Here is a 60,948-nt window from a genome sequence, read left to right on the forward strand (position 1 = left end):
GCAGCAGTTAACATACGGCGGCATTGCCATATATGCAAAAATAGTGCAATTACAAAAAATAGTTGGATTTTAGCATTTAAGTGTGGTAAGGAAAATGCCCAGTGAAATCCATCCCAAAACAAATTTCATCTTCGAGTGACTGAGCATGTCTAAAAAGCCTCTTGAGTAGTAACATCAGTGACTTGACACTGTAGGAGGTACGTAATCTCACTAAACAGTCATGTGTTTAATAAGGAAATGGCAATAATCATCTCTAGGGTAGGATAAGCAGCAGCTAGTGTTTTTACGATTATTTAAAATGTCCACTTTAAAATAAAAATTTTGAGACATAAAATAAAAATCATGACTTGTACACAGAAAAAAGCCAGGCAATTAAAACTACCTGTGAGAATAACCAGACGTCATGTTTAACAAAGATGTCAAAGTAGGTAAGTATGTAGGAAGAGACGCGGGAAATCACAATCTAAGAAGTAAAAGAATCTATGGATACAGTGTTGCCTCAAATAGAAAGCAACAATACGGAGGTCAAAATGCTTAAGAAGAATGAAATGGAAATTCCCAGGTTGAAAATGACAATAAATGAAATTTAAAAATTGCTAGAGAAGTTTTACAGATAATTAGAATGGCAGAAGTGTTACTGAACTTGGAGACAGATAGATATGATACAAATTCAAAACATAGGTTAAAATTAAATAATGAGAAAAGGACCAGTGTATGTATTTTTGGCTGTTAAGGATTCCAACGTTTATGTTATGTGAGTATGCAATAGAGAGGAGAGAGATAAAGAAGAAGAAATAAATTCATAGACAACGACTTAAAACTTTGTAAATCTACTGAAAAACATTAATCTGCATATCATACTTTAACTCCAAGTAGGATAAACACAAAGAGAATCCACGTGGAGAAACATCATAGTAAAAATGATCAAAGGCGTAGGCAAAGAGAAGATCCTGAAAGAAGCAAAGCGAAAACATCTTGCCACCTACAAAAGTTGCCTATTAGGACTAACAGCTGCCTTCTGATCACAAACAATGGATAGCAGCAGAAGTAGGATAACAGAGTTAAAATCCTTGAAAGAAAACAAACTCAACTATGGATTCTGTATTCAGCTAAGATATGTTTATAAATGAGGACAAAATAAAGACATTTGGAGATAAAGAAAACCTAAAAGAATTTTTTGTTAGCAGACTTGCCTTACAAAAAGTAATGAAGTTAGGCTGAAAACAAATGGAATCAGGTTGTTATTGGACGCAAACATAGAACACTTAATAAAGGTAATTGTTTAATTATAAAAGGTAGTAAAAGGGACTGGCATTGTGGTATCACTGGTAAAACCACTGCCTGTGATGCTGGCATGCCATATGGACACTGGTTTGTGTCCCAGCTGCTCCACTTTTCTGATCCAGCTCTCTGAGTGGAAGATGGCTCAAGTGCTTGGAACCCTGCCACCTATACAGGGACCCAGATGAAGCTCCTGGCTCCTAACTTTGATGTGCCCAGCCCTGGCTGTTGAGGCCATCTGGGGAATGAACCAGCACTTGGAAGATCTCTCTCTGTCTTGCTGTCCCTCACTCTCTCTCTCTGTAACTCTTTCAAATAAATAAATAATTTTTTAAAGTATCAATATCTTCTCATTTCTTCTCTGTTAATTGATTTTAAAAATCAGTTGTACAAAAGTGCATGTAATATAGAGGTTATAACATACAGAAAGGTAATATATTTGACAATAACAGCACAGAGGAAGTAAGGAGTACAAAGCTTTATTTGAGTAAGGAAATGATAATAGATCATAACATAAATCTGCAAGAACAAATTGAATAATGGTAAATAAGAAGATTAATTTAACAAAACATGATAACACATACCTGCTTTCTTTTTGACTCTTAGATTCTTCAAAAGACAGTTATAAAAATTAAGAATTGTTACATTGTTTAATCATATTTGTGACAATTGTAGATGTATAATGTATGATAATATCACAAAAAGGTGTAAAATGGAATATAGCTCTGCAGATGTGTCATTTCTAATTAAGTCAGTAGACATCTGAAACTGAATTTCATAAGTTGTTAGGTACAAGAAAAGCTGTAGGACAAACAGTATGGAACAGCTTAAAAAGGCAATGAAAATTTCATTAAAGAAATTTAAATGCTAAATCATAAAATAATTAATAGAAAATAAAGTAGTAAAGAAGAATAGAGAAATATATGCATGGGATACATAAAATAAGAAGTGAAATACCACATATTATCCAACCATCAAAAGGAATGTAATAGAAATAGGTGCTGTATCAACTGTAGGTCAATTTATCCCAAAAAACTCAAAAAATGGATCACTGGCAGTAGCCTATTTGAGATCAGAATAAATCTCAAACATTGACTTTTAGAAACTACTCTTTCAAAGAAGGCCAAATTTGTATATTTAACATTTTTAAGCAGATTGTGTCTGGTGGTGCTGTTGAAAAAATAGGGAGCAACCAACCATCACTTAGTGGACTTGAGCAATTTAGCAAGGAAAGGGCACAGTTAGAGAGCTCGATGAACCATGGAATAGTCTAAGTGAAAAGTCAATTACAAATACCACATATTATGTGGATTCCATTTATATGAAATGTACAGAGTGGGTAGCTCTATAGGACAGAAGGTATATCAGTGATTTCTTAAAGCTGGGATAGATCTAGGAACATTTGGAGGTGACATCTCATTTTGAAGTTATGAAAATGTTCTAAGATTGACTGTGGCAAGAGTTTCACACATCTTTGATTATTGGTAACTAACAGAGTACCTAACATGTAATGTATAGGAGTGAAATTGACATTTTGAGATTCAACAATGATTTATAGCCCTTGTCTCTACTGTTGAGATTTTTTTTTCCTTCATACTAATTGTTAAACTCTTCACTTAGTATAGAGTTTATCTTATGAGTAAAGTTAAAATAGAACTTTGTAAAAATTAAGAGTGGGGATAGAAGAGAGGAATGTGGGCAGGAGAGACAGTAGGGTGGGAGGTATCACTATGTTCCTAAATCTATATATATGAAATACATGAAATTTGTGTACCTTAAATAAAATCTAAAAAATGCAATCACTGGATTGTATAATATTTTGAAAGATTTATTTATTTGAAAGGCAGAATTAGAGAGGCAGCCGAATGGGATGAGAGAGAGCAAGCTTGTATCTGCTGGTTCACTCCCCAAATGGCTGTAATGGCAGGAGTTGGGCCAGTCCAAAGCCAGGACAGTGGGTGCAGAGGCTCAAGTACTTGGGCCATCTTCCATTGCTTTCCCAGGCACATCATCAGGGAGCTGGATCAGAAGTGGAGCAGTCGAGTCCCGAACTGTGCCCATATGGGGTGCCGACAGTGCAGGTGATGGCTTTACCTAACATGCCACAGCATTGGCCCCCTGGATTGTATAATTTCAATTGTATACTTCAAACAGGTGATACAGGTTATTCATATCTTTCTATTTTAAATAAATAAATTACATCTACATTAGGATGATTTGTTTTATACATATATATGTATATGTACATGTATATATATAATTTCCCTGGCACACGCAGCCTTTACTTATGGGCAAGGTGGTCTTTCATGATTTCAGAGACAGATTTCAATTTCAATCAGAGCTGCAGAAACTTTAAACTGGAACTTTTCCAGAGCACATCGATTTTAGCAGAGTTTGAGGTAAATGGATTCTTGAGAGTCAATCTCTTGTGCCACTCAGATCTTCTCACATTTTATATTAAGTTCACAATATCTTATATTTCTTCAGAATTTTTCCTCATTACATTTTATGGTAACAAAAAGAAAATACCTTAAAACAAGAATTAGTAGGGGGAAAAGAGCTAGTCAGTCTGGAACTGAGATAGCAATGGGTCATCAGCTGATCTTAAACGACTTTCACTCTTGAGTGATCACCTGACCTAAACGACTTTCACTCTTGAGTGATCACCTGACCTAAACTACTTTCACTCTTGGGTGGCATGTCGGCTGCTCTACGTTTGCTTCTTTGGCCAACCACAACCCTTATCAGTGAAAGTCCAAGTTTCTAGTTACCATTATTCTCAGGTTGTGGTGTATTATTCTGCTAGTTATGGTGTTTAAGACTGGATGAAGAAGCAACCAAAAACAGTCCAATAAACGTTATCAGATCCAGACATTCTCATTTATTTCTTTTATCTTATAATAGTAAGCCCAACTATTACAGACTCATAGATCCCCTAGAACATCATTGTCTAGTAGTGATGGCAAATGATTCACGATACTGTAGGTGTCTTATTGTCAGTGTGGATTTGCTTGCCGTTTTGATAATTATATCTATCTTGCTTCTGATGATTACCTGTCTATGAAACACCCCTGGCTATTCCAGAATCTTCCCATTTTCAGTCACATTAAATAATTCAGTTCCATCATAGTCTCTCACTGTCTGTTTCCGCTGCTATGACAAAAAACTACAAACTGGGTAATTTACAACAGAAATTTATTTCTCACAAATTTGGAATCTTTAAAGTCTAAAATCAAGGAATAAGCAGACTTTGATGTTTGATGAGGCCATGCTTTGTGCTTCTAATATAGAGCCTTCTTTTTGCATTCCCACAGGTAGAAATGTGCGTTGTGTTCCTCACATGGCAGAGGGAAAAAGAAAAAGTGCATAAGCTGACTCCAAATTCCTTTTACAAGGGTACTAATCACATTGAAAAGATTGGATCCCTGGTGGCCTAACCTCCTCTGAGGGCTTCCTCTTTCAATATCATCTTGAAGTGTAGTTCCAATGCATATATAATGGACGAACACATCCACTCAAATCCCAACATTGTCCCATGCTATTAACTGCAAATGGCAAAGAATAGCCTCAGTGAGTTTCTTATCCACGCAAGTGCCACTCCACACAATCATTCCTGATTGTTTCCTTGAGGGCAGCATCTTCTGGTGCCTTCATAGGGAAGTAGTAAACTTGTGGGTTCTCTGGTCAGAGGTAATGACTTTATTCTAGCACGTCCACCTTTCTGCCCATTTCACCAATGCCTCACGGGGAATTTATATTATTTCTATATCATTCACTATGGGCTCTCATTATTTTCTTCAGCTTTTTGTCATATAATTTAAAAGTATTACAGAAAGTCCCCATCCCATCTACACTTCACCTAGCTTTTCCCAAAGATGATGTAACCATCGCATATTATCAAAGTGAAACTTTGACATTGGTGTAGTACATCAATTGTAGTATGTTAATTAAACTGTAAAACTAATTCACATTTGCCAGTTTTCATGTGACTCATTTAATTTGTTTTTCATGTTTTGAGGAGCTGTTCTAGAGGTATGTTAAGACTGACTGTAGGTGTATTTGCTTGGACCTTTAATTCCAAGTCATAATAAATTATTTCTTGCCCGTAGAATGTTAACTCAGCTTTTTTTCCTGTAATTTTTGGGAAAATAATTACTTTCCTCCCGAGGTTGGAGCAACTTGGTGCTAGCCTGGGAGTTACTGCACTAGCAATGGTGAGGAGCATTTCTTGAGCAGGGCAAGCATATTCTTCTTATTCATCTGTCTAGATAAGTCCTTGGCATTATCTCCAGACAAGGGAGGCTGCTATCATCAAGCAAAGTGGATTTTGCTTACTCATGCTGCATTTATTTGCAGTATGCCAGCTTCCATAATCATGTGAAATAATTCCTTGTAATAAATATCTTTAAATGTCCCCCCCCCCATTATTTATGTTTTGGCTTTTTTTTTTTTTGAGAATCCTGAATAATATGATGTTTGAGTAATACTGTCCCAGAATTTTACCCAGATGATCTTTCTTTAATCATTTCTAATTTGATACATGTATAGGATAAAGAATTAGTTTCAGACAAAACTCATCTACTTTCATTTTATTCTCATTTTGCTATTTATGACTTTGCAGGAAATTTAGAACACACTATTCCATCTGGAACATTTCTGATTTGGTATATTTAATAAGGGATGCTATATTGGTATAAGAGGAAGTTTTTAATAACAAGTTTTTAATTCATAATCCAAGAAACAGAATCTGAAATTTAGCAGTGACAACTTGAAGCAGGCATGCTTAAGGCCCAGGACTAAACAAAGTAGAATTTTACCATGCATTAGGGGTGTAGCAATATAAGAGGTAGTTTCTGTTAATGTATTTATTTGTGTTCCCTGGAGACATTTCTCAGCTATGTACATGTATTTTATGCATTATGATTTAAAGCTGATTACCTCTTTTCCTATGAATTTAATTAGTAACATTCCATGTGGATTTACATCTAGATAATATTCTTAGAATTCAGAAAACATGAGAAAAATAACTCTACTTTTGAAGAAGATGGGCAGTATTATCTATAGCCTAATGTGTTCAGTGATGTAATCTTGTCTACAAACAATTCAACCTTTTTTTAACACCCAGAAGGAAAAGATTGATTCCAAACAAATTTGCTTTATCATTGATTTACTCTCTTGACTTGAAATTTATTTTTTATGTTTCCTCAAAATCTTCTTTCAAACTTGTCCTGGTGCTTAGTTTTGTCCTCTGGAGACACTTCTCCTAGTGTGTCTAGTTGCCAATTAAAATATTTCCACTTCATTTTTTTTTAAATATTTCCACTTCATAATATAAATGGCTTGCTGGATTCTCCCCTGTTATCAAGAGCATCCTTCTTCGTTGGCACCTTGTTTTTATCTTCAGTGATTTAAAATTTAGCACTCTTCCCTATGTGGTTTGATAAGAAAACACAATAGTCATGATATTTTTATTTCTCTAGAAATATGTTTACATTATTATAGTTAAATTACCATTTAGAATAGGTTACATTCTTATTAACACATATCTAAGTTTGCAGTAGTAAATTCAATACGTAAGGTAGTTTTCTATGTTCTCTGTAGCAAATTTTAGATGCAAATTGGCAGCCTCCTGTCAAGGAAGAGGTTATGTCTGTACCACCTTCCCCTCTGCCAGTTCATATGTTTTGAAATATAAAACCATGGTTATATCAGCCTCACAATGGATATGAATGTCCATCTAATGCACATAGAAATCTTATACAAAGACAGTAATTAATAAATTCAAAGTTACATATGATTGGTATTTAAATAATCTGCTAATATAAACCATCTGTGAATGCTATCCTTAGTTACTCTATTGGATCAGGTAAATGAGAGGCACTATTATATTTATAATGCAAACATCATATGGGAACTCTTTGTATAACTACCTCACAATTTTTTGTTTTTTAATTAAAAATTATATAAGGTGAACAAATTTAATGTATTTCATATATACAGATTTAGAAGCATATTAGTACTTCCCACCTTACCCTTCCTCCCACCCATGTTCCCACGCTTCCTCCTCCTTCCTTTCTTATTCTTTCTTTTGGTTTTCACAATGACATACTTTCAGTTTATTTTATAATCATAAACTTAACCTTCCACTAAGTAAAGAATTCAACAAATATTCAACAAATAGTAAGAAGAAAACAGCACTGTTCCTTAATAATAGAGACAAGGGCTCTAAACAATAAATCTCAATATGCCTATTTTGCTCATATACAGTACATGTTTTGGTAATCTATAGGCTACCACAGATCAGGGAGAACATATGGTATTTGTCTTTTGGGGACTGGCTTATTTCACTAAGTATAATGGTTTCTGGTTGCAGCCACTAGAAAAATTTTGTTGCAAAAGAGAGGATTTCATTCTTTTTGTTTGTTTGTTTTTGAGTAGTATTTCATACTATAGATATACTACAGTTTCTTTATCCAGTCATCAGTTGATGGACATCTGGGTTGATTCCATTTATTATGTATTGTGAATTGATTTACAGTCACCATGGGGGTATATATCACTCTTTCATATGCTGCTTTCATTGGGTAATCCCAGGAGTTTGATGGCTGGATCATATGGTAGACCTGTTTTCAGATTTTTGAGGAATCACCATACTGTCTTCCACAATGGCTTTACTAGTTTGCATTTCCACCCACCAACACTCAATTAGGGTATTTATCTTTTGCTCGCATGCTCACTAGAATTGATTGTTTATTCATTTCTGTATTAGAGCCATTCTAACTGAGGTGAGGTAAAGCCTCATTGTGGTATTTAATTTCCCATCTAACTAGGGATCCTGAGCATTTTTTTCATGTGTCTGTTGGCCATTTGTACTTCCTGTTTTAAAAAATGCCTTTTCCAGTCCTTTGCCCACTTCTTAACTAGATTGTGTGATTTTTGCTGTTGAGTTTCTTGAGCTCCTTAAAGATTATGGATATTAATTCCTTATCAGTAGCATAGTTTGCAAATGTTTTCTCCCATTTTTTCGGTTGCCTCTTCATTTTGTTGAGTGTTTCCTTTGCAGTGGAGAAGCTTCTAAGCTTGATGTAACCCCATTTGATTATTTATGGTTTTATTGCTTATGCTTTTGGGGTCTTTTCCAAGAACTCTTTGCCTATGCCAGTATTGGCAGAATTTCCTTCAATGTTCTTTTAGTAATTTGATGGTGTCAGGTCATGATTTAGAATCTTGATCCATTTTGAGTTGATTTTTGTATAAGGTGTAAGGTCTTCACAGGGAGATACAATTTTCCCAGCACCAATAGTTGAAGATACTGTTTTTACTAAAGGGATTGATTTCAGCTCCTATGTCAAGGATTAGTTTTTTTAAAAATCTTTTATTTAATAAGTATAAATTTACAAAGTACAGGTTATGGATTACAATGGCTTTTTCCCCCAAAAAACTTCCCTCCTACATGCAACCTTCTTATCTCCTGCTACCTCTCCCATTCCATTCGCATCAAGATTCATTTTCAATTCTCTTTATATATAGAAGATCAACTTAGTATATATTAAGTAATGATTTCAACAGTTTGCACCCACACAGAAACACAAAGTGTAAAATACATTGGACAACACATTAAGGACAGAGATTGCACATGAGGAGTAATTGCACAGTGAATCCTGTTGTTGACTTAACAAATTAACACTCTTGTTTATGGCGTCAGTAATCACCCTAGTCTCATGTGATGAGTTGCCAAGGCTATGGAAGCTTTCTGAGTTCACCCACTCTGATATTTTTTAGACAAGGTCATAGTCAAAGTGGAAGTTCTCTCCTCCCTTCAGAGAAAGGTACTTCTTTCTTTGATGGCCCGTTCTTTCCACTGGGATCTCACAGAGATCTTTCATTTACGTCTTTTTTTGCCAGAGTGTCTTGGCTTTCCATGCCTAAGACACTCTCATGGGCACTTCAGCCAGATCTGAATGCCATATGGGCTGATTCTGAGGCCAGAGTGCTGTTTAGAACATCCGACATTCAATGAGTCTGCTTCCCATGTTGGATAATTCTCTCCCTTTTTAATTCTATCAGTTAGTATTAGCAGACACTAGTCTTGTTTATGTGAGCCCTTTGACTCTTAGACCTATCAGCGTGATCAATTGTGAACTGAAATTTATCACTTGGACTAGTGAGATGCCACTGGTACATGCCACCTCAATGGGATTGAATTCGAATCCCCTGGCACGTCACTAACTCTACCCTAGGGGCACATCAGATTGACCATGTCCCAAATTGTACATCTTCTCCCTCTCTTATTTCTACTCTTATATTTAACAGGGATCACTTTTCAGTTAAGTTTCAGCACTTAAGAAGAATTGTGTATTGATTACAGTATTCAACCAAAAGTATTAAGTAGAACAAACAAAAAAAATACTAAGAGGGATAACATATTAAGTTGCTCATCAACAGTCAGGGTGAGGGCTGATCAAGTCACCGTTTCTCATAGTGTTCATTTCACTTTAACAGGTTTCCTTTTTGGTGCTCAGTTAGTTGTCACCTATCAAGGAGAACAAGTGGTATTTGTCCCTTTGGGATTGGCTTATTTCACTCAGCATAATGTTTTCCAAATTCCTAACAGGGATCACTTTTCAGTTAAAATTTAAACACCTACGAATAATTGTGTGTTAATTACAGAGTTCAACCAATGGTACTAGAACAAAAAAAATACTAAAATGGATAAAGTATTACATTGTACATCAACCGTCAGGACAAGAGCTGATCAAGTCACTGTTTCTAATGGTGTCCATTTCACTTCAACAAGTTTCCCCTTTGGTGCTCAGTTAGTTGTCGCCGATCAGGGAGAACATATGATATTTGTCCCTTTGGGACTGGCTTAATTCACTCAGCATGATATTTTCCAAATTCCTCCATCTTGTTGCAAATGACTGGGTTTCATTGTTTTTGACTGCTGTATAGTATTCTATAGAGTACATGTCCCATAATTTCTTTATCCAGTCTACTGTTGATGGGCATTTGGGTTGTGTGGGGAGCAACTGGGAGCAACTCGGACTAGACTAAGTTACTGGAATTAAGACTTATTCTATGCATCTGCTCTCCCACAATATGGCACTGGGAGAGGAGGAAACAGCTTCTACACAGCTGCCTCCAGTTCAACCAATAAACAGCAGGACCTGCTCCTGATTGGAGGAGAGCAGCGTACTCGGCGTGTGGGTAGCAGAGTTGGGATTGGTGGAAGAGGACTATAAAGGAGGAGAGAGACAACATGCACCAGGAACATCTATCTGAAGGAACACCTGTGCAGCCCCCGAGAGAGCCGGCCGGTGGTGTGCCGCTCCCCCACGGAAGTGGGGAATGTGGCGGGGGAACCGCCCTTCCACGGAGGTGGAAGGATCGGTAGCCAACCCGGGAAGAACCAGCAGCAAACCCGGGGAGGGCCGAGCAGACAGAAGAACAGCACAGGGTTTAGTGTCATTCCTCCACGAAGGCGGGGAGCGACAGGGTTGGTCCCAGGTCTTAGCTATTGTGAATTGAGCTGCAATAAACATCAATGTGCAGACTTCTTTTTTGTTTGCCAATTTGATTTCCTTTGGGCAAATTCCAAGGAGTGGGATGGCTGGGTTGAATGGTAGGGATATCTTCAGGTTTCTGAGGAATCTCCAGACTGACTTCCACAGTGGCTTTACCAGTTTGCATTCCCACCAACAGTGGGTTAATGTCCCTTTTTCCCCACATCCTCTCCAGCCTCTATTGTTGGTAAATTTCTGAATGTGAGCCATTCTAACTGGGGTGAGGTGGAACCTCATTGTGGTTTTGATTTGCATTTCCCTGATTGCTAGTGATCTTGAAAATTTTTTCATGTGTTTGATGGCCATTTGGTTTTCCTCTTTTGAAAAATGTCTATTGAGGTCCTTGGCCCATCTCTTAAGTGGGTTGTTGGTTTTGATCTTGTGGAGTTTCTTGATTTCTTTGTAGATTCTGGTTATCAACCCTTTATCAGTTGCATAGTTTGCAAATATATTTTCCCATTCTGTCGGTTGCCTCTTCAGTTTCCTGACTGTTTCTATTGCAGTACAGAAACTTCTCAATTTGATGCAATCCCAAATGTTAATTTTGGCTTTGACTGCCTGTGCTTCTGGGGTGTTTTCCAAGAAGTCATTGCCGGTACCTATATCTTGCAGGGTTTTTCCAATGCTCTCTAATAATTTGATGGTGTCAGGTCGTAGATTTAAGTCTTTAATCCATTTTGAGTGGATTTTTGTGTAAGGTGAAAGGTAGGGGTCTTGCTTCATGATTCTGCATGTGGAAATCCAATTTTCCCAGCACCATTTATTGAATAGACTGTCCTTACTCCAGGGATTGGTTTTAGATCCTTGATCAAATATAAGTTGGCTGTAGATGTTTGGATTGATTTCTGGTGTTTCAATTCTGTTCCATTGGTCTATCTATCTGTTTCTGTACCAGTACCATGCTGTTTTGATTACAACTGCCCTTTAGTATGTCCTGAAATCTGGTATTGTGATGCCTCCAGCTTTGTTTTTGTTGTACAAGCTTGCTTTAGCTATTCGAGGTCTCCTGTGTCTCCATATGAATTTCAGCATCATTTTTTCCAGATCTGAGAAGAAGGTCTTCGGTATCTTGATTGGTATTGCATTGAATCTATAAATTGCTATTGGGAGAATGGACATTTTGATGATATTGATTCTTCAAATCCATGAGCATGGCAGATTTTTCCACTTCTTCATATCCTCTTCTATTTCTTTCTTTAAGGTTTTGTAATTTTCATCATAGAGATCTTTAACATCCTTGGTTAAGTTTATTCCAAGGAATTTGATCGTTTTTGTAGCTATTGTGAATGGGATTGATCTTAGAAGTACTTCCTCAGCCATGACATTGTCTGTGTATACAAAGGCTGTTGATTTTTGTGCATTGATTTTATACCCTGCTACTTTGCCAAAATCTTCTATGAGTTCCAATAGTCTCTTAGTAGAGTTCTTTGGGTGCCCTAAATAAAGAATCATGTCATCTGCAAAGAGGGATAGTTTGAGTTCTTCCTTCCCAATTTGTATCCCTTTAATTTCTTTTTCTTGCCTAATAGCTCTGGCTAGAATCTCCAGAACTATATTGAATAGCAGTGGTGAGAGTGGGTATCCCTGTCTGGTACCAGATCTCAGTGGAAATGCTTCCAACTTTTCCCCATTCAATAGGATGTTGGCCGTGGGTTTTTCACAGATTGCTTTGATTGTATTGAGGAATGTTCCTTCCAAACCCAGTTTGCTTAGAGTTTAATCATGAACGGGTGTTGTATTTTATCAAATGCTTTCTCGGCATCTATTGAGATAATCATATGGTTTTTCTTCTGCAGTCTGTTAATGTGGTGTATCACATTGATTGTTTTGCGCACATTGAACCATCCCTGCATACCAGGGATAAATCCCACTTGGTCTGGGTGGATGATCTTTCTGATGTGTTATTGCATTCTATTGGCGAGAATTTTATTGAGGATTTTTTGCATCTGTGTTCATCAGGGATATTGGTCTGTAATTCTCTTTCAATGCTGCATCTTTTTCCGGCTTAGGAATTAAGGTGATGCTGGCTTCATAGAAAGAATTTGGGAGGACTCCCTCTTTTTCAATTGTTCTGAATAGTTTGAGAAGAATTGGAGTCAGTTCATCTTTAAGTCTCTGGTAGAATTCAGCAGTGAATCCATCTGGTCCCTCTTAGTATTTTTTTGTTTGTTCTACTTAATACTTTTGGTTGAATACTGTAATCAATACACAATTCTTCTTAAGTGCTGAAACTTAACTGAAAAGTGATTGCTGTTAAATATAAGAGTGGGAATAAGAGAGGGAAGAGATGTGCAATTTGGGACATGCTCAAGCTGACTTACCTCAAACAGTAGAGTTAGAAACATACCAGGGGATTCCAATTCAATCCCATCAAGGTGGCATGTACCAATGCCATCTCACTAGTCCCAGTGATCAATTTCTGTTCACAATTGATCATAAGGATAGGACTAAGAACCAAAGGGATCACATAAACAAGATAGTGTCTGCAAATACTAGCTGATAGAATAAAAAAGGGAGAGAATGATCCAACATGGGAAGTGAGATACACAGCAGACCCATAGAATGGCAAATGTCCTAACAGCACTCTGGCCTCAGAATCAGCCCTTAAGTCATGCGGATCCATCTGAAATGCCCATGAGAGTATTTCAGGCATGGAAAGCCAAAACACTCTGGCAAAAAAAAAAAATTAAAAAAAACCTAAATGAAAGATCTCCGCGAGTGAGATCCCAGTGGAAAGAATGGGTCATCAAAGAAGGAGGTACCTTTCTCTGAAGGGAGGAGAGAACTTCCACTTTGACCATGGCCTTGTCTAAATATGATCAGAGTCAGTGAACTCAGGGGGCTTCCATAGCCTTGGCAGCTCATGACAAGAGCCTGGGGTGATTACTGATGCCATAAACAAGAGTGTCAATTTGTTAAGTCAACAACAGGAGTCACTGTGCACTTACTCCTCATGTAGGATCTTTGTCCTTAGTGTGCTGTACATTGAGATTTAATGCTATGACTAGTACTCAAACAGTATTTTTCACTTTATGTTTCTGTGTGGGAGCAAACTGTTGAAATCTTTACTTAAGGTATGCTAAACTGATCTTCTGTATATAAAGAGAATCAAAAATGAATCTTGATGTGAATGGAAGGGGAGAGGGAGTGGATAAGGGAAGGGTTGTGGGTGGGAGGGATGTTATGGTGGGGAAGCCATTGTAATCCATATTCTGTACTTTGGAAATTTACGTTCATTAAATAAAAGTTAAAAAAAAGAATAATTGTGTGTTGATTACAGAGTTCAACAAATAGTATTAATTAGAACAAAAAAAATACTAAATGGAATGAATATTAAGTTGTTCATTAACAGTCTGGACAAGGGCTGATCAAGTCACTGTTTCTCATAGTGTCCATTTACTTCAACAGGTTTCTTTTTTGGTGCTCAGTTAGTTGTCACTGATCAGGGAGTACATATGATATTTGTCCCTTTGGGACTGGCTTATTTCACTTGGCATGATGTTTTCCAGATTCCTCCATTTTGTTGCAAATGACCAGATTTCATTGTTTTTGACTGCTGTATAGTATTCGATAGAGTACATGTCCCATAATTTCTTTATGCAGTCTACTGTTGATGGGCATTTAGGTTGATTCCTGGTCTTAGGTAATTTGAATTGAGCTGCAATCAATATTAAGCTTTTTTGTTTGCCAATTTATTTTCCTTTTGGTAAATTCCAAGGAGTGGGATGTCTGGGTTGTATGGTAGGGTTATCTTCAGGTTTCTGAGGAATCTCCAGACTGACTTCCACAGTGGCTTTACCAGTTTGCATTCCCACCAACAGTGGGTTAGTGTCCCCTTTTCCCCACATCCTCTCCAGCCTCTATTGTTGGTAAATTTCTGAATGTGAGCCATTCTAACTGGGGTGAGGTGGAACCTCATTGTGGTTTTGATTTGCATTTCCCTGATTGCTAGTGATCTTGAACATTTTTTCATGTGTCTGTTGGCCATTTGGATTTCCTCTTTTGAAAAATGTCTATTGAGGTCCTTGGCCCCTCTCTTAAGTGGGCTGTTTGATTTGATGTTGTGGAGTTCTTGATCTCTCTGTAGATTCTGGTTACTAATCCTTTATCTGTTGCATAGTTTGCAAATAGTACCCGGGGCTATATCTCACCATTCCCTCCTAGCCAGTATGGTTTCTGAAGAGAATCTGCTGTGAGTCAAATGGAGATCCTCTGAGAGTAATCTGATAGTTATCTCTTGTACATTTGAGAATATTTTCTTAATGTTTCACTGTGGTGAGTTTGATTACAATGTGTCATGATGAGGATCTCTTTTGGTCAAGTTTACTAGGGGTTCTATGAGCTCCCTGTACTAGGAGGTCTCTGTCCTTCTCCAAACCTGGGAAGTTTTCTGCTAGTATCTCACTAAAAAGGCCTTCTAATCCTTTCTCTCTCTCCATGCCTTCAGGAACTCCTAGAACCTGAATGTTGGGTTTTCAATAGTATCTGGTAGATTCCTGACAATATTTTTTAGATTTCTAATTTCCTCTTCATTTCTTTGGTTTGACTGTATACTTTCCTGTGCTCTGTCTTCTAAGAACAATATTCTCTCTTCTGCTTCACTCACTTTTTTTAAGGCTCTCTTTTGCATTTGTCATTTGATCCATTGAATTCTTCAATTCATTTTGATTTCTCTTTACTATCACAATTTCATGTTCTACTAGTTTCTTCATTTCATTTTGATTCCTCCTTAAGATTTCATTTTCATGAGAGAGATTTTCTATCCTGTCCAGTAAGGATTTCTGTAGTTCAAGAATTTGTTTTTGAGAAATTCTAGATTTTCTTATATATTTTTTGAAATCCGTATCTTGCATTTATTCTGTCTCATCATCTTCATAATCTTAAATTGGGGTGTCTTGTTCATTTGGGGGCATGATAATTTATTCCTTGTTCTTATTTCCTCAGTTTCTGTGTTTGTTGCTTGGAATTGTGGAGATATTATTTGGTTTCTTCTTCTTTTTATTTTTTTCCCTCGCTGTGGTGGTTGTTCCCGTTATAATATGACCCTATATTAAGTGGCCTGTCTGCTTTTGATGGATCCTTAGAGGCTTGTGATGGGTGTTGCCAGCAAGCTCTGTTTGATTCTTCAGGGTTAAGGGTGTGTCAAAGGTGACACCCACCAAAGTTGACACACAAAGACATAGTAAATTTTCTCTCTCTCTTTTTTTTTTTATTCAGAAGGGAAGTAATTCCTCTCAGCTGAGCAGAATTAAAGGCTATCAGTGTCTGAGTTCTGGCCCCTGTGGGTATAATATTCATCTGCTCTGTCCCAAGGACCACACAGAGGATAGATGCAGTCCTCAGTGTAAGATCAAATTCCCCTGCAATGTCTCCCACCGGGTTTCTAAGGTTACTGAGTGTGTAGTGTCTCCCCAGAGCACTCCTGTCTCGGGTACCCCATGAGCTCTCTCACACACCCTCATTCCTTCTTTTTTCACAGTATCAGTTCACTAGCTCCACACATTCACTAGGTCCTAACCTCCTGTTATTTCTCTCCACCAGAGTCAGATTTTTCTGCTTGGCTGATGGCAGGTGCAGCTTTCACGTATGTGCAAAATGGCACCTGCTCTTTGTCTTGCTCGCCTTTGTAAAGTGAGTGGAGAGAGAGAACCATTTCCGTACCAGTCCCTTTTATTTTTTTATTTTATTATTATTTTTTCTCTCCTATAGTTAGCCTGGTAAACTTTCCACCATGGGGCTTCAAGCCTCGTTCCCTCTAAGCTCTTCCTTCCGCTTTCCCACCAGTGTCTCGGGCTACTGAGCTTTGGCCTCACCTCCCTTTCCAGTGCTAGTGCATAGATTCATTGGCTGGGATCCCGAGCTGTGGGCGCCCGTGCCCTCCACATAGGTCCACCGTGTCCCACTAGTTTGGAAGAGTTTCCTCTGCTGTTTTTTCCCTAACTCTTCCCTGAACCTGCAGTATCTCCACTTTTATTAAATTGTCTTTTCCCGGACTATCAGTGTGCTCCCTCCCTATTCCGCCATCTTGTAGCTAATCAAGGATTAGTTGTTTATAGTTGTGTGGATTGATTTCTTTGGTTTCTATTCCGTTCTGTTGGTCTATATATCTTTTTTTTTTTTTTTTTTTTTTTTTTTTTTTGGTGCCTGTACCAGGATATTTTGATTATAACTTCCCTGGAGTATGTCTTGAAATCTGGTATTGTGATGGCTCTTGCTTTGTTTTTGTTGTTTAAGATTGCTTTAGATAATTGGAGTCGCTTGTGTTTCCATGTGAATTTTAGCATCTTTTTTTTTTTCTGGATCTGACAAGGAAATTTGTAATTTAAATCTATTGTGAAATGAAATATAAAAAAACAACCCTCTCTTTTCAGTGCTTAGAGTTTTACATAAATGTCATATTTATAGAAGAAATAATAATATCCTCCATAATCATAAGTTATGTAAGAAATGGTATATTGGGCAACAAATCTCTCTGGGCACATATCTTACATATCAATAAGTATGTGTCTTTAGTTTCTATTGGTCAGTTGGTTCCTCCCATGGGGCTAACTTGTAGAACAACAGGCAGTGTGAAATATCAGACTATTGTGCTAAAATGCCTTTTTGTATTGAAAGGAGTAACCTGCTTGTATTCTCCCAAAGTCTTCAGAAATATTATTTCAGTATTTTAGTTTTCTTTTTGTGTCAGATGAAGTAACAAGCTGTGCAGAAGTCATAGAATTTAATGCTGAATAGTAAAGGGTATAATTATTAAATATGTGTATATATATATATACACACATGTAAAACTTCTACTTGGTTGATTGTGACTATTTCAAAGGAGCTGACAGCTATTTTTTATGTTCTGCTAACAAAATATCATTTGCTAAAGATAGGAATAAAAAAAATCCTCAAAATAGAAGTAACACATGTTTAAATGATATAAACCAGATCAAAAGTGAGATCCCAGAAGAGGAAATGTTTATAATGAAAAATAACATCATTTTTTAAAAGTCTTTATATTGGTATCATATCTCTAGTCATTCTACACATGATACCTAGAAACCAATTCTCAGTTTTATAACATTAAATGAAGCAGTTAAAACTATAAATATAGTCTTACACATAAAAAATCTGTATTATTTTTATTTTAACACCAAAAATGATAAAATGAAAAAAAAATTATAGCTGAAAATTTAGTACTTACCTTGGGCATATTATACTACATAATAATGAAATTAAAATAGAACATAATTCAAATTGTAGTAAAGATGTGACCATATTTCAAGTATGTGAATATGCTGATGTTTATGATAAAGCTCAAATATTTCTGCATATGTGTAGGATTTTTTTAAAAAATGAATGTTATCATTAATTATCTTGGTGATTTGTTCAAATTTGCAGTGGTCTTGACTGAGGTTAAGTAAGTTTTCCATAAACGAGGGGTGATGCATGTGAAAATCAAAGATTTAATCAGATTTGCCTACCTACTCACTTTTAACTTTATCCTACATGGTACGAACTAGTACAACAAAGCAGAAAAGTGATTGCGTTTCCTAAAACCAGTATCCACTATCTTTTAAAAGATGAGCATGTCTGATTAACACGTGTAAATTTAAAATGTATTTACCTTGCTTTATCAAAAACATAGCAACAAAAATAAATTCTGGTGCCAGCACTGTGGTGTATTGTGTTAAGCTGACATCTGCCTTGCTGGCATCCCATATGTGTGCAGGTTCGAGTCCCAGCTGTTGTGCTTCCTATCTAGCTCCCTGCTAGGGCCTGTGAAGGCAGTGGAAGATGTCCCGATTCCTAAGGCTCCTACACTCAGGTGGAAGACCCAGAAGCTCCTGGCTTCTGGCATCAGACCAGCCCAGTTCAGGCCATTATGGTCATTTCGAGAGTGAACCAGGGGATGGAAGATTCTCTCTCTCTCTCTCTGATTCTGACTTTCAAATAAATAAATAAATCTTTAAAAAATTTCTCTAAACATTTCAGTTAAATTTAAATTTAAAGTTTAGAGAATTGTTTTTTAAAGATTTATTTATTTATTTGAAGGTCAGAATCAGAGAGAGAGAGAGAGAGAGAGAGAGAGAATCTTCCATCCCCTGGTTCACTTAAACTGAAATTTGATGTGATACTGTACTAAAGTCTACTGTTAGGTATTTAAAATTTACTTTCATTAAAAAGTATATATAATAACTTCACAATATATTTATGAATTAAAAATAAATAAATCAAGGAAAAGTAGCAATTGTTATAATCATCTATTCCTATTTTCATGAGTGGATTTTCATAGTTATTTTCAGTTTATAAATAATTATTACATTTAGATTCCTAAACTAAATAAAATTTTGTTTTTCCATAAATATATAATTGTGATGATTATTAAAGACTATGTAATAATTCATAAAATGATTTTTACTACTTATCAATTATCCTAAAATTGTATTTAATCTGAATCCTAAAACTGATTGACATAGTAATCAGTAATATAATTAAGATAGATTTTTTAAAAAATTAATTGCCTTCATCCAGTCTACCGTTGATGGGCATTTAGGTTGGTTCCAGGTCTTAGCTATTGTGAATTGAGCTGCAATAAACATTAGGGTGCAGACCGCTTTTCTGTTTGCCAATTTAAATTCCTTTGGGTAAATTCCAAGGAGTGGGATGGCTGGGTCGAATGGTAGGGTTATCTTCAGGTTTCTGAGGAATCTCCAGACTGACTTCCATAGTGGCTTGACCAGTTTGCATTCCCACCAACAGTGGGTTAGTGTCCCTTTTTCCCCACATCCTCGCCAGCATCTGTTGTTGGTAGATTTCTGTATGTGAGCCATTCTAACAGGGGTGAGGTGAAACCTCATTGTGGTCAATGACTCTTGTATTCTTGTGTCTATGCCCTTTTATGTTGTCTCTTCATATGGGACTCTGAAGTTGATCATGTGACAAAATTTGTCAAATGGAACTCAAGTAAGTGTGATGTAAGCAGAAGATGGTTTAAGCACTTGAGCCCCTGCACCCACTTGGGAGACCTGGATGAAGCTCCTGACCCAGCCCTGGCTATTGTGGCCATTTGAAAAATGAACCAGTGGAGGGAAGATCTCTCCCTCTTCCTCTCTGTTTTATGCCTCTGCCTTTCAAATAAAGAAATAAATCTTAGAAAGAAATAAAGAAGGATGGAATGAGGGGAGGTGAGGAAAGGAGGAGGATGATCTATACTAACTTTATCCCCACCACTTACTGTGTACTTTCTTACAACAACAGTTTTTGGAAACATCAATCTCAGAATAGATGTTGAAAGAAAAAATGAATGTAATTATGGAGGAGAAGGATGGCCAATCTCCAAGGTACCTGAAAGAAATAAAATAAGTTTTGCATTTATCTGCCAGGGAAAAAGTAGGATACTGAAGAAAACATATTTCTAGTGTTCATTCTGGCTATCAATTTTTACTCAGTTTTGGCAAATAAAATGGTTTGTTCTCAGTCTAATTCACTATAACTTGGTATAAATTCCTTCCATATTATAACAACTAATTGAATCTTAGTTCTAGTTTTTGAGATTGTTGGAGTTGTATTTTTTAATATTTTAAAAACAATTATTTAAATTATATAAAATTCATATATTTCATATATACAAATTTAGGAACAGAGTAGCACTTCCTCCCCTACCTTCCCTCCCTCCAGCCTTCACCCCAACCCTTCCTCCTCCTGTCTCTCACATTCCCATTCTTAATTTTTACAAAGCTATTTTCATTTTACTTCATGATGGTATAGTTAACCCTACACTAAGTAAAGGAGTTCAAAAAATAGTATGAAGAGAAAAACAAAAACAAAAACAAACAAACAAACAAAAAACACCGTTCCACAACAGAAAAGACAAGGGCTGTAAACAATCAATGAATCTCAAAATGTCTATTTCACTCCAATACATTACATTTCTGGTACTCTATAAGTTACCTCGGATCAGAGAAAACACATGAAATCTGTCGTTTTGGGTCTGGCTTATTTTACTAAGTATAGTGGTTTCCAGTTGTGTCCATCTTGTTAGCAAAGACAGGATTTCACTTTTTTTTTTTTTTTACAGCTGAATAGCACTTCACAGTGTATATATATCAAAATTTCTTTATCCAGTCAACAGTTGATGGACATCTGGGTTGATTCCATTTCTTAACTATTGTGAATTTTGCTGAAATGAACATGGAGGTAGCAGATAGCTGTTTCAGATGCTCATTTCTTTTCGTTTGGCTAAATTCCCAGGAGGGATGGCTGGATCATAGGTTGATTGGAAGATTTCTAAGGTATCTCCATACTATCTTCTACAGTGACTGCACTGGTTTACTTTCCCACCAACAGTGGACCAAGGTACATTTTCCCCACATCCTCCCCAGCATTTGTCATTTGTTAATTTCTGTATGATAGCGATTCTAACTGGAGGGAGGTGAAACCTCACCATGGTTTTGATTTGCATTTCCCTGATAGCTAGTGATCTTGAGCATTTTCTCCAGTGTCTGTTGGCCATTTTAATTTCCTCTCTTGAAAAAATACTTGTTCAAATCCTTTGCTCATTTCTTAACTGGATTGTTTGTTTTGTTATTGAATTTCTTGAGCTCTTTATAGATCCTGGATGTTAACTCTTATCAGTTGTATAGTTTGCAAATACTTTCTCCCATTCTATTGGTTGCCTGTTCACTTTGCTGAGTGTTTCTTCTGCAGCGCAGAAGCTTCTCAGCTTGATGTGATCCCATTTCTCAATTTTGACTTTACCTATGCTTCTGAGGTCTTTTCCAGAATTTTTTGCTTATGCCAATGTCTTTCAGGGTTTCCTCATGTTCTCTAGTAGTTTTATGGTATGGGTTGTAGATTTAGGTCTTTGATACATTTTGAGTGGGTTTTTGTGTAAGGTGTAAGTTCTAGTTTCATACTTCTGCATTGGAGATTCAGTTCCACAGCACCATTTGTAAAAGATACTGTCTTTGCTCCAAGGATTGATTTTAGCTCCTTTGTCAAAGTTAAATTGGTTATAATGCATGGATTTATTTCTGGAGTTTCTATTCTGTTCGATTTTTCTTCAAGTCTGTTTTTGAGCCAGTGCCAACCTGTTTTGAAGATAACTACCCTGTAGTATGTCTTGAAATCAGGTATTGTGATGCCTCCAGCTTTGTTTTGTTGTATAAGATTGCTTTAGCTATTCATGGTCTCTTGTGTTTCCATATGCATTTTAGCATTATCTTCTCTAGATCTGTGAAGAATGTCATCAATATTTTGATTGGACTTGCACTGAATCTTGTAAATTGCTTTTGGTAATATGGATATTTTGATGATGTTGATTCTTCCAATCCATGTACATGGAAGATTTTCAATTTTTTAATGTCTTCTTCTATTTCTTTTTTTTTTTTTTTGCAAACTAACAAGGTTTTACTGGGTATAGAGCATCCCTCAGAACAGGAAGGATAGAGAGAGAGAGTGTTCAGTCACTCAGACTGGGGGAAAGTGAGGTTACATGGTTAAATGGAGAGAATATACCTTTCTGGTAATGCAGGCAGCTCAGTGGAAAGCAGAGAACTGAGTGTGCAGTCTTTGTTTAGACTCCCAGTCTTTAAGGGAGTCTCTTAACCTCCTCCTCTTTCTCCTCTAAGACAAAGGGCTTGTTGGGTGTAAATAAGAAAAATTATTTTCCAAGTTTACCACTGAGCTTGTCAGACAGGGAAGTCTCACTGGCATCAGCCAAGGGACTTACACCTAGGGTGCCTGCCTTGGAGGAAGGATGTTTATCAGGCCAGGGAGAAGGGGCTGGGACTTCCAGGAAGGTATTCAGGGGTAGATGCCTCAGTGGAGAGCAGAGAGCTGAGCACTTCTTTAATGTTTTATAATTTTCATTGTAGAGATCTTTGACATCCTTGGTTAAGGTATTTGATTCAAATTTGGAGGTACTGTTAATGGCACTAATCTTAAACATTCTTTCTCAGCTGTGACATTGTCTGTGTATACAAAGGCTATTGATTTCTCCAGGTCCAATTTATGTTCTGCCTCTTTACCAAACTCTTTTATGAGTTCTAGTAGTCTCTCAGTGGAGTTTTTTGGATCCTCTATGTATATAAAATCACATCATCTGCAATTAGGATAGTTTGATTTTCTCCTTTTGAATTTTTATCCCTCTGATTACTTTTTCTTACCTAATGGTGGTGGCTAAAACTTACAGGACTATATTAAATAACAGTGGCGACAGTAGGCATCCTTGTCTGGTTCTGGATCTTAGGGGGAAAACTTCTAGATTTCCCCCTTTAAGTAGGATGCTGGCTGTGGGTTTGTAATAAATTACCTTGATTGTGTTGAGGAATGTTCCTTCTATACCCAATTTGTTTAAGGCTTTCATCATGATAGGATGTTGTATTTTATCAAATGCTTTCTCTGTATCTATTGAGATAATCATACAGTTTTTGTTCTTCAGTTTGTTAATATGATATATCACATTGATTGATTTGTGAATGTTGAACCATCCCAGCATAAAGGGATAAATTCTACTTGGTCTGGGTGAATGATCTTTCTGATGTGTTGCTGGATGCAATTATTAATATTTTGTTGAGAATTTTTGCATTTATATTTATCAGGGATATAGTCTGTATTTCATGTTCTCTGTTGCAACTTTTTCTGGCTTAAGACTTATGGTGATGCAGGCTTCATAGAAGGAGTTTGGGAGTATTCCCTCCCTTTCAATTGTTCTGAGTAGCTTGAGAAGAATTAGAATTAGTTCTTCCTAAATGTCTGGAAGAATTCAGCACTGAAGCCATCCAGTACTGGGCTTTTCTTTTGGAAGGGTCTTTATTACTGATTCAATGCCTGTCTTAGTTATTTTTTATTTAGGTTTTCTATTTTCTCATGACTCAATTTTGATGGATTATATGTGTCTAGGAATCTATCCATTTCTTCTAGGTTTCCCAGTTTCTTGGCTTACAGCTCTTTTTAGTAATTTCTGATAATTCTTTTTATTTTTGTGGTATCTGATGTTACATTTCCTTTTTCATCTCTGATTTTATTGATTTTTATCCCCCCCCCCTTTATTTTTGGTTAGTTGAACCAATGGTATATCAATTTCATTTATTTTTTCAAAAAAAAAGCACTTCATTTCACTGCTATTTTGTATTGTTTTTTAGGTTTCAATTTTGTTTATTCTCTAATTTTAAAATTTCTCTTACTAATTTTGGGCTTGGCTTGTTGTTGATATTCTAAGTCCTTGAATGACTTGATAGCTCATGTATTTGATATCTTTCCAATTTCTTCATGTAGGCACCGATTGCTGTAAACATCTCTCTTAACACTGCTTTTGCTGTATCCCATAAGTTTTGGTATGATGTATTATTGTCTTCATTTGTTTCCAGAAATTTTTTGGTTTCTCTTTTAATTTCTTCTGTGACCCACTGTTCATTTAGGAACATGTTCAATCTCCATGTGTTTGCAATTTATTTTTTAAGGCCCATTGCGTTTTACAACAAGTTGTTCAAAGACTCTTTATCAGGGTCAACACCTGAAAAGTTCATATTTTAAAATGAAACTAGTTCCTGTTACTTTCAGAGAACATATTTTTTTTTTGAAAACAGAGTTTTCTTTATACTGCCTCAACTTTATACTTCTTTCCAATGTTTCCCCCATGGGCCTAATTATGAATCCATACTAGATCTCTTTTGAGCAATAATAGTGTTTTTAGCACTATGAGCTCTTTGTTATTGCTTTTCCCAACTGGCTACAAAGAAAGCTGTTTATTTCCTAATTTATATCTTCCTATTTACCTCTGTGGGAAAGCTATATTTATTTTTCTGCCATTTTCTAATAGAACATAAAAGCTTTTGGTCTTGTTTATATATTTATTTTGAAATTTTTTGTATTTAATATGTTATATTGATGTATGTATTTAAATTTAATATATTCTTTATGCTTGTTAATATTCTCCATCTAAAGTTTGTAAACTCAGGATAGAACTAGGGCTGTATTTTAATAGTAACCTACTTGATGGAAGCTAAGGACAATGACATAAAATTCCAATAATAATAAATGATTTCTTCCTACTTTTCTCCCCGGTTTTTGTAGTCATCCTTGCTATGAACACATAAGGGGGATAATACTCAGAAACAAAGAACCAAAACATCTAGAAAGTTCCCATGCAATATAATAATTAAAAAGTAAAAGAAGACTAGAAATTGAAAAATTTCCAATTACCAGAGTTCTATATTATTGGTGTCTGGTGTTTTCTAACTGGGAATGTGCACAGGAAGGGGAAATAAATAACTCTTTTCAATAGGACACTGCTGGGTATCATACTGAGGGAAGACCAAGAATAGCAACGAGCCTAGAAAGCTTCCCTGTCCTAGGCAGCTCTTTCCCACAGAGAGCCACTTTTGTTTGCTACTTTGTCAAAAAGACCCATACATCGGCTGCTACCTTCCATATCTTGCTCAAAAGTATAGTAACTGTATTATCCCATTATATTTTTCTTGTATTTGACCTGCCTGTCAACCTGCTGGGAGAATAAGAAATACTGCGTGCACATTCAACCTCTCATCATATTGCATGGTGAGGGGCCTCCTTGTGAGGAAGTCAGGGCTAATATGCTGTGTCTTAGAGATAAAAGATCAATTGTCTACCCTTATTCTTGAACTTCTGCTATTGCATAAAGTGAACTGAAGAAACACTGTAACCCCTTATTTTAAAATTTAATATATTTTACAGCCTCAGCATAAGGCAGTACTTCTGTGAATCTGCTGACATTTAAAATTCAACATTGGAAACTTTTTCTCTATTTCAAATATCCACTCTACTCACAATTTTATTTAACGTTATCTCCTCCACACACCATCAATATGAAAGTTCTTTCTTTCCTGAGGCATTCTAAGTCACTACTGTAACCAGCTCCCTTAAGAGAAACCCACTAAATCTTGCTGCTTACACAGCAGCCCCAAATCTTACCATAGTGCTTGTCAAAGCGAGAGAAATATTTCCAGAGTAAGCTCCTGCAAGGTTCACAGGCTGACTAGATTGTGCTTTCTTGCTAATAGGAAAGAAAAGAAAACTGCAGAAGCCCCTAGAGAACCTCCTGGCAGAAAGTAGATAACACAACGTAAAATCACTATTTTATTTTATTAAGGACCTTTGTGAAAGTTCATTCGAAACAATTTAGTCTGTCTAACACAATTAAGTCACTAAGTAGTATCAGATAGTAGCCAGTTACAGTCTTGGATTAATAATGTTTAATTCATCTATAATCACTTTAATACATGTCTAGGAAGCATACACAGCATTTTATAAAATGCAATATGATGAGTAAGGACAGTTGAATTATAAATCATAAAATAGATTAAATTGTAGTCATCCGAGTTGCTGTTTCAAATTTATGACTGCCAGCTGGCAATCACAGGAGTTTTAAAAATATAAATTAAATAAGTTCAATAAAATTATCCAGATAGGACATCTGCAGCTGGCATATGAGAATCATTTCTTTTTAGCCTTCCTCAGAAATTAGTTTTGGGAGACAAGCACACTAAAGAGTATCTAAGCAGGGTCACTGTAGAAGCAATTCTATGTCCAATGAGATCCTACCTGATAAATTTCCAACTTAGCAGCTTTTCATAACTGATACTCCTCAGCTGGGTTGAACTAAGCTTGATCAACTGAAGTAGAAGAGAAAGAGAGATGGGAAACAGATTTAGACAGAAGATTTCTGCTACAGTACACCATTTAAAGCCATTAGAGGCTGAAATGGGATGGTTAAAGATTTTTTTTCAAATTATGGATAAACATGCAATATAAATCTTATTTGCAGCTCAATTTCCATATTTACAACTGAAATTTAAAGATTTCTCTTTTAATATTTAGAGGAAAGACCTACTTCAGCAGAGAAGAATCTTTCAATTTTTGAAATGGGAGGGAAAGAAAATTAGACATTGAGACTTTGAAATAACAGAATTCAGAGCTAAATATCAATGTAATTCTAGCAACTGGAAATTTGTAATCTCTAAATTTCAGAGCTATGGATATACAGCAACTTATATATTATTGAACTCCTACTGATATACTAATCATGATTGAAGCTATTTATAAATTTCATCACCTACCAAGAATCTACATTTCGTTGTTTGTGGTTTAAAACTATTTAAATGTACTTTTTAATAAATTGTTATAGTCATAACACAGATTTTTGTATAGTTTTTTCAGATGATATTGATTTAATAAGCTTGATTCAATTATCTATGCCTTCTTTTGTCTTTGGAATCCTGGGGCATAAAATCCGACAACACAAAGGCCTGCTATTTTGTAGATTGTTGAATGATAAGGAAATATGAAATAAAATAAAATACTAATAATAATTTCTTACTTATGAGTAATAGAAATCTGGAAGATACTATGATCAATTTCTGGTTATGTAAAAAATCAGAAATATTCAAAGGTACCTAGCATACTTGTATTTGCATACTTGTACGATTTAGAGATATTTGTGATATTTGTATAAAGACAGCAATTCGAGATTTACTATATAATCCTAGAAAGCCATACATTAATAAGAGTGATGTATAACAAATTTATTTAATGAAAACTTTGTATGAGACAAGATCTTTAGGAAATGAAGATACAAAGACTCAGGTGAAACTGTTTTACTGCTTAGTTTTAATGAACAATGGACAGACATAGAAATGTGACTGGAAAAAAGGCTGTGATTTGATGATAATTGATTGAGAGTGGAAATGAACAAGGCCTGTCTGTTCAAATTCTTCTTGGCCTCTTTGTGTAGCACTACTTCCTCCCAGTATCATGAAGACTCCCCTGGAATGAGGCTGCTTTGACATACTATCAGACATGATAGGCCAGAGAATTTCTTTATGACCATCTCCTGCACGGAAATGTGGGAGAAGATTATAGTGATATTTTTAGTTTCTATGACACACATGGGAAACAGGAACTTGGTGTCTGTGAATTGCTTCAGGGAAAGATGAGAGACAGGAACTCAGGAGAGGGTCAGGGAGTGACCTTCTGAGGCCCTTCAAATGTCCTTCACTTTAAAGAACTTAGAATGTTGAAGGAGTATCATTTTCTTATCCTCAAAAAATCATGAATTACAAATTTCAGTTGCTCTTCTATCATATGTTAAAGAACTGAGTATTTTCCATGTACTGATGAGTATAATGACAGAAAAAAGGCTCTGACCTCCAACAAATAGATTAGTGTGGAAATAGAACAAATGACATCTCACCAGACAGTGCCATAATTAAAGGAGGAGGGAATGCAAAGTAAAAAAATATCAATATATAATAGAGCCAAAATTTATCAAAATTTAAGTCATGAGACTACTTATACTTTGAGACATACATGAGTCCATAATTTATATTTATAGGATTCAGTCAGTGTTTTTGACATCAAAAAATAATCTTATTTATAATGATTCATAAATCAAATATCCTTAACATGCCTTACTTCTTTTTAAAATAATTACTTTGACAGGGAGACAGAGAATGAAGCTCTCTGGTTCACTCCCACAATGGACGGGTTGGCCTATGCTGAAGCCAGGAGCCTGGAACTCAATCCAGGTCTCCCATGTAGGTGACAGGGACTCAACTACCTGGAGCATTACCTGCTGCCTTTTTGGTGAACATTAGCAGGAAGCTGAAATTGGGAGTGGAGTCAGGATTCAAGCCCAAGCACTTTGACATGAAATGTGGGCTTTTTCTGAGAAAGGATATTATTTTGTTTGTACACAAGGTAAATTGCATTTCCTTTTTTGTGTTACCTGCTAAGAACCTTAGTAATACATATGGGGCCAAAATCTAGCTATCCAATAGAAAAATGAATGTACATTTCAAATGCTTTCTTTAGTTTTACAGAACTGAAACACTGAAAAAATCATAAAAATCAATAGCATTCACAATCATATTTCATTTGTAAATCCGACTGAGACTTCTCAAAGCATTAATAGCATATAAGTCTTCTCAGTAGGTAAAATGACCTAAGCCTACCTCTATAGAGAAGTTTCCATGATTTACTTTAAAAAGTCTTATTTTACTATGGCTGGTCCAAGTCCAGAAAGAGTAGACAATTCTATCATTGAAGAAAATACATGCACAGATATATATCAATATAAATGGAAGAGAGTGGCAAAAACCCTGAGAGGGACAGAAGGTGACATTGTCAAAGAACATTTTCAGGGAGAGCTTTAAGCTAAAGCAATTCAGAGCACTGGGATGCAGAAGCAAAAAATCAGTCACATCATTGCAAGCATTACTTCAATAAAGCTCTGCAAAAACCTGTTGATTCCACAAACCAAGATACCACGTTTATGCAATATGGAAAGAAATAATCCTGATTTTAGATATATTTGGATGAAGATAACAAATGGAAATTGATAATATGAGGTAGAAATATTATTGCTCTGAGATACAGATGTCATAAATAGCAAAACGGCAATAACAATTTATTTGGAATTAAAAAGATAATGGTAGCATTTGAAAATATATCAAGGCCGGCGCCGGGGCTCACTAGGCTAATCCTCTGCCTTGCGGTGCCGGTACACTGGGTTCTAGTCCCAGTCAAGGCGCCAGATTCTGTCCTGGTTACCCCTCTTCCAGGCCAGCTCTCTGCTGTGGCCAGGGAGTGCAGTGGAGGATGGCCCAAGTCCTTGGGCCCTGCACCCCATGGGAGACCAGGATAAGTACCTGGCTCCTGCCATCGGATCAGTGCGGTGTGCTGGCCGCAGCTCGCCGGCCGCGGCGGCCATTGGAGGGTGAACCAACGACAAAGGAAGACCTTTCTCTCTCTCTCTCTCACTGTCCACTCAGCCTGTCAAAAAAAAAAAAATATCGAGTTTCATTTATGCACTTACACATTGATTGCAGCAATAAAGTTAAGAGGAATCTTCTTTGGATTTAGTAATTTACTCGAAGATCATCATGAACAAAGACAATTACTCAGAATCTATGTGTATTTTGTATATTCATTGTGTCTTATTTAAAAAGATAAAGGAGATATTTTCCACTCTTTTAGAGAATTCAATGAATTGTCTCACGGTAACTATCAATGGCTATACCATCACTTGGCTGGGAGTTCTACTCCCCCAGGTCTAGGACATGCCTTGTGCATAAGAAGTACATTAAATAAATGATTGTTCTAGATTTAGTTCCTCTAGTGTGGTAACTGACAGAACAGCAACTGTGTCTGAGATGGTAATTGTACTGCCATCTCTGTCCTAGTAAACAGTAAATTAGCTGCAGTGGGAAGCGGAGGGCAAAAGAGCTATTTTATATTCTCTGGCAATTTACCCACATTGTATAAGCAACCCCTTGGCCAACTCTGAGCTATGTTTACTGCTAGCTAATGTAAGATTTAGAATGAGTGTAATTTTGGGGTTTTGTAAAGAGTATCAGATGATAAATAGAGTAATCAGATCTTTGCTTGAATTGCTTACTGCAGAGAAACATGGATTAAATGCATAGTAAAAATATCCAGTTCATCTGTCCAAGAAACTGGTGATATTTATTTGCTTACTTTGATCCAACTTAGTTGTCTCATTGAAAAAGAGGAGGAAAGAGAAATGATGTCCAAACTATTTACGTACTTCCAAGTTCATATATTTTTTTTTTGCTTAGACTGCCGTTAAATTGGCTCATGCATAGGCTTTGTGCCACTGCAACTTAATATTTAATTTACAAAGCAGTATTGATGGACACAGTGAGTTTCTCCCACCTCAACTCCACCATAATAGTAATTCAAGAGACTGTTGATCTCTGTGTTGCACAGGAAAACAAAGCCAAACAAAGGGCTTATAAGAGAACCATTCATATTCCCTGCACCAAAGGTGCAGATAAAGAGCTCTGTGCTAAGTGGTGTCTTCTAATTTAGTTGGATTAGAAAGGAATCTCTCACTTATACTCAATAAGTGAATTGCAGGAGTGGGTGTTTTACATTTAGGCTTAAACTTTTAGTACTAGATCAAACAGTTGCTGTAATGTTACCTCTTTGGGGAGAACTTCCAAAGGCAGCATGTCTCTGCTTCTGCTTTTAATTTTAAATCAAACTGAAAAATTATCAAAAAGACAATAATATAGATACTGATGAGGATGTGGAGAAAGGGGAACCTCAAATGCTATTGGAGGGAACATAAATTAGTACAACCATTATGAAAATAGAGAAATTCCTCAGGGGGGAAAGAATAGAAATAGAACTATCATGTAATCTAGCAATTCAGTATGTCAAAGAACTATCTGTTCTCTTAGTTTTTATTTTTTTCACCAGCACTAATGACAATAGCCAATAAATATTCAACTGGGGTATCTATTAGCAGATGAATAGATAGGGAAATTGTGTTATGTATGCACAATGGAATATTATTCAATCATGAAAAATGAAATAATGTAATTTGCAGCAACATGGATGGAACTGGTATATGTTAGATAAAGTAAGGCATGTCAGGCACGGATAGAAAAATATTATGTGTTTACACTTTTGTAAACACGTGTGGCTAAAATATTTATAATAGTGAAGCAAAGAGTGTGATACTGGTTATGAGCAGTCAAGAAGGATTGGGGGAAAGATGAATGGGATAAGTGATGCAATTGGATAGGAGAAATAACTTCTGTTATAAAGCACAGTAGAACTACTAATGTTGACAACATTTAATTGTACATTTCAGAATAGCTAGCAAAAGAATTTTGAATGTTTCCAACATAAAGAAATGGCACATGTTTGAGATGATAGGTATTTCAATTACCCTGATCTAATCATTATATATTATACATAATAAATACTTGCAAGTATTAAAATAGTACAATGTACCCCATAAAAATGTACAGTTACATGTCAATTAAATTTTTTAAAAAGTCATTCCATGAGAAAATATATTGTTGTCTTTGAAACATTTGTTAACCTCCCTAATGAAACAATAAATATTTATTAAATGCCCACTGTGTATATTCAAGCTACTTCAAAGGAGAGGAAGAATCTTACTCTTAAGGATATGTTTGTCTTTCAATTAGAGGATAAAGGAAAATAAAAATGAAAGCACAGAAATCAATGAAAACCCTAAACAATGAGGACCACGTGTTTGGTTTTTACCAGAAGTTAGGATTGTTGTTTGTAAACATGAATTATTTCCAGGTAAAGCAATCAAAACATTATACAATAGTAGAATTTAAGTCTGAAATAATACAAAGATATAATTTTCATAGCTTAAAAGAGAAAGAATATACAGAGAGCAGAAATTTTATTCAATAAAACAGAGGAATAAGAAGTACAAAAACATGTAAGCATACAGAAGTCACCTGACTTAAACTTCTAGATAATTGATTGTATCACACTATTTACACAGACCAGCACTGTACAAATAATAAAATATTTGAAAAGAATTTAAAAAAATATTTATCCTTATGTTCTCCTCCAGTATGATTTATTTTCATTTCTCCATCTTCTCTCCCACTAAAGATTTTTGTGCAGTGAAATGGCATGATGGAAAGTATGTTGGCAGACTTTCAGGAAGATTAATCTATCAATAATAACAAGATAGAGACCGAAGAGAAGTGTGGGAAACCCAGACACCAATTATAATTCTATTGATGTAATCCAGGTGAGAAGGGAAACAGGCATGAACAGAAATGAAAAGAAGTGGGAAGTTGTTAAAATCACTGAAATGGAAAAATCACCAATTGGATATGAGACATTAGAGAAAGGTAACTGGGGACAAAGAATGGAACCTGAATTAACAGCAACCATTCTAGAGATTGAAAGCAGAAACGAGATTATTAGAATTGATATGTAGCTGTGAAAATTATTTTTGTATTTTTGTAACACATGATCTTTAAAATATATAGATATACAATCATTGTTAAATTATTTAAAGATGTAAAATTTAAAAAAGTTTGGTTACTAGTCCTCAGATTTCCCCCAGAGTTCTGTATTCCTTAAACATATAAAAAGGTAAAATAATATGAATTAACTGATCAAGATTATTAATGCTGTGTTTTGAGGAGAAAAGTGTTCAGTGAAAAAAGAGTAGTCACAGAAGTTGATTGAAAACCTACATGGTCCTCAACATTAGGGAAGAGTGCAAGAAAAAATATGAGAGAGCGATCAGTAGCATAGGGAGAACAGGGAGAAGAAGAACTGAGTGAAGGTCCTTGGGTTTCCTAACTAAGAGTTCATTGATGACTTTTGAGAAATCAGTGAACAATTCATATTTGTCAAACTGTTGGCTAGAACATTAATTTTTCATTTGATATATTTTAATGAAAAAGAAGCAAGGGAATGGAATAGTAGCTAGAAGGTGGTTAAGTTAATCAAAATTTGTTTCTCCTCTTCCATTTCATGCTCCAAGAGAAACCCTTTTTTAAAAGGCTTGTTCAATTTTGAGAGTTGAGTAGTAGAAGAAACAATAAAGAAATGAAAAAAGAGTGGGCGTAGCCATCTTAATATCGGACAACATAAACTTTACCACAAAAACTGTTAAGAGAGACAAAGAGGGACACTATATAATGATTAAGGGATCAATTCAACAGGAAGATATAACAATTATCAATGTATATGCAGCTAATTACAGGGCACTGGTTTATTTAAAAGATTTGTTAAGGGACTTAAAGGGAGACTTAGACCCCAATACAATAGTACTGGGGGACTTCAATACTCCACTCTCAGAAATAGACAGATCAATAGGACAGAAGATCAATAAGGATACAGTAGATTTAAACAACACTATAGCCCAAATGGATCTAACAGATATATACAGAACTTTCAATCCTACATCTAAAAACTTTACATTCTTCTCAGCAGTACATGGAACCTTCTCTAGGATTGACCATATACTAGGCCATAAAGCAAGTCTCAGCAAATTAAAAAGAATTAGAATCATCCCATGCAGCTTCTCACACCATAAAGGAATGAAGTTGGAAATTAGCAACTCAGGAATCCCTAGAGCAAACGCAATCACATGGAGATTGAACAACATGCTCCTGAAAGAACAATGGGTCATAGAAGAAGTTAAAAGAGAAATCAAAAATTTTCTGGAAGTAAATGAAGATAACAGCACAACATACCAAAACTTATGGGACGAAGCAAAAGCAGTGTTAAGAGGAAAGTTTATATCAATAGGTGCCTACATCAAGAAATTGGAAAGGCACCAAATAGATGAGCTTTCAATTCGCCTCAAGGACCTAGAAATCCTACAGCAAACAAGACCCAAATCTAGTAGGAGAAGAGATATAATTAAAATCAGAGAAGAAATCAACAGGATTGAATACAAAAAAAAATTACAAAAAATCAGCCAAACGAGGAGCTGGTTTTTTGAAAAAATAAACAAAATTGACACCCCATTGGCCCAACTAACTAAAAAAAAGAAGAGAAAAGACCCAAATCAATAAAATCAGAGATGAAAAAGGAAATGTAACAACAGACACCACAGAAATAAAAATAATCATCAGAAATTACTACAAGGACTTGTATGCCAGCAAACTGGGAAACCTATCAGAAATGGATAGATTCCTGGACACATGCAACCTACCTAAATTGAACCAGGAAGACATAGAAAACTTAAACAGACCCATAACTGAGACAGAAATTGAAACAGTAATAAAGGCCCTCCCAGCAAAGAAAAGCCCAGGACCAGATGGATTCACTGCTGAATTCTACCAGACATTTAAAGAAGAACTGATCCAATTCTTCTCAAACTATTCAGAACAATCAAAAAAGAGGGAGTCCTCCCAAATTCTTTCTATGAAGCCAGCATCACCTTAATTCCTAAGCCGGAAAAAGATGCAGCATTGAAAGAGAATTACAGACCAATATCCCTGATGAACACAGATGCAAAAAATCCTCAATAAAATTCTCGCCAATAGAATGCAACAACACATCAGAAAGATCATCCACCCAGACCAAGTGGGATCTATCCCTGGTATGCAGGGATGGTTTAATGTGCGCAAAACAATCAATGTGATACACCACATTAACAGACTGCAGAAGAAAAACCATATGATTATCTCAATAGATGCCGAGAAAGCATTTGATAAAGTTCAACACCCTTTCATGATGAAAACTCTAAGCAAACTGGATATGGAAGGAACATTCCTCAATGCAATCAAAGCAATTTATGAAAAAACCACGGCAAACATCCTATTGAATGGGGAAAAGTTGGAAGCATTTCCACTGAGATCTGGCACCAGACAGGGATGCCCACTCTCACCACTGCTATTCAATATAGTTCTGGAAGTTCTAGCGAGACTTATTAGGCAAGAAAAAGAAATTAAAGGGATACAAATTTGAAGGAAGAACTCAAACTATCCCTCTTTGCAGATGATATGATTCTTTATTTAGGGGACCCAAAGAACTCTACTAAGAGATTATTGGAACTTATAGAAGATTTTGGCAAAGTAGCAGGGTATAAAATCAATGCACAAAAATCAACAGCCTTTGTATACACAGAAAATGCCACGGCTGAGGAAGAACTTCTAAGATCAATCCCATTCACAATAGCTACAAAAACAATCAAATACCTTGGTATAAATTTAACCAAGGACGTTAAGGATCTCTACGATGAAAATTACAAAACCTTAAAGAAAGAAATAGAAGAGGATACCAAGAAATGGAAAAATCTTCCACGCTCATGGATTGGAAGAATCAATATCATCAAAATGTCAATTCTCCCAAAAGCAATTTATAGATTCAATGCAATACCAATCAAGATACTGAAGACCTTCTTCTCAGATCTGGAAAAAAATGGTGCTGAAATTCATATGGAGACAGAGGAGACCTCGAATAGCTAAAGCAATCTTGTACAACAAAAACAAAGCTGGAGGCATCACAATACCAGATTTCAGGACATACTACAGGGCAGTTGTAATCAAAACAGCATGGTACTTGTACAGAAACAGATGGATAGACCAATGGAACAGAATTGAAACACCAGAAATCAATCCAAACATCTACAGCCAACTTATATTTGATCAAGGATCCAAAACCAATCCCTGGAGTAAGGACAGTCTATTCAATAAATGGTGCTGGGAAAATTGGATTTCCACGTGCAGAAGCGTGAAGCAAGACCCCTACCTTTCACCTTACACAAAAACCCACTCAACATGGACTAAAGACTTAAATCTATGACCTGACACCATCAAATTATTAGAGAGCATTGGAAAAACCCTGCAAGATATAGGTACCGGCAATGACTTCTTGGAAAACACCCCAGAAGCACAGGTGGTCAAAGCCAAAATTAACATTTGGGATCGCATCAAATTGAGAAGTTTCTGTACTGCAAAAGAAACAGTCAGGAGAGTGAAGAGACAACCTACAGAATGGGAAAAAATATTTGCAAACTATGCGACTGAAAAAGGGTTGATAACCAGAATCTACAATGAAATAAAGAAACCCCACAACATCAAAACCAACAACCCACTTAAGAGATGGGCCAAGGACCTCAATAGACATTTTTCAAAAGACGAAATCCAAATGGCCAACAGACACATGAAAAAATGTTCAAGATCACTAGCAATCAGGGAAATGCAAATCAAAACCACAATGAGGTTTCACCTCACCCCAGTTAGAATTGCTCACATTCAGAAATTTACCAACAACAGATGCTGGTGAGGATGTGGGGAAAAAGGGACACTAACCCACTGTTGGTGGGAATGCAAACTGGTAAAGCCACTATGGAAGTCAGTCTGGAGATTCCTCATAAACCTGAATATAACCCTACCATTCAACCCAGCCATCCCACTCCTTGGAATTTGCCCAAAGGAAATGAAATTGGCAAACAAACAAGCTGTCTTCACCTTAATGTTTATTGCAGCTCAATTCTCAATAGCTAAGACCTGCAACCAACCCAAATGCCCATCATCAGTAGACTGGATAAAGAAATTATGGGACATGTACTCTATCGAATACTATACAGCAGTCAAAAACAATGAAACCTGGTCATTTGCAACACGATGGAGGAATTTGGAAAACATCATGCTGAGTGAATTAAGCCAGTCCCAAAGGGACAAATATCATATGTTCTCCATGATCGGCGACAACTAACTGAGCACCTAAGGGGAAACTTGTTGAAATGAAATGGGCACTATGAGAAACAGTGACTTGATTAGCTCTTGTCTTGATGGTTGATGTACAATGTAATACTTTATTCATTTTAGTATTTTTTTTTGTTCTAGTACCATTGGTTGAACTCTGTAATTAATACAAAATTATTCTTAGGTGTTTAAATTTTAACTGAAAAGTGATCCCTGTTAGGAATTTGGAAAACATTATACTGAGTGAAATAAGCCAATCCCAAAGGGACAAATACCACTTGTTCTCCTTGATAGGTGACAACTAACTGAGCGCCAAAAAGGAAACCTGTTAAAGTGAAATGAACACTATGAGAAACGGTGACTTGATCAGCCCTCACCCTGACTGTTGATGAGCAACTTAATACGTTATCCCTCTTAGTATTTTTTGTTTGTTTGTTCATCTTAGTACTTTTGGTTGAATACTGTAATCAATACACAATTCTTCTTAAGTGCTGAAACTTAACTGAAAAGTGATCTCTGTTAAATATAAGCGTGGGAGTAAGAGAGGGAAGAGATGTGCAATTTGGGACATGAGCTGACTTACCCCAAACGGTAGAGTTAGAAACATACCAGGGGATTCCAATTCAATCCCATTGAGGTGGCATGTACCAATGCCATCTCACCTGTCCCAGTGATCAATTTCTGTTCACAATTGATCATAATGATAGGACTAAGAACCAAAGGGGTCACCTAAACAAGACTAGTGTCTGCAAATACTAGCTGATAGAATAAAAAAGGGAGAGAACAATCCAACATGGGAAGCGAGATGCACAGCAGACCCATAGAATGACAGATGTCCTAAACAGCACTCTGGCCTCAGAATCAGCCCTTAAGGCATGTGGATCCTGCTGAAAAGCCCATGAGACATGAGAGTATTACAGGCATGGAAAGCCAAAACACTCTGGCAAAAACAAAACAAAACAAAACAAAACAACAAACCTAAATGAAAGATCTCCGCGAGTGAGATCCCAGTGGAAAGAATGGGTCATCAAAGAAGGAGGTACCTTTCTCTGAAGGGAGGAGAGAACTTCCACTTTGACCATGGCCTTATCTAAATATGATCAGAGTCGGTGAACTCAGGGGGCTTCCATAGCCTTGGCAGCTCATGACAAGAGCCTAGGGTGATTACTGATGCCATAAACAAGAGTGTCAATTTGTTAAGTCAACAACAGGAGTCACTGTGCACTTATTCCTCATGTAGAATCTTTGTCTTTAGTGTGCTGTACATTGAGATTTAATGCTATAACTAGTACTCAAACAGTATTTTTCACTTTATGTTTCTGTGTGGGTGCAAACTGTTGAAATCTTTACTTAATGTATGCTAAACTGATGATCTGTATATAAAGAGAATTGAAAATGAATCTTGATGTGAATGGAAGGAGAGAGGGAGAGGGAAAGGGGAGGATTGCAGGTGGGAGGAACATTATGGGTGGGAAGCCATTTGAATCCATATTCTGTACTTTGGAAATTTATATTCATTAAATAATAGTTAAAAAAACTCAAAAAAAGAAATATTATTCAGCCATACAAAGAATGGAAGCTTGCCATTTTTAGCAAAAATGTGTGAGACTGAATGGTATTGTGTTAAGTGAAATAAGCTACACATGGAAAGACAAATATTACACATTCTTTCTCATATGTGGGACTTACAAAAACAATCTGAATATTGATTTCTAGAAGCTGGGAGGGATTGGAGGGATAGAAGATAGAGTTTTGTTAAAAAGAAAATAGGGGACACTGGATGTGGCTCATTAGTTGTGAGAAGTATATTATTCAGTATGGAATGTTAATAGAGAAAGCTGGATGTGGTTAATTAAAGATTATGAAATATATATAATACTAAAATCAGATGTTAATAGTGAAGCAAATAAGATGTTAAGTATCGAAGCTGGTGTGGAATATATAGAAACCATGCATTATTTCATAATTTTTTCTTTGTAAATTTAAAACTATTTTGAAATTCAAAAAATTTTAAAATGCAAAACATGAGTGTGTATTTTACATCTTCTATACAAAACTGGGTGAATTTATGTTAAGCCAGTCGACTTCTTGCATCTTGGGCTTGCAATGACCTTTGAAATAAAGTGAAAACTGAGACATTTCTATTAAGAATAAATTTCTTACTTGAAGTTAACAGAAAATAAAAGTCTGACAAGCCCAACAGAGTCGAAGTTCTCATCTTTGAAATAAAAATGCATTCACGTATCTCAAGGCAAAAAATGCCTGAAATCTCAGAAGTAGGGGGTATGGTACCCACTGCTTGGCTATACCTGCTGAGGTCATACCATTTACTTCGATGTGAGTTCTCAGTTGGGCTCCATAACCTAGTACTTTAGCTCTGTGTATATTCTTTATTATGTCCTGTTGAATTTGTCACCCTCCAATTGGACCTAAAGAAAGTGGGAAATTGTGCAGTCTTCTCTTTGTTTTTATCCTTAACCCTGTTATGGAAAACACATGTGAGTAATGATAATACATTTTGATCTCTTTTCCTTGTATTGCAATGTGCCAGTTGCAGGTGGAATTGTCTATTTTTCTTTTAACAAAAATATTTGTTAAATTCCTAATTTTTGCATCATTAATGAACCTCCCAGAAGTCTTCTTAGGTTTTGCAACTGGAAATAATATTTCTGTTATGTTTCTGTGGTATATTTTGTCCATAAAGTGACATCAGAAATACAACTTTTTGCATGTATATCTTTTTCCTCTGAAAGAAACACTACCCCCAATTTGATTGCAATTCCAAAGTTTATAAGACATACTATGCTTACACAGTACGCATACATTGATCCCTCCACAGAACCTACAACAGTGGCTTGCTTGCAATGATATCCAGTGACTGTTTCTTGTGCTAGCTTTTTTCATGCTGCACCTAAGTAAAATTGTAAAAATTGCTTTTATAAATCTTAGAAAAGTAAATTCATTATGACATTCAGGATTTCTTACACTATTCATATGGGTATACTTGGTTGTGTATATTTCTTCCTTTCTCTTTATTAACACCTCATTAACCTACTAAGCTCATAACTCTGATCATTACCTTATATAATTCACTTGGCATTTTAGTGCTAGAGTTTTATTTTTTTAAATGTATCATCATCATTTATTGATTAGATCAACATATTTTTGCTGGCAGCCTATTAGGTGTCTGGTGTATATACTGATGCCATAATCATGAATCAGATGTTTACGGTATTTGTGGAGCCAGGATCTCAAACTGGATCTCCCATGTGGGTGGCAGGAACCAAAGGGAACCATCATCTGCTTCCTACCAGGGTACACAGTGGCCAGCAGCTAGAATTGGAAGCAGAGGAAGTACTCAAACCCAGCTTCTTTGATATAGATGAGAGCATCCCAAGAAGCAACTCAGCTGAACCACAATACCTAGATATAATCAGGCTTCTTTACCTTTATTATTATCAAAGCTTTCAGATCACTTGATCACATTTTCTTTTTTCTTTTCTTTCCTTTCTTTCTTTTTTTTTTTTTTTTAAGGCATAATGGACAGTGAGAGAGAGAGAGAGACAGAGAGAAAGGTCTTCCTTTTCCGTTGGTTCACCCCTCAATGGTCGCTGTGGCCAGCGCACTGCGCTGATCCGAAGCCAGGAGCCAGGTGCTTCTCCTGGTCTCCCATGGGGTGCAGGGCCCAAGCACTTGGGCCATCCTCCACTGTACTCCCAGGCAACAGCAGAGAGCTGGACTGAAAGAGGAGCAACCGGGACAGAATCCGGTGCCCCGACCGGGACTAGAACCTGGGGTGCTGGCACCGCAGGTGGAGGATTAGCTTACTGAGCCGTGGCGCCAGCCGACCACATTTTCTAAAGGCAGTTTCCCATTATTTCTGTTTCATCAACCAACTCTTCCTTTTGGTTCAAAATTAAACCAAAATAATCAATTCTGTTTGTGATTTTTCTCAAGAATAGTTTTTTTCAATATATCTTAAGAGTATAATGTCCATGTCACAAATTTCCACAATATAGAAGGATTATTTAATACTTTTGATTTTAATATGTTTATATAATATGTATATACCTATAAATTTGATACTTTTTATATATAATTTATATATGAATACATACCATATATTTAATACTTTTAATGTTTTGGTTATTTAATACTTTTAATTGAATTTAATTGTAGTCTTAAAACATCATGTAATATGTGAATTTTCATTTCTTCCTCAACTGCTTCTCATTTTATTTCTGTCTACTATTGAATACTTTGGCAAAAGGTAAAACCATTGAAAATGTGTTTGTATGAATCTGGGAGATACAACAGATGTTTCATTTTCTTTAACCTCTGATATCACACTCCTACCTTCAACTCATCATCAATTTTTAATGGGCTTTTTAAAATAAAAAAATCTACAGTTTAAAAGTAATACAGTAGATTACAAATTGTGATTATTATGCACTACAAGAGAAAATAGTTTGATTGGGTCCATGGAAAGAGAAATTTAGGTATACTTCATATAATCCCAAATTCTTCCTGCTCTAAAATAATGTTTCTAGCATTGAGATTCAATGAATTCACTTTGGATTATTTATTTCTCTCAGAGTATGCTTAGCTGTTCTTCTTTGTTTTATCATATATTTCTCCATTTTTTGTTATGAATGAAATTGTAGCTTTACATTCAGTTTCCCTTAGAAATTCATATTTTTAAAGATTTATTTTATTTATTTGAGAGAGTTACAGAGAGGCAGAGGCATAGACAGAGAGATCTTCCATTGACTGGTTCACTCCCCAGATGGCTGCAACGGCTGGAACTGTGCCATTCCGAAGTCAGGAGCCAGGAGCTTCCTCCTGATCTCCCACGTGGGTGTAGGGGCCCAAGGACTTGAGCCATCCTCTGTTGCTTTCCCAGGCCATAGCAGAGAGCTGGATTGGAAGTGGAGCAGCCGAGATTAGCACTGGTGCCCCAATGGAATGCCAGCCCTCTAGGCAGTGTGATTGATAAATAATCTACAATCCAATCTGAGGATCATTCAAATGATTGTACTTTTTTCATGTATAAAGATATCAACTACTTTTAGACCTAGAATTTTAAAATATCATGAGATATGCCTAGGTATAAGAACTTTTTAAAATCATGCTTACACCATTACTAAGTGATTTTTTCAAGCTAAAGAATTTGAGTAATTTTTTATTTCCTATCTTGAAGTATCAATTATTACCTTTTAAAAATATTTACTTATTTATTTGAAAGGCAGAGCAACACAGAGGAAGGAAGAATGGGGGAAAGAAAGAGAAATGAGCGTCTATCTGTAGGATCACTCCCCAAATGGCACAATAGGCTAGCCTAAAAGCCAGGAGCCAGCAACTCCATCAGGGTCTCCTCCATGAGCGACAGCTGCCCAAGCACTTGAACCATCTTCCACTACCTTCTAGGTGCACTAACAGGAAGCTGGATCTGAAACAGAGTAGCTGTGACTTGCACTGGCATTCCAATATGGGATTCTGGTGTTTCAAGTAGCATTTTAACCAGCTGTGCTACAGTGTTGGCCCCAACTATTAATTTTTAACTTCCAAGCGGTTTATTTAGAGAAAAAGACTCCATTGTTTATGTTTGTCTTTTTAGCAATAGAGACCATTGCACTCTGCACTTACTTTTCCTGAATTTATCACATCACTTCAAAATTATCTTTTTGAATATATTTTTAACACAATGTAGTATAAAAGACAGGCATGTTACTGCAAAAAACTCAGTTTTTAGAGGCCAAATTGCTTATGTCTTAACAAGTATCTTTGATATAGCTGTAATGTAGCTGCTGAAGGTAATTTTTAATCTTGTAAGTACTACCTTGTGTTCTGTGAAGCACATGTAACAATTCCATAAATGAAGCTATCAGGAAAAATGCCATGTTACTAAATAGAAAAATCACCTGATAGGTTTAAAGGAGTCATTCAACTGCATTGCACTAATGTATGGCCATTATCTATGAGAAAATAGGGTCAGTACTGACATTAAGTGTACTGTGTGATTTCTTTATTATAAACTTCATGGTCTGCTCAAACTCTTTAACTACCAGCATATGGTTTTCATTATGTTTGTTGCCATTTGTTATGCCCAATAAGTTAAAACTGTATTACATATTGATTTCCTGCTATGAATGCCTGAAAACCTTTGTACTTTCAACACCATCATTGATCAGATATCAATTATTTTTTACTCTCAGACACAGAACATATTAAACTGATTCTGGGCTTATCAGATACATGCTAAAGTGCCTGACCCCAATTTTTCTGCTAAAGGCCTTTTAGCTTCAGTTTTAAGAGCAATTTTGCTTTATACAATATTATGGTGCTTGTGCCTTAGAATTCCATTTGTCATTTATTTGGCTACAAAGGACTTCAACAATGCTTTGGAGAATTTGTAAGAATTTTTTGGCTGCTATCTTTCATTTAATCAATATCAAAAAATGAGTTGGAAATGTTTTATTTGGAAAATTAAGTGTGTTAATCATCATAAATTGTTAGGTGATTTTAAAAAATGATACCAATAAACAGCAAAGTGTGCCTGTTTTCCCTTGTAGATTCTGTTATATGTGATTTTATTATGTCCATATAGAATGGGATAAGCATTGTCCCAAGAATGATATGTGATCCCCCAACCCCATCAATTTGCTTTGTGATGGTTATTTGATTTTTAACCCATTTGAAAAATACAATGTACAATTCCAAGAACATATAATCTAAGATAAAAGAACATAAAATCTTAGATAATATATAAATATTTTTTACATTTAACCAGTATTAGTTATAGAACATAAAGTTAACTATGTAGTTAGCATAATATTTTTAATATTTTTTTTTTGACAGAGTGGACAGTGAGAGAGAGAGACAGAGAGAAAGGTCTTCCTTTGCCGTTGGTTCACCCTCCAATGGCCGCCGCAGCTGGCGTGCTGCGGCCGGTGCACCACGCTGATCCGATGGCAGGAGCCAGGTGCTTCTCCTGGTCTCCCATGGGGTGCAGGGCCCAAGCACTTGGGCCATCCTCCACTGCACTCCCTGGCCACAGCAGAGAGCTGGAATATTTTACTTTGTAAGAAACTGTCAAACCACCATCTAAAGTGGCTATACCACTTTAAATTCCCACCGTCACTGAATGAGAGCTCCTGTTTCTTGATGTCCTTCCCTCAGATCTGATTCATATATGCTTATTCACCCGGCCATGCAACATGACAGGAAAAGATACTCACTGCTAAATTTGTTCACAACAAGATGGCTACATAACTTACTTGGAATCTATCATTTATAAATGAGGTTTGACTTTTTGAAATAATTTGAATACAAAATTTAAAAACAGTAAAAATTTTTAAAAAATTAGAGATCAAGATTAATAAAGTTTCATAAGTGAATAGGAAACAAGAACTGGATGAAAGAAGCTACTGGAAAATATGGTAAGAGTAAAATACAATTTGAAACACTTTGTCAGTAGAGATATACCAGGAGAAACTACCACACAAATGTTGTATTAGCACTGCTGAGTGTTTCAGAAAATAAAATGTCTGAAAAAGAATGATGTAAGGTGTAGGACTGTGCCTGTGGAAGTCTCTCTTTTGGAAAAATCACCATTCCAATGAGAACTGTCTTCTACATCAAAAATGAGCTTTGAGTCTCAAATAATATTCTTAAGATAAAGAAAAGAGTGATAGAAAAATTATTAAGCATCTTTTTCTCATTGTAACTTACACATAGATTTTTAGAATGAACATATACTCAAAATTTTAAAAAGTTAAAAACTAATGCCTAACATTGCCATTGTTTCACCTATTTCCATGTAGAAATGTTATGGGGAAATTTTTGGCAGGAAGTTTAGATAGGCTTGTATCATCTTTTATTATGCTTTCATTCAAAGGAAAATTCTATAGCGTCAGACTTGAAGAAAATACATTAGAACTTAAAATTCTGTCAGAAATAAGCATCTTGGTGGTCTAAAGACAAGTTTATAAACATGCAGATATATTTATAAAAGAATTTAAATTTCTTGCACAACTTCAACATGTGTAGACATTTAACAAATATATTGTGTATATTTTGAAATTTGTGTGATTTAAAAATTCAGATTAAAATATGGCAGTTTATTTTGTGAGATCACTACTAGTCAGTCCAATAGTGTACACTTTGATTTCATTAATTGTGATTAAGTGATTAAAAAAAATAAGGAATGAATTTCATTTGACACTAAAGCAATGTAAAGAGCAAAGAAGGGTCTTTTTGTATTAATTTATCAGCTGTGTTGATGGATATTTGATATACAAATCACTGCCTGTATTTAAAGTATACAGTTTAACAAGCTTGACTTAAGTACACATCAATGAAACCATAATTACAATCAATATAATGGTCATCCCCAAAGTTTCCTAGTGTCCCTCTGAAATTGCTCCTGCCCATTCTTCCTGTCTTTGTGCTACCACTGATGTGATTGGTAATAATATATTAGTTTGAACTTTATGAAATTTTCCATAAATAGAATCATACAATATATATATTCTATTTCATGGCTTCTTTCATCAAATTTATTTTGTGATTATTTATACATTTATGTTGTATATATTCACTTTTCTTCTTAAGTGGAAAATGCTATTTAATAAAGAGGACAAAGTTGCATTTTGAAGTGGTGCCTTTCTAGCATTCATTTCCCTGCAAGATTTATACAAAAATAAAATTAATTAAGTATAAATCTTATATATTGTTATATAGGACATAGAAGTATGTGGTAAATATACAACTTTGCCTTTCTCATACTACAAAACAACTTTTTTTTTTTTTTTTTGGACAGGCAGAGTGGACAGTGAGAGAGAGAGATAGACAGGGAGAAAGGTCTTCCTTTTTCTGTTGGTTCACCCCTCAGTGGCCGCTGCGGCCGGCGCACGGCGCTGATCTGAAGCCAGGAGCCAGGTGCCTCTCCTGGTCTCACATGCAGGTGCAGGGCCCAAGGACTTGGGCCATCCTCAACTGCACTCCCAGGCCACAGCAAAGAGCTGGACAGGACGAGGAGCAACTGGGACAGAATCCGGCGCCCCAACTGGGACTAGAACCCGGTGTGCCGGTGCCGCAAGGTGGAGGATTAGCCTAGTGAGCCATGGTGCCGGCCTACAGAATAACTTTTAATTACCATGTTATGAATAGCTGTTAGTGTGCACATGCATTTTACTGGAAAATAATCTATACAGTAATCCTGTGATTAATATTAGCCAGTTAAGTCTACTTAACTCCGATATTCTTAGCAGGTTAATGGGAACCAGAAATGAAAACAAGAGTGCTGATTTGTGCCTCCTGGAATTTTGTGTTTGGATGATTCTTTATAAAAGCCCCAGTTTCATTTTATCTATGGGGAGACATGCTTGGAAAGACAGAAATTTTCAATTGTTCTAATATGCATCAGTTTCCTGATTTTGTAAACTAGTGTTTTTTGTTCCTTGTTTGATGCTTCCTCATTGTCTCTAACGAAGTTGATACTTTTCCAGTATCAACCATTCTACTGAATATGTGAGACTCTGGTCAACTTCAGATATAACTACACATGTCCTACTCAGCACTTCTTGCCTTATGCCACTGGGTATTAATTTTTTTTTAAACTTTTATTTAATGAATATAAATTTCCAAAGTACGGCTTATGGATTACAATGGCTTCCCCCCCATAACGTCCCTCCCACCCGCAACCCTCCCCTTTCCCATTCCCTCTCCCCTTCCATTCACATGAGGATTCATTTTCAATTCTCTTTATATACAGAAGATCAGTTTAGCATACATTAAGTAAAGATTTCAACAGTTTGCTCCCACACAGAAACATAAAGTGAAAAATAGTAGATGATTTTTAAATGATGATGAAATCATATCAGACCTATTGTCATGTTTAATCCCAGTGAGAGTCAAGTTGGGAATTGCTAATTTCTTCTTTTTTTTTTTTTAACCGAAGATCAGTTTAGTATACATTAAGTAAAGATTTCAACAGTTTGCACCCCCATAGAAACACAAAGTGAAATATACTGTTTGAGTACTCATCATAGCATTAAGTCTCAATGTACAGCACATTAAAGACAGAGATCCTACATGAGGAGTAAGTGCACAGTGACTCCTGTTGTTGACTTTACAAATTGACACTCCCGTTTATGGCATCAGTAATCTCCCTATGCACCAGTCATGAGTTTCCAAGGCTATGGAAGCCCCTTGAGTTCTCCGACTCTTATCTTGTTTAGACAAGGTCATAGTCAAAGTGGAGGTTCTCTCCTCCCTTCAGAGAAAGGTACCTCCTTCTTTGAAGACCTGTTCTTTCCACTGGGATCTCACTCACAGAAATCTTTCATTTAGGTTTTTTTTTTTTTTTTTTTTTTTTTTTTTTTTTTTTTTTTTTTGCCAGAGCGTCTTGGCTTTCCATTGCCTGAGATACTCTCATGGGCTTTTCAGCCAGATCCGAATGCCTTTAGGGCTGATTCTGAGGCCAGAGTGCTGTTTAGGACATCCGCCATTCTATGAGTCTGCTGAGTATCTTGCTTCCCATGTTGGATCACTCTCCCCTTTATTTATTCTATCGGTTAGTATTAGCAGGTACTAGACTTGTTTATGTGCTTCCTTTGACTCTTAGTCCTTTTATTATGATCAATTGTGAACTGAAATTGATCACTTGGACTAGTGAGATGGCATTGGTACATGCCACCTTGATGGGATTAAATTGGAGTCCCCTGGTATGTTTCTAACTCTACCATTTGGGCAAGTCAGCTTGAGCATGTCCCAAATTGTACCTTCTGAAATGTGATCCCTGTTAAACATAAGAGTGGGGATAAGAGAGGGAAGAGATGGGTATTAATTTTTTAATCAAAATGTCTGCAGAGAGATATATATACACAGAATCATAAAGTTACTGCTTTTAGTTAAATCTCAAACACTATCAACATTAGGATTGAATTAATAGTAGCAGGGAAGTACAAAGAAACAAAATATGAATTTATCTTAGTGGGCATTACTTAAAATCACTACTAAGGCAATTATGACTTTGTATGTCAAAAGTTTTCAATTTATCATACTCATTTGATAAATATTATGAAGCAAAATATAGATGCATGTATAAATATATACACATGTATGCATATAATTTATTAATAAAATTACAAAATTACTTGAAAATTTGACCTGAGAGAGTTAACTTTTTTTTATTTTGTTGTCATTTTTGTTAATTTACTCTTATCTCAGGTGTCTTAACAGGATAAGACAGGTTAAGGAAAATTGATTGTATTTCACCTATTAATGATGAAGAAACCTCAGAAACTAAGAAGTTTTTACTATTACATTTATTGCTTTTAGATAGACTGGAGGATAAGAGGTTAGAAGTCCTTAGTTAATCTTTGAGAATTAAATTTACCTGAATAAAACCAATTGGAAAGGATTTTTCTATCTCAGGCTTTGGGCCTTTGTTGTGCAATAACTGCAGCCATTTAAAGTGAATTGCCCATTAAAGTAGCACTCCAGCTTTTGACAAATTGCATCAAACTGTTTTCTTCCTCTGGGGACACACAAACCTGAGAACAGTGGTTTTATTTTTTTCTGCTTGACATATAGGTTGCCTGAACCAGTGGGCTAAAATGCTTTTAGATGCTCTATGAGACAACCCAAAGTGGTTATGTATGGTCCAGTAGAGCCCAAGTGAATATATTGATACCAGCTGCTTATCTGGAGTGATGACAAATAACTGGTCATGCTCTCACATCATTTATCATTTCAAAAACAGTTCTCACTTTTAAACCATGTTGTATAAAAACACTGTAATAGAAATATTGAAGGCCATAAATCCTATTTTTGGTTAAAAATGATTGAAGCATATGAAAATAATTCAAATGTCTGACAATACCAACTCAAAGCACTGCTGTCATTAGCAATTACGACCTTACTTTTAATTCAAGTTGCTAATGATACATGAATAAGAAAAATTAATTTTAATGACAATATTAGGTCAAAATTAAATTAGCTATTATCAAAGGTTTCAAGATAACCGTACAACTGTGGTTTCAGTTTAATGGAATAAAACATTTTATTGCTTTTTAAGCAAATTATATTAGCTTTGTGAAAACAGTCATATTAGCTACACGAAAACAGTCTCTAAATTATTAGTAGTAGAAAAATAGCTATAACAGAGTCACATAGTATATAAGAAAACAACATTGTGTTTCATAAATCTATTCACTTTAAATTTGATTATTGATATGTTATGATTATGTAATTTAATAGCAATAAAAATACTTCAGACAATCAACTAAAACTTCTGTGTATATATATATATATATATATATATATGCAACTGAAATCTGCTTAGGTGCTTTGCTTTTAGGAGTGATTTTTCTCTGTAGCATTTTGCAGAGGGTATAAGATTGTTTTGTACTGGATCAATAGTGTAGAAGGTTATGAGTAGAGTTACTTTCTTTGACTTTCATAACTTTGACAGTTTTGAAGAAAATTGGCCTATTGTTTTGTAGACTATTTTAAATTTGGGTTTGTCCAGTGCTTCCCATTGACTAATTTCTAGTTATGCATATTTGGAAGCAATATTGCAGAAGTGGATTTATATCCCTACCAGGAAGCACATGATTTTTATTTGTCTGAATTTTCATTAACATAGATTATGTATTCTAGGTCATGTCTATCATACTTTTCCACTGTAAAAGTACTCATTTTAGTGTCATAAAGTAAGAATTTGTGGAGAGATACTTGAGACTATATAAACACTGTATTCTTTACTAATATTTTGATACATTTATTTATTCCTTTAGTTAAGAAATTTTATATCCTTTGATGCCTAAATTGTCCCACACTGTGCCATAGGTGGATGTTTCAAGCTGGCTCCTCCGTCCTTTGGACATGTTTTCATTAACCTTTCAGTCCTTTATTTTTTCTGGCACAATAAGATTATCCAGGTTTATTTTCTCCACTCCCTGCCCCCTCCAGCTATTTTTCCAAGGAATCCAAATTATATTTAGCGAAGAATGATATTTAGAAACCAAGATCTGATATAGGTACACTTTTTTCTGTTAGGCCATATGAGCTTGTGTATGTTTGTATCCCATATATGGGCTGCAAGGAAATTAATTTAAACTCCTCAGTAGCATTTAACTATCTCAGTTAGCAGATAGTTGATAATACTAAGAAATGTATGTACATTTGTTTATAATTTTTCCAAGACTAAAATTATATCAATACTGGCAGAAGGGAAGGATAAATCTTAGTGTAGCTGTTCTAAACTATTGCTCCACATAATGTGCATCTGGCGGAACTCTTAAAAAGTGATTGTCTAGGGCCTGTGTTGTAGGGTAACTGGTTAAGCGGCTGCCTGCAATACCAGCATCCCATAGGGACGCTAGTTTGAGTCCTGCTTGCTCCACTTCTGAACCAGCTCCCTGATAATGTGTCTGGGAAGGTAGCAGAAGATGGCCCAAGGGCCTGGGCCCCTGCTTCCACGTGGGAGACCTGGATGAGTCTCCTGGCTCCTGTCTTTGGCTTGGCTCAGCCCTGGCCATTGTGGCCATTTGGGAAATGAACCAGCAGATGGAAGATTCTCTCTCTCTCTTTCTCTCTCCCTTTCTGTCACTGTAATCATGCCTTTCAAATAAAATAGAGTGATTGAATTTCTTCCCAGAGATTTTGATATAATTGGTCTGGATTTTGATCTGGGTGTAGACTATGTTTTGAAATTCTAATGCACAGGATGAGAGTTTGAGAGCCACTATTTTAGACAAAAGAATATTCTTCAAAATATAGTTCCAGTCATTTGCCACCATTTTGTGTATGTTAATAGAGTTTCCTAATAGAAGTGAGCTGTGGCCAGGACTCCTAATCCTTGGCTGAAGTACACAGCTTCTGAGGTTAAAAGTTTCCAAAGGGTACAAGTATAAAAAACATTTCCAGGGAATAAATTATTTTACATTGGTTAACTCAGGAATTTTCAGTTTAACATCTCCTTTTGCTGCATTGATATATGCTGAGATTTGAAGGAACGTGTAGCTTCTTTGGACAGTTTTCCATCACTTTGGTCTTTTGAACTTCAGCACCCTCACCAAGACAGGTGTGGAAGAATCACTTGGTAAGGGTGCTTTTCACCTAAAGGCTTGAAAAGAACTTTTACACATTCTTTCTCCATTTGTCCTAGGATCTGGTACCATTGTTGTGATCAGGATTAGGCCAAAGTTCCCCAGCCACTCATACTTGGCTGAATTATCTCTTATCCTTATTAAAGCAAAGTTATAGCAACCACCCACAACAGAGCTCTCAGCACTGTCCCACTCCAACTAAGGACCTCAGCTGGTCAGTATGAGATTAATGGGGCTGAGGAAGCACCCTGGCAAAGCCCACTCACTCAGTTGCCGTTTACAATAGACTCGGATATCGCCAGCAGCTACAACTTGATAGAAAGTTTCTTAAGTTTATTATTGATTCTGATGAACTTGTGTTGCTCTGCGATTTCTCACTTTGTTGTTTTTGCTGCTGCTAATGTGAGAAACATTGAAGTCAGCAAGTTTCTGACTAAGCTAAAAGAGGATTTTGAATAATTTTCCTACCTACTTAGCAAATTTCTCTATGACAACTGGATTTTATTTGGTGTTTCATACTAGGAGGAAGAAGTACAAGTAAAGTTCAATCAATCTGAGTATAAATATCATGTGTGTGTGTGTGTGTGAGTGTGTGATTTGTAACTGCTGTTTTCTTTTTTTTAAAGTTTATGATTGATTGTTAGCATGTGGTCCCCTGTGTACTTCTCTGTTGAAAACAAGCTATCAAAGTATTTTCCAAGAGATGTGTGCACAGTTCCTGATTTGCAGGTCTACTTTCTTCCTTGCTTGAGTATCTCTAACTTCAGAGAACTAGCATAACAAAGATGTGGATACAAATCCAAACAAGGTGACTATCAGACGATCACTGTACTAAAACTGTGAAGCTCAATGCAAGTCATTTTCTACTGAAAAATTTAATTAAAATTATTAATCATATCTCTCTGTTTACCAATGTTAAATAAAAATTTAAAAGGCAGCAATCAATAAATAGAGATAAAAGCTTCCAAGGAATAAATGAAAGGAAGTAATAAAAAAACCTCACTAAGCTGAAGTGCCTTCTATCCACAGCAGCTGATAAAATATTAAAAGATTTGCCTTGTGTAATGTCTCTGGAGAGCCGTCTTGCTGATGTACTAGACGATGATTGACAACGTTAAGACCTTGCTAGAAGCCACAGAAGTAGGTCTATAATATTATACTCAACAGCATAGGCTTTTCTTCCTAAATGGGACTAGAAATAACATATCACAGAGTGATTGGCTTTTAAGAAATGGAACATTCTCCTCAGTTCAAGTTTAATTTACTCAAAATTAGACATATGTGGCATCCAGAATGGGCAAAACAAAAACAGAGTATTATAGCAGAGGACATGTAAAGTAGTTTTTCAGGAATCAAGATGTCACTGGAGGGAATTTCATGGGAGGGAAGTGATTTCTATGTTAGATTTAACAACTAGTTTTATTTACTGACACATGTCATGTACCTGACACTGAACTAAGTGATTTATATGCATTATCTTTATTAAATGTCACAAAGCCCCTATGGCCCAGGTAAGACTTCTGTTTTTCTTGAGATAAGGAACAGAAACCCAGAAAAGTTAAGGAACTTGTCCAGGATCATAGTAAATAGGAGACTAACCTGAGTTTGAACCCCGATCAGCCTGACTCCACACAGCACGCTGAGCTGGGATTCACGGTGAGGCTGGTGACTCCCACAGCGCTATGCACAAGCCTTTTTTGATGACCTTTGAGCAGCAAATGTTGGCTGGAGCTGGCTCTGCCAGCTGGTGGTGTTGAGTCAGTGACTTTGGCCCTGAAGCTCTACTGGGGGCCTCTCCCCCACCCCTACTCCCAGCCACAGCAGCAGCACAGACTTGGCCTAGCTTGGGGTACTGAGTGGCCTGTGGGTGGGCAGAGATGTTAGCCCTCCTTCCTTGAGGAAGGTTTCTGTCCATTTCAGGGCACACTAGGAGGAGCTGCCTCAGCTTGCTGCACCCCTGCTCCAGCAATCTCTGGGCCTTTATCTCAAGGTGCTGCAACCCATTGTGAAGGAGGAGGAGTGAGCCCAAACCAAGCAGCTGGGGAATGTGTTTCACACCCCAGAGTGCAGGAAGAACTGGCAATCTGAGTGGTGGCTCAACACAGGTTACCTACAGTACCACCAGCCCATCTACTGGTTGTCTACTGCCGCCTGCTGCGATGTTCTCAAAGCAGGACTTTGTGGAACTGCAGGGCAGGTTGCAGTTTACCACCAAACTCTTCTAGGGTGTATTGGATTTTGAAACTGTGATTGACAATGAGAACCTGTGCATGTAGTACCTAGTGCCGGCCTGTGTGCATGAACCAGTACTAGCAGATCCTGTCCTGCTGTGTGCTGGACACCAAACAGGACTCTGTCATCAGCTTTTTAAAGAACAAAAATCCACCTGAGAATATTACATGGTACACAACTACCAGGTGTTTTTTTAGCTTGAGGTGTACAACAGCTATGGGACACACCTCACCTTAGATCAGAACTTCATATAGCTGGAAAAGATCAGGAACTTGGTCTTGCAAACCAACAAGGAGCCTGTGGGCATCCTGACCTCCAACCACTGCCAAGTGTGCTCTTCCAGAAGAGCACCTTCACTTTGTGCCTGGATGCCGCATGCCCGGGGTCTCAGAGCATGTGCAACCAAGTGATGGGCCAGATGCTGCACCAAGGCGGGAGCAAACAACAGCGGGAATCACTGCTTAGACAAGATGCTACAGTTCATTGTGGCAGAAGATGGCCCCTAGGGGCGTTTTTATGAGCACACAGAGGCCTGGAGATCTTGCATTGCTACCCTTGTGGCCTATGTCATTGAGTTTGGAAGAAACATAAGCTCACGCAGTCACCCTCCATGCCCCTGCCCATCCCCAAGAAGTTGGGATTCAACATCACCCTGAGATTGATAGTGACATTGAGAAGATAACCTTGGCATCATGATCCAGGATGTGGACCTTGCAGTCATGGGGATTCACCATTTGCAGAAAGACTTCCCCAAGTTGTAAACGCTGAGCCCAGACACCTTTATCCAGAGTCCCCGTAGCTGGCCTACTACAGGATGTACAAGAGCATGGCACCTACAATAGCATCTCACTGTGCATGTTTCAGCGGAGTCCCACTGACACCATACACTCAGCCTTCATGGACTCCCTGCCCTTAGTCAAGGCCACGAATGACTCCAGCGTGGTAGAGCAGCAGAAGCACCAGAAGTGCAAGACTGCAGAGGTGCACCTAGCCGAGGCTGAAATGTGTCATCCCCGGGGAGGGTTTCCACCTGCACCAGCTGGACCAGAAGCAGCAGGCCATGGAGTACCTCATGAGTATGAGAAGCATCTTCATGGACACCTCCTGTGCCATCCACATGCAGTTCACCCTTTCTACCAGCCCAGTCCCCTCCAGGACAGTGTGTCATGTTCTTTGGGCCTGGTCTCAGATGGCTACAAGTTCTGCTACAACCCCTTGAAGGCCTGCATCAAACTCTGCATGTCAGCCTACACCAGCTGTGCAGAGACCAACGGGGCCTGCTTGGCGCACTACCTGGAGGAAGCACCATTGGCTGTGCACATCCCGCTGCAGCACCACCCCCAGGCCAAGCTCCGAGTCCCTATCAGGCTGCCATACAACTCCACATCCACCACAAAATGGGCATGTCAGGGTGCGGATCTTTTGTGCCCTCTTTTCTGGCCGTCCAGATGGGGCAGAGTCAGAGACAGCTCCAGAACAACCTCTAGGGAGTCTGAAGACCCCAGTCAAGTGTGGCCTGATTCCCGGGGCTATGTTCATAGACTGAGCAGGAAATAAGGCCCAGGACTCTGGTGGCACATCCGCTGAGGCCTCCCTTGGAGGAATAAACCCAACTAACACATTCCAGGTCAGCTCAGCTCTCTCAGTCCCTGCTTCCTCCAACGTCATGCTGTGGCCTGAACCCTGATAGATGAGATCCCAAAGGGTCTGGAGACAGGGCTGTCAAAGGCAAGCGGCTCTAGGAGGCCAAGGGGCTGGGTCCTGGTGAAGGGGGACCTAAGACCTCGCCCGAGCCCACCCCACATGGAGGGCACCGCCTCCCATGGGGCTGCCACACTCTTCTGGATAAGGAGGCTCACAGTCTCAGCCCTCTTGCTTCCACTCCTCTGCCTCCCTGACCCACATTCATGGTTGCACAATTGTAACCTAAAAAGTGAGTAATTAAGGGGAAATGTGAACGGAAACCAACAAGCAGTTGACAGGACATTTTTCTTTTCTTTGAGTACAATGTAAATAAATTAAATATCAAAGGTATAATGCTCAGTTTTAGTTAGCATAGATAATCTTGGTAATGAAATATAAAGTAAAAAAAAATACATAGTAGTAAATAGTATAATCACAAGTAAATTACCCTACCTAAATTTTTTTTCCATCTAAAACTTCTTTGTTGTCATGAAATAATTGTAAATTTTCATGGTGTTTGGGTATATATATATGCTTCTATATTATAAGTTATATTTTATACTGTAGTAGAAGGATTTTATTTTTTTATTTTGTTTATTTATTTGACAGGTAGAGTTATAGACAGTGAGAGAGAGAGAGAGAGAGAGAGAAAGGTCTTCCTTTGCCGTTGGTTCACCCTCCAATGGCCGCCACGGCTGCCGCGCTGCAGCCGGCGCATCGCGCTGATCCAAAGGCAGGAGCCAGGTGCTTTTCCTGGTCTCCCATGCGGGTGCAGGGCCAAAGGGCTTGGGCCATCCTCCACTGCACTCCCGGGCCACAGCAGAGAGCTGGCCTGGAAGAGGAGCAACCGGGACAGAATCTGGCGCCCCAACCGGGACTAGAACCCAGTGTGCCAGGACCGCAAGGTAGAGGATTAGCCTATTGAGCTGCGGCGCCGGCCGATCTATTCCCATTTTAAAATTGGATCATTTTGGCTTTTTTCTTTTTCTTTTGGCTATTAAGTTGAGTTCCTTATTTATTCTGGTTATTAACCCTTTGTCAGATATATAGCTTGTGAATATTTTTCCCACTCTGTCAATTATATTTTTATTCTGTTGTTTCTTTTGCTTTGCAGATGTCATATGGGTGACTGGAACCCAGGCACCTAAGCCATCTTCCACTGCTTGACCAGGTGCATGAGCAGTGATCTGGATCAGAATCAGAGCAGCTGGGACTCAAACCAGTGCTCCAAAATGGGATGTCAGTGTTGCAGTCAGTGGCTTAAAAGCTGCTGTGCTTCAATGCCAGTCCTCACAGGTAAGGTCTTACTACTGCCATTTTGATACCTATTTTCTATTCTTATTGTATTTCTTTCTTTCCCTTTCCCTGCCTTACAATCTTCCATTGTGCTTAAGTAATTTTCTCTAGAAGTGCATCTGATTCCTGGTTTATTATTTTTGATAAATACTTAGCAATTTTTCTTTATGGTTATCATAAGGCTTACAAAAACACATTTTGGTTATTAACAGAGTCTTTAGAAATGATAACAACTTGACTTTGATTGTAAAGATAGAAAAAAAAAGAGGCAAGAATTACAAATAGGGGCCAACACAGCATGAGGTGGCACAAATCAAGGTTTATCACAAGTCTGCTGCCAGTGCTATACCTCTGCCTCAGTGATGCCCTGAGCTCACATTTGTCCCAAGTACGCAGTTGGTGTGTCACTCTAATTGAACAGGGTGGGGGGCATCTAAAAGTGGCTCTCCATCCCTACAGCCCACCCCCTGGGGCCAGAATAAACCCAGATTCCCAGTCCTGTGGTCAACGTTGTTGCAATGCTAGATCACATCTGAAGCTCACATCCCACTCAGACGAGGGCAGCCTGGGAGGAGAACCAAACTCCACACTGCTACGGTCTGCATTATGCTGAGAAGGACTCACTGCCTGAGCCTGCTTTTACTGGTCATAAATGATGGTGGCCTGAATGTAATTCTAATCAGCTGGTGCCATGAAATTCCACTTGGCACTGGGCAAGGTCCAGGGGCTGTCTGATAGCACTGACCTAGAAATAGGGACCAATAGGGATCTACCCAATGATGGGTTATGGTAGCCCAGACAGTAGTATCTTCCCAGTGCAGGTTCAACCAGTCCACCACAGCATCCCAATACAGAGACCTGTGGTTCCTTGCTGTCTGTCCAAGGTCAAGGAGGAGTGATTATGTCCAGGCTTGCACTAAGCTGTGTGTCACACTTGGGTCTCACAGTCACCAGGCCTTGCACTCCATGTCCGCATGAGGCTGCTGGTGATACATGCTGAACCCGCTAGGCACATATCTGTGATGACACACAGCTCTGGATGTTCCACCTGCAAGCACTGGGCTGAGGATAGAAACCCCTGAGCTTTATCAGGCATTGGATTTCATAGTAGCATCCAGGCTCTGAATTCTAAGAAGGACCTAAATTCTCCTCTCAGCCCTACCCCCATTAGCTGGATTTTTGTTCCCCTGTCAGCTGAAGGTTCAAGAGAGGGTGTAGTGTAGTCTCACTGCAGTCTTGCTAAGGAGGGTTCAGCATCTGAGTCTGTACTTTTGGGCCTGAGGCAGAGGACATGGGGTCCTGTTGCACGCTGGTTTAAGTCTAAAGTATTGACAATTGGCAGTGCATCTCTGAAGCTGGAGGCAAGTTTAACTCGGAGCTGGGGGAGGGATGACAGGGACAACTATTTCCTTCCTATTCTTTAATGTGTCTATTCTTATTGTTCTAATAAAAGCAGTCACTGTGACCTCTTACTTGGCTTCTATAGCTCTTGTGAAGGGAACTTTGTTTGGAAATAGCTGTTCAAATTGGCATCTCTCTGAGGACATGATTATCTGAGTGTCTTACCCAGCCATCATCTTACTCCACCCCTTGCAGAAGTTTATATCTTTAGAATTAATCATTAATCCTCATGAAAATTGATTTGTATTACTTCTTATTGTTTGATAGAAGTCATTTAAAATTTTAATTTAATTCAGTGTTTAGAAATCACATTAGTATTTGTGTATTAGTGGGAGCATTCTGCTTAAGTGTTTAATTGATTTTTTTTAACTGAGTGTCAGATTTTAAAATGTCATACAGATACAAATTTAAGTATTCAGAAATATTGCTATTTAAAAGTGAAACCTAGAATTGTCACTATAATATTATAAAAAGCATATTCATGTATCAAATAAAAATTGGAACAAACCTTGGTTCATTTAGTTCTAAAGAAAGAACACATTTACTTAGCAAGAATGGTTAGAAACTATATAAAAAACAGAAATAACAAATAGTATTATAAACAAACTAATGACAGGATATGATGGAAAATACATCAATAAAACAAATCTCCTAAAGATATATAAAGTTACTTCACATTCCTAAGGAAAAGAATTCTTACAAAGTCTCAATTTTGGTGAAAGGCTTGTTTGTGATTTTTTTTTAAAAAAAGATTTATTTATTTGTGTGAAAGGCAGAGTTACAGAGAGAGAGAAAGGGAGAGACAGAGAGAGAGAGAAATCTTCCATCTGCTGGTTCACCCTACAAATGGCTGCTAGAATTGGAGCTGGGCTGGTCTGAAGCCAAGAGCTAGGAACTAATATCAGGTCTCCCATATGGGTACAGGCACCCAAGTACTTGAGCCATCCTCCACTGTTTTCCCTGACACATTATCAGGGAGCTGGATGCAAAGTGGAGCAGCTAGGACTCAAACTGATGCCCATATGGGATCCTGGCATTGCAGATGGCAGCTCTAACTACTATGCCACAACACTGGCCCTTAGTTTGTGACTTTGATGCATGACTATACAATGTTCTACAGCAAGAAGACTTACAGAACTTAGAAATCAGCTGAATTCATTGGTTATGAGCAGACTTTATCAGCTTCCTCTAACTTATAGTGATTAAAATCGCAAATGCCAGTGAGGATTTTCTGTGAGTTTACTGTTTAATCTTAATGTATATACTTACATCCAGATAGTTTTATCAATGACATTATAAATAGTAATCTGAATATGTAACCTTGTATCCACCACAGCTGTCTAAACAAGCACTCATTTTGCATTTTATAGTTCTTTTGAAAGTATCTCCTTTCCTCTTTTGATTTCTTTTGTAACATACACATTTAAAGATAAAATTCAATTCTTGTCATGTGCTGAAATATTGAGATGAACAAAACAAAGCTCTTCCCATTTGTTTTATTTTTTTCTCAAAATTGCTAGTTAGCAAAGAACAGGCAAAATATTGGTACTACATTTCCAAATGTTTCTTCTTCATTTGTGATTGTGAGCTTATCTTTTTTCTCTAATACATCACTTTGTCCACAAAGAAACTACATAAATGCCGCATTGGTTGAATATATCTTTTGTTTTCAGCTTCCTGGAATTAAGTCCTTAGCCATTTTTCTTATCTAATTTTTAAATCTATAATTACTTGATATGATCATATATCACTGTTCGTTAAATTGTCTCTTTATATTATGGGAGAAATCTGATATGGTATAATAATTAACAAATGTTAGGCAGCATTACAAGGAAAGGGGAAAACTCTGTTCAGAATTAATGCAGCTTTCCATAATACGTTCATTGAGAATCAATAAGAAAGGAATTATCTTTCCAAAGTTTGCAAAAGCAATTTACATAAAGACCTCAAAGCTCTTAGGAATAAGAGAAAAACAAAGAGCAAATCTGTAGAAACAGGGCTGATGAACTTACTATAGTGCCAACATTTTTTTAAAAAAAATTATAAAACATCTAATGAACTCAATTGGGGAAATTATTTTTTCAACCAGAATTTCATTTTCACTTCTATATCAAATTTAATGATAGTCTTGACTTTTTTTAAAGCAAATTATAACATGATAGAATTTTCTTTTGACAGCCTGAAATTATTAGTTATCTTTCTATAAGACTATTTCTTAAAATGTGTCTATGAAGTTTGCTAATTTTCTAAAATTTATCCATTTATTGGAGGAGTGAGAGGGAGGGAGAGGGAGAGGGAGAGGGAGAGGGAGAGGGAGAGAGAGAGAGAGAGAGAGAAAGAGAGAGAGAGAGAGAGAGGACTCTCATTCATTAGTTCACTCCCCAGTCACCAGCAATGGCTGCTGCTGGGCCAGGACCAAAGCTGAGTTGGGAATGCAATCCAAGTCTCCCACTTCAGTTGTAGGAATTTGTTCATATGAGCCATCACTACTGCCTCCCAGCCTCTGCAGTAGCAGGGAGCTGGAGTCAATGGCCAGGTAGAGGAATTGAACTCAGGCACTCTGATATGGGATGTTGGAATATTAAACACATGGCTAAATGGCTACTTCTAAGTTTGCTTTTATTTTTAAAAGCATGTTAACATATTTTCAGGGATATTTTAGCTTTACATAAAATTGGAGAATACAGAATTCTACCACATAACTGGTTATTACACACTTCACTATCTCAGTAATTACACTATTCACTGTGATTTTCACCTTGTCCTCACCATTCACTTTCTGTCCATCAGCAAATATAGTTACCTTTTTAAAGTATATAAAATCTGTTCATTTCAATTATTCATCACATAGATAATTTCTGTCAGTTTCATTAACATGCAGATGGTATGAAGTCAGAGGTCTTATCTTTCCTGTTCTAATGCTTGATACATAGGACATAGGACATGCTAGGCATTAATTACATATTTACTTGAAAAATCATAGTAAATGATCAATGGAACATAAACTGTTAAATGCTTGCATAACATTAAGTTAATCTGCTCATTCTCTATTCCTTTTTTACAGATTTCTTATTTTGCTCAGATAATCTGCCTTCCTTTTTAATGCCCTAAGCTTCATGCAACCATGAACTTTGGAAGTTAGAGTTTTTTTTTTCTTTAATGTATTGGGTTACTTTGAAGCATTGGCACTAATTTGAAGTATGTTTTCAATGGATTCAAGCTTTTGCATCTATTGTCATTCAAAAATATCACAGACCACAGCCAATCTGTCATGTACCTAGATACCTAAGCATCCCAGGAATTAATTTTTTTTTAGTATTATCATTATCATTGTCTATCTCCCAAAAATGGCTTGTGACCTAAAATACTTGTTCC

The 60,948-nt window shown here is 36.9% G+C and overlaps 1 pseudogene; it reads left to right on the plus strand.

The window, feature by feature from the left end:
- Positions 1–32,436: 32,436 nt before the first annotated feature.
- Positions 32,437–54,861, plus strand: LOC127491520 (carnitine O-acetyltransferase pseudogene; annotated as a pseudogene).
- Positions 54,862–60,948: the final 6,087 nt, after the last annotated feature.

The sequence above is a fragment of the Oryctolagus cuniculus genome, chromosome 3 (genome assembly GCF_964237555.1).
Source record: "Oryctolagus cuniculus chromosome 3, mOryCun1.1, whole genome shotgun sequence".
Classification (NCBI taxonomy): domain Eukaryota; kingdom Metazoa; phylum Chordata; class Mammalia; order Lagomorpha; family Leporidae; genus Oryctolagus; species Oryctolagus cuniculus.